A 72,089-nucleotide genomic window follows, 5' to 3' on the forward strand; every position below is an offset into this window, starting at 1 on the left:
AAGCTTTATTTAAGATACATAGTACTAGAGATCACTGTTGCATTTAGATATATGATTTAAAAAAATTAAAAATAGTGCATCATATAATCAACCCGCTTGAATTGTGCTCGAATGGTTTGAGCCAATGTTCTTCAGGATCTCTCTGCAGAGCTACATTACTGTGTGGGGAAAATGCACAATTGAAAGAAAAATAAGAATAATTAGAATAAAATATCTTTTGCACTGTAAATGCAAATATTTGAGATCTATTCATACCTCTATTGGTCATTATTTTCAAATGAATACGGATTAACCTAAACAAAATCCAGAATTTTTATTTTCCAAACAAAATCTATATATCAGTTCTACTTAAACATAAAACATACCATAAAAAAAGAAATAAAAAATTATAATCCTATCCTGAATTGTAGTATGAACATTTCTTTATATAATATCCTTAGAAAGCAAGAAAACTAGCAGTTATGTGTAATTTAAGTTAGAATTTTTGCAATTTTTAAGCGGATTTACTTGATTTCACAAAATCTGAAAAGCAGGCTAAGGAATGACTTATACATGTCTCAGTTTCTTAGATATACCAATAAATAACAGGTTTAGCACAGCACAAAATTTTCAGATTGTCATTGCATTGGAGGATATAATTGAAATTTATTTTTAATACCCCACCATAGAAATCTTTTTCCATCACCTACTTAAACCTGGAAATGTCAAAAATTGTGCCGAGTTTCATATTCAGCTCTAAATGCCCATGTTTGTCTGAGCTCTCTAATGTGTCCTCACAGAAACACCAAAAACTAACGTTCTCCTGCTAAAAGCAGTCCAGTTTGGTGGGTATTCTGATAGTATATCTAAGAAGTTGAAGTCTTCAGAGAAGATGGGTAAATCTAGTTTCTTTTAACGCACATCAGTAGAAACACTTAGTACCCTCCCTCCTAAATACAATGTTAACAGAGCACTTGGGCTGGATATTGCAAGCCATGAGTAAATACATTGTGTTATTCTGATTTAATTTAAGGATTGACTCATTTTTCAGTTTATAAATTGAGGTAAAAAGAAGCTTTAATGGCTTACATTCTTAAATCTCGATCTGCTAATCTGCAGATGAGCTGTTGTAAACACCACTTGTAAATTTGCTTTCTTAGAAATACAGCTGCAAAGAGAGCTGGAAGACAACATCATTTCTTTCTTAAATTTGTTTTCCATTAAAAAAAATAATACAAAAATCACTTTATTTTTTTTTAACAAATTTTTAAAGTCCTCTGCTGTATTGTGTTGTTCAAGTTGTTCAGTTTCTTTAAATAGTTTGATTCTGTACCCCCAAGCAAATGGATCTGCCCTCCCTTATCTCCTCCCACTCAAATGTCAATCCTGTACTTCCTACACCCCCAGCCCTCAAAATCTGCTAAGTCATTCCCCTAACCCCATCCTGGGGCCTGCCTGTCACTCGACAGTCCTTCCCCTCCATTCAGAAAGTTCCACCGAAGGCATCGAGTGATAGGTTGGGCACTGGGGCCCCCTCCCCCCAACTCCTTCCACTGGTGCCTGTTCCTGCCCATTTTCCCTGTTGCCACTCCCATCTACCTCAACATTGGTCGGCAAGATGACCACTCCCCTGTTCCCTCCCCTGTTTAAATGTTACTGCACATGTCAGTTTGGGGCTCTTGCTGGTTGTTCTCCCCTGGGCTAAGGAGCTCGTCAGAGCTTTCCAATAAACCTGGACTTTGAACCCCAACGAGAGTCAACTCCTTCGTTCTGTCATTGTCACCAGAGTCTCTCCTGCAGTGTAGGGCCAAACCAAAAGCTGCCCTCCTAACCCTCCGGGGGACAGGAAGGTGGCCCGCGCTGTCTGCAGTGCAAGGCAAGCCGGGAAACCTCCAAACATTTGGCTGGAGTAGGCACGGCGACAATCCTCCACATCTAAAGATCACTTTAATCATCTTTAAGGGGGTTTCCTGTGGCATATTTGCAGCATTGATACTTTTCATTCTGGTTTTATGTTGATCATAGGCTGAAGTTATCTAAGACTTTCCTAAAAATAGAATTAAATTTCATTGCTAAATAATGAAAAAAATTACTGGCAGGTTATTAATAAAAACCCTGTAATGTCTACGGGCACTTAGAATATTGATAATTTTATATAGGAAGGTATCATGCATATTATATGAGAAGCAAGCAATCAAATATTTAAAATGAATTGAATGATTCAGCATATTAATAATGGATTACATCACAAGGCCTCTCATCACAAGAGTTATTTCTCTACAGGTCAATAGGAAACAGACATTGTTGCCATGTAAGAACTGCTGTGTTTTTTCCCGGTCTGGACTTTTGGAATTTAGTTGGAAAACTTCCACTGACATCAGAGTTTCAGGACAAGGGTTACATTTTAATTTTTACTAGGCTTTGAGGGCAGAAAATGGCTTCACAAAATGGAATATGTTTCAGGAGAGGTTGTAGTGGATCTCTTAAAGATGAAACTCTCACTCTTATCCAATGCCAAGATAACAAGAATCTCTCTGTGATACAGCTTTTATTTTATCTGATGATCAGATTTATTTTTCTAGACAACCTGCTGAGTGACACAGAAAGTTATGTGAATTGCTTCACATTCAGTTTTGGTTCAGAGAAAAGGAAATAATTTATCAACTAAAGCAATCTTTTAATTGAGACCTTTGAGAAACCATAATTTTATTATTATTTTTTTTTAATTTAAGTTTTAAATACCAGAGAATGCGCCAAGCACATTTCTTTCTCTCTCAGGATTTTTCATAGAGGTACACAGAGAAAAAGAAAGAGAAAACGATTTCTATTTCTGCTCCTTGTTTTTCTCATGTGGAATGTGCTTGGAGAATTGTTTACCTGGGGTGATTGCTTGATTGGATTCTGGTGAGAGTTGTTTGAGTCTGGTGGCCAATCGGATCCACCTGTGTCTGGACCCTGGAGAACAGGGTCATAAGTTGTTAGTAGTTAGATATGGCAATTAGAGAAAGTAGCATGTAGTTTTTAGTATCCTCCTTTGTATAGTATATTAACGTATTATAGCATAGTTATAATAAAGAAATCATTCAGCCTTCTGAAACTGAGTCAAACATCATCATTCTTCCCATTGGGTTTGCCTGCATTTTACAACAAGAGAACATCTGGGTGTTCTTCTCAATTAAAAAGCAGACCAAAAAAAAAAAAAGACCAAAAATATAATGCAGCTTCTCCACATTAGTTTATTTTCAAAAGCAGAAAATAATTGTTTTCTCCAATTTCAAGTCCCAGAAATGATTAAGTGTTTACTATAGTAAATTCAAATTTATCCCAAAATTATCCATACCAGAAATAAATTTCCACTCCCTTCTTTTCTCTTCTAATCCTTCCTTACACCAGCAAATTCCTTGTACACAAGACACAGTATTATCTGGAGATTATTAGGGCAGAAAAGTGAGGAAATGCTAGTGACAACAGAAAATTTAGTAGTACTTATTAGGGAATGTTCAAGTTCTCAGAACCTTTCCAGAGTTACAGACAATATTTTCAGACTGATAGCTTAAATGTAGAAGAAACTCCCCTCCATTATATCAACAGCTTTCATTTGAAATATTCTTCAGTTACTCACATACACAGCAGGAAATAAAGAAGGGAAAACAGGCTTTCAAAACCAAGTATTAAAACTAAATGTCTGTAGACTTACAGCAGATAACAAACAAACAAAAATATTAATGACCTTTGCTATAATTTGCTAAACTACAACACAGCTGGAAACACTGAAGGAGGAACCCATAAACAAACCTTTCAGTAAATACAAAGTCTGCTTAGCAGGGAAAGAAAAAGGAATTCTCTGAAAACACATTAAAACTCACAGTATGAAGTGGTATAAAGAATTAAAAGGGACAACATAATACAGTTGTCTAAAATCAGCATGTTATATGGGAAATTAATAGAGATTACTTAATCTGAATTTCTTTTATAATGGGAAATTATGTTCCAAAAGTACTATCCCCCAAAAATTATTATACGTAAATATTTTCATCTTAAGGTAAAAATCTCACCAAAATTCAGGTTTAGTTGGGGGATTTTTTGAGCTCTCATCTAAATTTCACAGAATTGAATCAAATATATGACTGAATTGGACAAGTTATTGGATGATATATTCAAATTATGGCAGTGCCTTAAGAAAATTGCAGTTTATTCTGGAAAATATTTGCAGGAAAGGACAAGAAGGTAGGGAATTTAATCCAAAATTGGTGTTGAAATAAGGAAGCTTTTTTTTAATGATTTATATTTTATTTTGGACTTAAGTTTTTAAATATTTCCTATCTAATTCTAAATTTTTCAGTGTGTGTCCTCATATATGTCTAGACAGAACTTAAGTATAAAAGAATAAAAGTAATCTGTTTCTGCATTTTCCACCTCTCAAGGGATTAATAATGTAACAAAAGTCTTCAAACTTAAATTGTGTTTCTGCAGCTCACCATATGCAGAATACATCTGTCCCACCACAGAGACTAGCATAGAGCTAGTCAAGTAATTTTAAATATCAGAAACATTGTTAATTCTGGGATTCATCTTCTGCCTTTATTTACGAAGCAAGTTAACTCTGCAGTGCTATCCATCGTGTCCTAGAGCCTTTGGTTATCACTTTCAGGGTCCATTACTTAGGCCAGACCTGGGCTTCGGCCTAGAGAAGGAACAAAATGCAGCCTCAAAAATACATTCCAAAATTTGAAATTAAGGTGGTTCTTCCAAATTTATTCCCAAGACTTCTTGGGCAAAGCTGTACTTCCACGCAACATGAGCATAGCAAATTCAGTTCCAGGACACACCAGACTAGCTGCTCAGCATACCTTGTTGTCAGTATGTACATTCACAATAGCTATTATTCCAGCATACTTGGACATTCAGAAGATTGCTGTTACTAACCTGAAAATATATCCAGATATCCTGCAGACATGCCTAAAAGTACTGTTTATCTCTTGAGTATTAGACAGCACATTCACTTACCCACTGAGCTGATAATAAATAATACTTTAAATATGAAATGCTGAAAATATAAGATTAAAATAACGAAAGATGAAAAAGAATTGCTATATAATAGCCAGGGGTTTTTCTTGGGTTTGCCACCAATTTTATATTGAGATAAAAATAAGAGTTTTCCTAAAATTCTCCCTAAAGCAAGAAATGGTAGATGGATGGATAAATGAAATAAAATTTTCCTTTCGGTACCCAGCAACCCTGTTGAGCTGTGCCATTAAAAAATGATTGCTTGCAAAAGAAAGCCTCCTCACAAGCATGAGTTTCTCTTGCCAAATGGGAGAATAATTCAAAGGCACATCTGAAAGAGACAGAGGAGGAATATAAATGCTAGATTAAGTAAGGTGTTTAGACACCGAAAGATAACACAGTGCAATGTCTGACTTTTAGTCACTGTCATAGGAGAACATGAGTTAAAAGCTTCCTACTTAGGATCTAATAAAAGTCACAATGCCAGACCTTCAAAAACAAGCCTAAATATACTTGTTCTGGTTGGTCATAGGTTTCTGTCAGGACATAAATACCAACCCACTGCTATTTACTTCAGACTGCTGACTACTTGTGAGTGACCTTCTTCCACATAGTAGTTATAATTTTTTATAAATATTGTGATTAGAATTCATCCTCCAAAACAGCACAGCAGGACAATGAATGTTTAAAATGACTAATAAATGCAATCTTGGATCCAGGTTGAAAGTCATAGCACACACTTATGTATATGGAAAATGCATTCTGAAATAGAAAACTAAAATGCTTTTAGGGAAAGTTGATTTTTTTTATAGATAACTTCATATAAAACTTCAAATAAAACTTCAAAATAAAAACCCCTCTCAAGTTAGACACAGCAGAGGAACAGAAGACTTAATCATATCCATGTGGATATTTAAGGGAGGAATTATGAATCAAACACTTTCCCTTCCAGGGAAACACAGAAAGCAGAACCTGCTGGGTTCTGGGTGATACAGTAGTTATGAAATAGTCCCACCATCTCTCTTACTTCAGTAATACAATAAGATCAAAACAAGCAACAAGCTCATTTCAGTTCTTGCCCTCCAAAGAAAATTCCAGGTACCGGTTCATGGCCAGATATACTCATCTGCAAGCCTGGACTTCAGAAAAAATTCTGACATCAGTAGAGTTAAACAAACTTCACCCTTCTTCTGAAATGCCCAAGAGCACTTGTCCTATGTTTTGTCATTTGGTCCCTTTTGCTAGTGGAAGGATTCAATTTAGCACACTGGTGTACTTTACATTTCTGATCAGATAGTCCATGATATATACAGTTTCTATGTTCTTCACACTGCCCTTCTGAGCCACCACAAAGCAAAGTTTTGTGATGCTGTGAGTTCAGAATGAGTGCGGTACCACCACCATACAGCATTCCTGAAGTTTATGCATAATCTGGACAGACCATTAGCATAAATGGGCAGAGCAGAGGCAAAATCAAAAGCAGTAATTGCCTCATGGCAGCTGAAGAGCTGGCCTTACACGCAGATTTTGAAGAATTCATATTAATCCTCTTGGTAAAAGACAGAATTGACCACTGAAGAAATTTTTAGGCTTACTTGGTAGGAATAACAAATATGAAAGCACATTTGCTCACCACACTGCTTGTGCCAGTACAATAGTTGAGACCCCAGACATGGCTGGGTTGTAAGACTCCAGATGAGCCTTGATCTCCCCCTTTAAGTGGGTCTCAGTGGAACCAGTCTGTCACTCACTGGAACCGTACTGGAATAAGACAGCACAAATCTTAGGAATACAGCACCCAAGGCTTTCTCTCAAACTTCTGTTTTGCAATGTATTCTGCTCCTGTTTACCATCGTTCAATCAATTTCTGTTCCAAGCAAGTTTGAATTATTGCTGGCTGAATTGTGAATGATAAATTAAGAATATTTGATTCAAATCAGTGAATCATTCTACATGGACAAGTTGTTTCCATATTCTGTGAACAGTGTGGATAGAATAAAATTAATTTAATTCCTTTGAGAGACATCAGGATTGAGAAACAATTTAGTGAAAATTCAGGCAAAATACATTTTGTAAATATGCTGTTATAAAATGTGTTTAACTCTGTCACAGAATCCATATAGATCTCATTCTGTGAGGCTCATCTGCTTCTTCTCCTCTCAATATGTCAAACTATTTCCATTAGTTTTGCAGAAGACTTCCTTGCTTATTTCATATCAATTTATTATTTGTCCATCATGATTGATTCTTCCTCTTAATTTTAATTCCATTATTTTATAATAGTAAATACCTTCCTCCTTCCTTTCCTCTGATGTTGCACAAAATTAAAAGAGAAATTTACTCTTTAGAGTATGGTGTTACATTCCTGGTATTTATTTAACTTCATTTTTCTTCCCCCAGTGAAGAAATTTTACCTTGAAAGGTTATGCCCCTGTTAAACCAAAAAACTAAAACCAAGAAAACCAACAAAAAGACAAAGAAAAATCCTGGAAAATCCCATACTCAATTTTTTCCCCATGTTGCTTTAACTCATTACATTTTAATTCCACTGAAATTGTTATCCTGAAGTGGTCTTTGTACATCAATTCTTGCAAACAACCTTTCCTATGCTGTCTTTCAATAGCTACAGGTCACTTACCTACCATCTATTAAGTACCACTAAGTCTACTCAGTTCTTTTGCACTTAGATAAGTCAGAGTGTGCAGATATATGCTTATGTGTCTGACTTAAAAAAAAAAATCTTAATCCTGAGAGAAACATAATTTTCATTATGTCTATTTAAAAAAAATAGAATGTAGTGAAAAAAAATATTTAGATTGATTAAGGCTGCTACATGTATCTAACCCCATCCACAGAATTAGCACTATAATACATCGAATTTTTATTATTATTATCTACTGGTATAAATAGTTCTGATGGCTTTTCCTCTTTTCTATCCCCCACCACCCCAAGACTTTTAAAACCTGCTTCAATTAGTCATCTTAGTTTGTCATGTTATCAGGTTTTTTTTAAAAATTTCCTGTTGCAATAACTCCCTACTGTAATAATAAAGGAAATAAAAATTTAAAAGAAATATTTTTCTCTTGAAAGTCATGTAAGATAGTACAGAGAGTTCTTGTAACTTGTTTAGTTTTAGTGTTAAGAAAGGTAAGGGAACAATTTGCTTTAAATTTCTTTGTTACTTAATAATAAAATCAAGAGGGAAAATTGCTCAAGCCAAATAAGAAATTAAATTATGTAAAAAAAAATAAAGGTGGTTTCCTAGGAAAATTCTAAAATTGTATCTTGCTTATAAGTCCTCCTCATGAAAATAAATTGAAAGAGATGATGCTTATAGAGAAGCAATAACACAAATAACACCCCCAGCCCCCAATATCCAAAACAGCCTATTAAATAATTGTTGACCCAAAGCACAGCTCATGCAGGTGGCAAAGGAGATGAAACAATACTTGGCTATATATCCAAATGTTATTTCCTCAAAAATATATTTCTGAGGAAGATTAGTTTTATTTTTTGGTGGGTTTTGTGAGGACCCTGGGAGTCATTCCCTGGGTTGGGGAGACACAGGAGACTTCCCTCAGGGCCTGTTTGGACCCCCATTGGCTCCTTCCCTTGTTCCTATGTCCCTCAGCCACTCCCTCCCTATTCCCCCATTGGCCCTTGTCTTTGTACTGCCCCGATGCCATTGTCCAGCCCCTACCTCTGGGCACAGAGAAACCTGGACCCCTCGATGAGTGTGCCCTTGGATCCTGAACATCTCACCACGCGGCTGAATTAAACATCTTTGGATACCATGCAAAGGCCCTTTTTGCTTCCTTACCCTGGACTTTACTAGCAACAATTCCAGCTGCGACAGGGTTTTTCTAAGTTTTTGTGCTTGCACATCTCACATAGTATTATTTTCTAGAAGTGTATCTAAGCTAAACTCATTCCTTGGTCAAATGAGGGGAAAGCCTGAATATTACTTGCTGTATGTTGTGATATCCCAATTTAATGCAGTACTTGAGAAGAGTTACAGAGTCTGAGTCAAAGGCTTTGCAAGCTAATAAGAATTCATGAAAGAGGAAAGATTAGAAAGGGAACTCATGAAGCACCTTGACTCAAGTAGTATGTATTTTTCCTCTGTGGCTAACAAAGGAAAAAAAAGTAATTTTAGCAATATTCCTGTTGTTAATGGTAATGCATACACCTCTGTGGGATTCAACAGAACTGCATCAGCTGATCAGAACCTAATTTCTTCCATTGCCACAAGCTTTGTACTTTAGAGTAGATCTGTTTGATTTGTGAGTTTCTTGTTCTAAAGCATAAGTATTTAGCGTCAAAAGTGAATTTGTAGAGGGACTGGGGGCATTACTTGTTCCTTTCAGCCCCTCTATTTGCTATCATGTGGATAAATATTCTTGACCTAGAAAGAAATGGATGGTCAGCAAAGGTTATCAAAGACACAATGAAGAGGTTAAGAGGCTGCCTTTTTTTTTTTTTTTTTTTTTTTTGAGGAGGGATTTTTTGGGGGGTAGATGTTCTTATTTATTCATCTATTTATTTAATTTTAACATATAGATTATTGTTTCCAATCCATCCAATCCTGAGATAAAACAATCTGACTTCAATGTAATTTATATACACTGCTGTATATGTCAGTATATATCTTTATAATACCCTCTTTTACAGGGTATAATTTTGAGTGCATACATAATGTTTTATTTTACAGATGCTTTTCAGTGTGTACCTTTGACTCTCTGTTGTCCAATGTGGTGCTTGCTTTGGGCTGGGGTAAAGCTAATTTTCTTCACAGTGGCTGGTGTGAAGCTGTGTTTTGGTTTTGTGCTAAATACAGGGTTGATAATAAGGAGATTATTTTGTTATTACTGGGCAGGGTTTAAACAGAGACAAGGCTTTTTCTGCTTTTCCTCTCGCTGTGCTGGAGAAGAAGTTGGGAGTGCAGGGGAGGTTGAGAGGAGACACAGCCAGGACAGGTGACCCCAGCTGACCAAAGGGATATTCCAGACCATGTGGCATCGTGCTCAGTTGATAAAGTGGGGGGAAGAAGGAGGAAGAGGGGTTGTGTTTGGAGTGATGGTGTTTGTCTTCACAAGTCACCATTACATGTGATGTGGCCCATCTCTGCTGGAGATGGCTGAACTTCTGCCTGCCCAAGGGAAACAGACAATTAATTTCTTGTTTTGTTTTGCTTGCATGTGCAGTTTTTGCTTTCCCCATTAAACTGTCTTTGTCTCATCCCAGGGGTTTTCCATCTTTTACTCTTCTGATTGTCTCCCTGATCCTGCTGGTGGGAGGGCAAGCAGCTTTGTGGGGCTTGGTTGCTGGCTGGGGCTAAACAACAACTTAAGCCTTCTAAGAAAAAAAGAGCTGTAGAGGCTAAACCAAATGAACTGACTGATTTAATGTACCTGTCTACAGGTACATGGAGCAGATAAGTAATGATATGGGCACAGAATATCCATTACAGAGAAATGAAGGTTTGTTAAGTAGAGCCATTAAAGGGAGATGAAAAGGGCATTAAAAATTAGATTTTGCCTAGGAATGTGGCTTTGAAATGCAGAACACCCACATTTAATTTCTTTGTCCCTGGTGATAACCTGCTCCAGATGCCATGCAGCAAGTATCTGGAAGTGGCTGTCATTCACAGGAATTGCTGCAGTTATTTGCTTCATCTCAGGAGATTAACATCTTCCTCTACTACAAACCTCTTTTGGAAGCCTCTTAATGGACATAAGGGTGGCAAAGGCTAATCCTAAAACTAGGTTTAAGCTCAGCTCACTTTACCTGTTTATGGTATATCTCCATCTCTTCCATATGGAGGATATTCTGGTTATCTGAACCTGTATCCATGAAAAGAGAGAAAGGTATGATTAAAATTGTCTTCTGGAAATCCCTTTGAGCTCCTGGACTAAATTATGCTGAAATGTAAGAATGAAGAATACCTGAACCAGTAGAAAAAGCAAAAGTTGATTAAAAACAACAAAAAAAGAGGTTAAAAATATTAACTATGCCAGACTTTCAGTGGGATCTGTCAGGAATCAGAAAGTATTTGCACAAGTGCAAACACTTACAAGTCTGTTGGACAATATGGGGATAAGAAACACTCAGTGACAGAGGTCACTGAACAGTCATCATCTTTATTAAACAGGGCAACTCAAGCTGGAGATTTTCAGCCAGAGTTCTTTGTATGATCTTTTGAGCATGAACTCTCCTGTGGAGGTAAGAGTGATGTTTTCCAGCAAGTACTCACTTAAGAGCTTTTCTCATTTGTGTGAAGAATTGAGAAATTTTGAGTGTTTTTATGCCTGAGCCTGCTCCTGTGCCTTTCTCCTTAGAACACTTCTGTTCACACTGATATTTCACCATGCTTTAGAGGACTAATAAAGGAAATGTGCTGGCAGGTTTGCTTGGAAAGGTCTGGCACAACATAAGTAGAGATTTAATTTTTTTTTAAAAATTCTTATTAAGGACGAAGAAAAAATGACTCAGTGCAAATTGTTGCTTTAACTATCATTGTCTACTTTCTTCTTATAGGTATGCTCTCCTTCTGAAATTTTGAATGACCAAAAAATTGTTACATTTAAGATTTAATAAGATTTGTTCTAAAATTTAGAAAATAAGATTAGGAGAAATCATCTAGTCAAAGTCTTCAACTACCTAATTAGTGGTCATTGAAGAGTCAAGGCCAGACTCCTCTAAGTGCACACTGGAAGGAGGAAAGACACAGGACACAAGCTACAGCAAAGGAATTTCCTTTTAGATGTGTGGAAAAAACTCTACAGTGACTCTGGTCAAGCAATGGAAGAAGCTGACTACAGCTTGATGAGAAAGGCTGTCTCTTTAAGGAAATTTAATATTTTCCCAGACAAGACCCTGAGTAACATCACTAAACTCTAAAATATGCCTACCTTTCAGCCAGCACTGCACCAGTGATATCCAGAGGGCCCTAGCAACCCAGATTATTCTCTAATTCTGAAACTAACAAATTGCATCTATTGAAGAGAACTGTTGAACTTTTCAATATGAATAACTGATGCACAAACATTATTCAATATTTCCTATTATAAAATAGGAAATTAAAAAGAAGATGAAAAGGACATTCTGAGAATGAGAATGTGAAAAACCTAAGACAAGGTCTGTTATACTGGAAATAAAAACAAACTACACTGTTTAAAGTTTAATTTCATCATTTATTTTCTTTTTACTCTCTATCTCCTTGGATAATAGTATTCTGGAATTATCTTCATCAGTTTATCTGTCCCAGTTGTTTAGTTTGTGTTAGAATGCACTTGTAAACCTTCATAAAAAATTTGCCCCTAAAAAATCTTCCTTGGGAGATGGATTATTGCAGTAGGCTGTATGCATAACCTGCCTGCCTTATTGACTGAACTTCCTTTCTCCTTATATATTTTCCAAAACCAACACTGTGTTTAAGACTTAATTTTTTTTGCCTCACTGCTCAGAAGGGTGTTGGTCTAGCAAATAGCCATTACAGTGTAGTAGTATCAGATGTTTTCTGCAGACTGCTGCCTCCATCAGACATGTGTTTTAAATAAAAGTTGCCATAGGTCCCACACCATACCTATTTTCTTTTACTTAATTCTGTTGTAATAGTTATTCTATCCAAATTTTATCTCCCAGCAATAAATGTAAAACTTAATTTAAGCTGTACCAATTAGATCTGGGTTTGTGATTTTATCTCCTAGTTATACATTTAATAGTTGATTTAAGCTTCACAAATTACTTTAGATCCTGGGGAAGGAGGGAGTGTGATCCTGATAAATCATACCGAGTTTCAGATGAAGCGCAAATGTGCTTGGTTCAGAGTTGCTGTTACTCAGGCTCCCTATGGTTTTCTTTACACTAGTAATTGAGCAAATTATGGGTCCAGTCCCATAAACCCTCAGCAGATGGAACTTCTGTTTCCAATAGAAGCTCCAGTTGCAAGGGGCTTACTCCTAATCCTGGGGCCAGTGAAAACTGAGGGGTTGGAAGAGGGGAGGAGAGGCAGCACACAGCAGCTCTGTCCCAGGAGCAGACCAAAGAGGATGACCAATCTTTCACAGCTTTCCTTTTTTTGCCCCTTTTCTCCTTGCCCTGGAAAAGGAGCCAAAGAATGTGGATAATTTTACTTCTCCTTACTCTCTTCATTCTGCCATTTGTTTTGCTCCCCCACCTAACATGTGAATGACCTAGACTTGATCTTACCTCTGCTGGCTCCTCTGTCAGGGGATTAGTAGCATTCCCACTTCTGACTGAAATCACAACAGGGAAATTTAAGGGGTTTGAAGGAAAGCACCTCTTAACAGAGCTGAGTGCCATACTGAAACATCTCTGAAGAAATCCATTTTGGAAATGAATGTCTAGTAGGCAGGACAAGCAGGACGGTACCTCAGATTGTCTGTGTAATTTGCTCTGTTCATGCTACCTTATCGTCTGCTGAAAAACCTATTCCTTACACCAAGGAGTCAATTCAGTTCAAGTACATGAGATATCTTTCTAGACTAGATGATAGTTATCCCTTCTTTCATGTACATTTTGATAGTAACATATAATTCCACAAAGGAATAAACTTGAACACACATAGTGCAGAGGATTCCAGCCATTGTCAGCTATACCAGTTTGGGATTGTTATTATGCAGAGGAGTCCTAATAATGCAATTTTAACAGGGATTTTGAAAGTGTATGCAAAAAGGAACTTGTAATCCAGCTACCAAAATGGGATTAAACAGTTTTAAGATATTGGTCATATTATGTTGTCATCTCAGATAATTTCATAGTGCAGAGTGAGAGGAAGAGCTTGTGTTCTGAGAATGCAGCAGCTCACAGGTACCAGTCATTAACTAGGAGGGCATGTGTAGGGAAAAGAAAGAGTTTTTTTCAGGAAGGCTTCTAAAATGGAAGTCAACAAACCTCACCTCAAGGAAAATTCTGCTGAGAAAGCTTTCCCAGAAGTGGTTCTGTAACGTCTAAGGAGTTCTTTATGGATATAATAGGGAAAGACCCTGGAGAGCTAGCTGACAAACACAAGTCTCTATTTAAAAAGAAATGGTGTTTGGAAAGAAAGTCTCATTTAAAAAAAAAAAAACAAAACAAAAAAAAAACAAAAAAAACCAAAAAAAAACAAAACAAAAAAAAACAAAACAAAAAAAAAAAACAAAACAAAAAAAAAAACAACAACAAAACAAAACAAAAAAAAAAAACAACACCACAAAAAAACCCAACAAGATATAGATACTGAGCCAATTCAGAAAAAAACCCGATTTATAAGAGTATAAAAATTACCAGATATTCTCTCTGCTCAGTTTTTATCTGAAACTGAAAATCAAACAACTTAATATCCACCCCTCCCCCCCAATAAAACTGAAAAAGAAGGTTCTACAGACAAATGCAATCAAGAAAACTGCAAGCTCTGTTCTTACTCACAAACTTCAACTTGCATGCTCATTTTTGGATACATATGGCATGTCCCTATTTTTGTATTTCTCCCTTGTATTTCTCCAAATTAAGATGGCCTCAATTTATGTAAAGTAACACATAGGGTATAGTCCTTCTATAGCACACACCGATCTTCAAGTTTAATGATACTGTGCAGGGTAGAGATGGCTGTTCTCATATACTGCAGATGTCTACAAATGTTGGCAACCACTATTTCATAGATAACTGATAGTTAATTGCCTCCTTGTGAAACTTGCAGATGTCAATGAATTTTCTTCAGTGAAATTTATATTTAATAGGGTAGTTACACAGAATGGCATGCCAACCAATATCTTTAAAGTAATACAGGGTTTTAACAACCTGTTAATAATATATTTCAAGAAATAGTACAGTTGGTTATAAACCTTTTCAGCACATACTCTCATCTGCTTTCCCCTTCTTCCTGCACTGAATCCAAGATACTTAGGAGCACTGCATATATTATCATCTTTGTCACTCCTTATAGAGTTACTATTCCTCTGGACTTCTTTTTTTCCTCTGAGGCAGTATGACATTGCAAAAATGACCCACTCTGCTGTTACTGAGAAACTTCTTGCAAGTTCTAGTGCCAAATATGTGAATAAAAATGACAGTGTGAGCAGAGATCTGCAGAGCATGGTATACATTCAGCTCATGCAGTTAATTCTGGATCTATTTATCCTTTCTCTCTATAGTTTACATATGACTGCAAATAAATAGACCAGAATTTGCAAGAGTGGTTATGCTAATGTATTTATTTTGCTTTGAAAATATTTCCCCTGAACTTTTCTGGTAAAATGTAAAAGATCGTGGGAGAAGAATCAGTTTTATCTATTTTGAGATGTGAAGTTTTGTCTCATGTCACAAATAAATGTTAAAACAGATGGCTAATTTGTCACAAGGGTGTACATATTTTTGTATAGACACACACACCCCTTAAGCACACAAGATTACTAACAAAGTATTTATAATTTTAAATATTAAACCTGTGAATTCCAAGAAAGCTTAGACTTCTTGCAGTAACCAAACCCCCTCAGCTCCCTTTAATTTTGGAAAAGCATGGGATGAAAACACAGGACAGAGATATGTTGGACAAAAATGTACCGGGGCACATCAGCAGTGACTAGTTACATCTTACAGTTGCTTTTGTGAAGAGTGTATCCAATAGTTTTTTTTAAATACAGAATGTTTTCTTGTTTAATTTAATTATACAAAAGGTCTGTTCTTGAATCCCTAAGAACAATAGAATTTTCCCATCACTATTACAAAAAATCCATATCAAACCAAAGGGAATATGTATCTGGATATTTACTGATCTGAGCCCAGTAGAAACTTATAATGTGCAAAATACCACATTATCCTATTTCTGGAAGTGTGCTTACATACAGTAATAGCCTCCCTGAAATAGGTGCAAACTGGGCAGAAAAAAATTACTTCAGAAAGTTAATTTCCTATATTTTTCCTGGAATATTGAAGGCTTAAGATTCCAGTACTAAGCAGATTCTTATTTTGGCTGCTATTCTATAAATAGAAACAGAAAATGAAAATTCAATTCACTGGTTTTCTTGGTTATTTATTTCTGTGTGATGCTGAACAGCCTGAAGTATGGACAGGCCATGGAGGAGATTAGGTACATGACCTACAGATTTTGTAGAAACAGTCAAGGGAACTAAGCAAATGAGGCAGAGATGAGAAAGGCCAAGGAAGCTAAAAGATTATGTTGGGATATTAGAGTGACTTAATGAGAGAATCTTTAATAAAAGCAAAATAACTTAAAATAACAAAATGTGAAAATAACAGAATGTGAAAATATTCCTATGTAGCTATTTGGTAAAAAAAAGCATGAACATTGTGGAATACATTTAATTATTTCCCTTAAGAAACTATTTAAGAAATTCAATTGTTTTGCTTAATAAAATTGTCCACAACAACCTAAACCAAAGCAGGAAATGCAGCGTCACTGATGTTTGAATTGCTGAAAAAGCTTACTTGTGGCACTTATGGTCTATGACAACTCATGATTTATGAGGTAACTTAGAAAATCCCATATTTCAGTATGAGACAGTATCCTTTACTAGATGATAATGAACTAAATAAGGAAGTAAATTCTGTCATATTTGGTTGAGCTTCCTCTCAAAACTTCTTCTAAAGAAGCAAGGGCCTGATATCATAACAATAATGTATATCCTTGCAAGGAAGTGGAGATAAGAACAAATATCTTGGTTTGGCTCTAAGAAAAGTACAGTAATTTTAGATAAATACAGAGGATCCTGACTTAATACCTATTTTTATCCCAAGATTTATTTTCTTCCCATTAATTAATTTTCATTTACAGACTCAAGGAATTTTTTGAAGTGCCTTTGTACAACAGCCTATTTCAGAAAATTGGCACCCCATCAAAACTACCAGAAGCCATTGCTTTTATAAATATTTGCATGAACAATTAGAATAAAATGATTACTTACCAAGCTGTCCATTTTATTAATATATTCAGCTGATAAGTCAGTTTTGGGGCCCTTATTATTTTTTAAATATTCTGAAATTCCAGAAGAAAACAAATTTAAAAGGTATCTTGATGAATTCTTGAGCATAGTTTTTTGTCATTATGGTCCTTTTAGGGACATAAGTTTTTAAAGACAGAACATTTATGTACCTGTATACTGGCATGGAATACAGATTATCAAAGAGACTCACATTTAGTGAGTTTTGTTGGTTTTTTTTTTTCCACTCAGCAAAACAGTCTTCAACAAAGACTCATCCTGAACTAACTTAATTCTCAGATTTCAACCTGCAGGACTATGGAGGGTTGAAGAGTCTAGATTTATATGTTTGACTTTTAGCAGAGGTGTACCCTAATTTTCTCTTTTTTGTTTTTCTTCTTTTTTTTTTTTTTTTTTTTTTTTTTTTTTTTTTTTTTTTTTTTTTTTGTTGTGGTCTTCTTCTAAATGCAGGTGTCTGAGCTATGTTTATATTTTTCTATTTATACATTCTAAGTAAAAGTTTTTATACAGTCAGTTTCAGAGCCTGGGAGATAGGCAGTGAATCGTGGAGAGCCCAGTAATCTGGTTTATTGTATATTCAGGGATGTGAAAGATGGAATTTATGACTAAAAATATTTTCATAAGGCAGCCATATTCAACCCTATCCCTATAACTATTTGTTCACAATGTAAAAAAAAAAAAAATCTATATTACTTATACTGTTTTATCAAACAAACCAAATCGAGATTGATCTCTGACCACTTTTATTGACAATGGCCATTTCTGAGTATCTTCAGAACTCAGAAGAATATGCATGTTTTTCAGCTGTGGGAGGTGAGTAGACAGAAAATATGAATGTATTCCAAAATCATAAATTCGTGCAAGGTTCATCTCCTCTTACCATTTTAAAGGCTTTAGTTTGTAAAGAAAGCATCTATAACACTCTTTAACACCTCTCATTTGGTGACCCATGATCAAAATTAGAAATAGATTAGCAAGGTACAAATCATTCCAGACAAACTTGAATACTTTGTTTTGATAAAGTGATGAAACCAGTTGATGAGGGGAATGAAGTAGATGTGCTATATCTAGCTTTTATTAAAGTATTTGATATAGTGTCAAACGAAATTCTGCTCACAAAATTAATTCAAATTGGCATGGATATGAACACTGTCACACAGAATGAAAACTTGCTGAAGGACTGCAAACAGTGCACTGATAAACAGCAATATATTCAGCTGAATTTACAGCATGTAAATGAAATTCAGAGATAATACTAAATTCATTTGGGAGGTGTTATGAAAACCTCCAAGGGAAGAGATTAGTAATATGCACATAAAATACCAAAATGTTTCACAGTTCCATAAATTTTAAGATCAGCAGGAACTATAATGATCATCTAGTCTGACCTCCTGCACAACACAGACTACAGAATTTTAACAAGTGATGTCTATATAACTTCACTATGAGTAAGGCTCTGTATTTGAGAAATGAATCTATTCTCAATTTTAAAACTTTACATTTTAGAGAATTCATCATGACCCTACATTGTTTCAATGGCTAATTATCTTTACCAGTGCTAAAAATAATTGCATCTTATGTGACGTTCAGAAGAGAGATGTTGCAATTGAATAAGGTTAAGAATATATAAACTACAGTGAGGATATCAAATAGAAAAAAGCCTTGCAAAACACAATATGAAAAAGCCTTTGGGATACTGAATTGTAACTTCAATTGGAATTTGGCCTTTCCACTGCCACAATGCATCATGACAAGAATTTTGAGCTGCAGAGATGAATCATCAACCAAACATATGATCTCATTTGTGATGTATAGTTTTGTGGCAGTCACTGAATGAAGATGTAGGTACTTTGGAACTAGCTGTGTCTACATGGCAGTTTTAGATTAGACAGGAGTATACTTTGGAAGTAATATTTGTCTGATCCCCACTCTCTGATTTGCATAGCAGAGCAATATCAGAACACAAAAAGTGGTTACTTTCACATAACTTTGGATGGGAAGTTAGATGCAGTCTCAAGAGATTTGAGTCTGCATAACAGTAATTCTGGAGTTGTACTTTAGAACAAATCCAGTGTAAGCATCAGGTCCTCAACATCAGTGTTTTTGCTATATGTGTTAATGCCTCTTGTTTTACTCCACCAGCTAATGCAGACATTCTTGTGGAAATATTGACTCTGGGCCACAGTTCCAAGAAAAATTTAGTAATGATTAATTCACTTGAGTATTATACACATAATTAGCTTTTCAGCTTGTAAAATAAGGGATATTGCCATGTGCAGCTATGTACACCAACAACAGAACAAGTATTATTTCAAATGATCAGTGATATAAGATCATAAGAATTAAAGATAAGAATTTGAGCATCCGTATAAACTTTCTGGCAATGAAGTGTGATTACTTTGTTAAAATGATGGCTAAGGAAAGTGTGGCAGCCAAATAATATAGGACACTTAAAGCTCATCTGAACAAGAGACATTTTAGGAAGTAATATTTCAATGTCACGGAAACAGAGTGAATTACTAGTTAGAAGAGTTCTTTCCCTATCTGTGATTTCCTTGAGTACATATGTTCATAATTAAATATTAATCTATTTCAGCAGTGGGTGACAGGAAACTGTAATGCAGCAACATAAGCCAGCAACCAAGCACCACACAGCCACTCACCCAGTCCCCCAGCAGCAGGATCAGGGAGAGAATTGGAAAGGTGAAAACAAGAAAACTTGTAGGTTGGGATAAAAGCAGTTTAACAGGGAAAGCAAAAGCTGCATATGCAAGCAAAGCAAAACAAGGAATTAAATCACTGCTTCCTATGGGCAGGCAGCTGTTGAGCCCTCTCCAGGAGAGCAGGACCCCATCACATGGAACAATTATTTTGGAAGACAAATGCCATCACTCCAATTGCGGCTTCCTTTCTCCTTCTTTCCCCCAGTTTATATGCTGAGCACAATGCCACATAGTCTGGAAAATCCCTTTGGTCAGCTGGGGTCACCTGTCCTGACTGTCTCCTCCATCCTCCCATGTCCCTTCAGCCTCCTTTTCAGGGTATCAGTACAATAAGCAAAAAGGCTCTGTGTAAGCCCTTCTCAGGAATAAAAAATCCCTCTATATTAGCAACACTATTTCCAGCAAAAATCCAAAAGACAGCCCTAATAGCAGGTACTTGGAAGGAAACTAACTCTATCTCAGCCAAAATCAATAACGTGGTTCCTTTTGTTTAGACAATATATGATAAAGTATTTCGGTGTTTAAACTTAGGAAAAAGTAAACATATTTAAATTAATTTTTTACTTCAGTCTTTCCGCTGCTGCTCAGCTATTACTTAAGCTCAGTAAATACCTGGATATGTATTATACCTCATATCTACTAAAATATTTTTGGTGAGATTGGACAGAAGTTTTCTATGACATGTCCATAATTATATATATTATAGGTTCCAATACAAGATAATAGAACATGGCAAATCAATGCAGGTATTTTGAGTCTTTGTCAGTATAAACCATTTTCTTCTAAATTCTCCCCCTTCTTCCCTGGGGCTGACTGGAAATCACCTATCAAATATTAGTAAAAAGAACAATAAAATCAAGTGAAATACTAAGGAGATGTGGGAATGGAGTCATACACAGTGCACTACTGAGAGCAGAAGCAAATAAGCCAGAAGTGAATTGACAGATAAAAATATACCATTCTTTCTAAAGAGAAAAAAAAAAAAAAAAAATCTGCTATTTTTCATGATCTGATAGATCAAATTCAAACAAAAGAAATCTGTGTCAGATTCATTTTATCTCATAAATATCTGGCCAACTTAGGCTTCTTTTTCAGACACCTGAAAGAAATACACATTTTCAAGGCACAGTTCACCTAACATTGAATCAGAAGTCCAAAATCTGAAATGAACTGCTATTTAAAAATGCCTATTTTATTTACAGACTGCAAAAAAAATTGGCTTCTCTAGAGAGATTTGCATTTTGCTGAATGAAGTTTCTTTTTTGTAGCAGCTAGATGAATGCAAGAAAAGCAACAAATAAGGAACTCCTTTTATTTTTGATGATGTTCAAGAAGTAAATAACTGAGATATTACAATTCAAAAATCTATGTTTTGCTATTGCTTCTTGGGTTCAAATTTTTGGACAGCTGTGGGAATTCCCACAGCTTTAAGGCAAGAAATTAAGATCAAAGAATGGGAACCCTGGTGACACTTTCTTTAGACAATACTACTTCTGTTTTCATTTGATCTAATTAGTATTTTTATTCTTGCTGAAGCAAGCGACTAGCCTTTAAAATGTTGAAAACGCATGTAAACAAACATGACCAATTAAGGAAAAATTACCAAAAATATATGCCATGACCTCTAATAGCTCTTTTCATTTTCTATCATAATCAGAAATACTGGTATTAATGTGAAAACTTTTACTATGTCTGTATTTTATTAATATTTGAAATACTAATGTATTTTCCTGCATTTTTGAAATATCAGTTGCTAGAGTCTGTTACATGATTGACTCGATCAAAAAGTTACTAAAGATAAATATCATCTAAGAACATCTGTAACTAAGATGTTTAATGAACATAAGTTCCTGCTTTTTACTGTGGAGTTTATTTTGTGAGCAAATATTTTATTTCAATGTGATATTTTATAGGTGATATTTTATACATGAGGCATCTTACAGACTCATTTCTGAAATTCACACTTAGAAGTTTTGTAAGCTTCAAGGATTCATCTTAGCTGACATTAATATGAACTGCTACCACTCTTGGTAGAGCATACTGAAGGTTGTATACTGCTTCTTAAAATAATAAAAAAACCTGTGGTGTGCCATCCATTCATTTTCTTTTAAGACAGTGTTGCAGTATATTTTTCTATCACATTCTTTAAAAAAATTAAGTATGCCTTAGTGATACTCTGTTAGCTTCTTCAACCCGTGTCTTACATACAAAGGGCTGTTAATAAGACGCTAGCTGCAGTACTGATATATCTACCGTTTGGATTTTTTTTCTTGTTTTATCCAAGAGAAGATATTTTTAGGATTTTAATCCATTTTTACCTTCATGGCTTTGAAACAATACATTTTAGAAAGGGGAATGGGAACAGATATAATTGAAAATAATTTGTTAAAATAACTCAAGATGTATACATTCATTGAGAAGTAAGCCATATATATCTTATTTTTACCATTCTAATTTGCATATACCTATAAACATACTTTTAAGAGTTTTGGTGAAGCTGTAGATTTCTTTGTACTGAACATTAAATTTGTGCCTTGCTAATAAACTATTTATTAACTTGTTCACAGTAAAGGTACTAAACCAGAAAGCTACAGTAAGAAAGGAATTTTGTAGTAGTGTCTTCTCTTTTTTCCTCAGCTTTGCTGTCTTTCATATTTGTATAATGATGTCAAATAATACCATTAAAGATTACTCATTTAAAATGCCAACCATTTAATACCGTTCATATTATAAAGACAGTAATCTTTGACAAGAAATTAAGTAGGAATTTTTTGGGAGAAATGTAGCCTATAGGTTTTTTTATACATTTTGCTTCTCATGGAATAAATAAGTTGCTTAGGAGTAATGGGTTTTTTCCTCTCAGTTGAGTCCCAGTATAAGCTAGTTTCTATTATGCCACATTTTCTTTTTCTGTGGTTCACATTTGTCGTGACTTCAAATCCAGAAGACCTTGCCTCAAAGGGATGGGTGTCCTAAGGGAAAAATTCAACTTACCATTAATTGACATGTCAAAAATTAAATGAAAGTGTATAAAAAACTTTCTGTACACTTCTTAGCTATAAGACAAACCAAAGCATGTCTTGGGCAAGTCCTGCTTTGTTCTCTCCCAGAATTCCTCTGTCATGTCTCTTGGAAAGTTATGCTTGAGTGTGATTCAAATTACAGCGACTGCTTCCTTTGAAACAATCAGGGACATAAAGTTGTTCAGTGGAGTAAAGAATGTTATCTAAAAAGTTATAAAAGTTCACATAATCCTACTTCTGCTGCTATGCTGCATGCTTTCACATTTGCCTATTCTTTCTTTTGTGCAGCCAAATTTATTAGCACAGTAAGGTGAGGTGGAAAGACTCACATAGGCTGCAGGAGTAGAATACAGACAGCAGTCATATTTAAACTCTGGTCTGTAGTTGGGTAATCATAAATGTGCAGCAATTGTGAAAGGATTCATCATGACCCAGACCACAGTGAAGGTGAATTAATCAAAATTAAAATACTGATGCAAGCACACAGGAGATCAGTGAAACTCAGATGATACGTAGTTGTTAAAATACAATAATGAGACCATGACTCTGGCCTTATGCTCCTGTTAGTAAAGTGCCATGACTCTCTTGACAATAAAAAAAATTATTAGTGTTGTAATTTTAACATTTTGAAAAAATCATAGAAGAAAAAGGAAGAAATGAAATCTTATTTTTGTGCATTCTGTTCTTGTGGATATTAGGTCTTTAAACTGAATTTCATGTTCAGATTCAAAATGAAGCTGTTTGTGTTTCCTCGGGGAAGACTGATACATATATAATGAAGTAAAAATAATAAGGGTGAGTTTTTCACCAATGCTCCAAAGACAATTTTTTTTAATGTAACACAAATTATGGGTACTTCGATATTTATAGTATGTACTCTTATTCTGTGCTGCAAACAGCTAGAGGAGGGGCAACCCAAAGGCTCCAAATTTTGACAACTTGACTAATTCACTTAAGACAAGGAAACAAAGGCATTTTTGTGCTTAACTGGGAATTCAAATTTCAGGTTCTGACACATGCAAATATTGGTCAGAAGATCAATAACTATGTGTGGGTGGGATACATTAACTTAGCAAAAGCACAAAATAAAATGGCATTTTTAAAATCCTGTTTCTTTTCCTGTGATTAACTGCAGATTGCAATTTTGTGTGAATTTGTAATTCTGTGAGACTACCTATCTAGCTAGTGTCACAGCTATAAACCAAGTCATTATTTTGGGTATAGATTTCAACTTATTAATTATTTTCAAAGCTAATGTTTCCAGCTATATCTAACAAAATACCACTTTGGGCTGAGTGGGATGAAACTGATGTCACATGGATATCAGAGGGGAATAAATTAGGCAAAGTTGCAATGACCTAGGAGAAGAACCAGCTCTACCAGTATAAAAAAAATAAGTGAGATTCATGGGCAAAAGACAGAGAGCAGTCAGGTGCCTGTTTCCACAAGTGAATTTCAAGTATTCCCAGTGTGAAACTATGATGGTGTAAAACACAGAGACTTTGTTATGAAGAAGAACTGGAAAATAGAGCTTCCATCATGATGATATGTAGTCAAGCTCCTTCATGCTCACTACTTTTTGTAACCCCCATGAATCCTGGTTTTCTTCTACTACAGTGTGACACATATCCCAAAGATGGGTTAACAGATGTCAAATGATGGGCGTGGTGGTGAATGATGATCTCCATTTTCCATGTCTGTTGATGTCAGTGGGAGGTGAGAAGGCTTTGGTACCCTAACATTTGAGGAACTAAATGGTTAAATTATTAAAAAAAAAAAAAAAAAAAAATCCCATCTGCTCTTTTGCAAAGACACTGTACTCTGAAATTCAGTCTAATATCTTGTATGTGCCCTGCCCTGGCTGTAATTACATTTTCCATCTCATGGATGTAAAACTAATTTTGAAAAATTGTTTGATTCACAGGTTCTGAATGGTAGGTCTTTACCAACAATAACAAATTTGAAGAATTATATGAGGGTGCTAAATTAAATCAGTTTTTTGCAGCTTTAATTGAATTAATTTTTATTTTCATTTTCTCTTTAAAATAATAGTATATTTAATATCATTGTAATGAAAAAAAAAAAAGAAAAATTCTCACTTATTTTTTTTCTGTGTTCTTTAGCTCACTTTAATACAGCAGCCCAAAGAGAATAATTCTAGTTACTTTAATGAAAATACTGAAAGGAAATGATTTATCTACATGAACCACACACATAGCTAAAACTCCTCCTGTGACAGACTTTGAACTTACATTGTCTTTGTTTTGTTCTTTAGGAACACAAGCACATACACACACACACACACACTCAAATATTTCACACAATAAAAGAAAAGTTGTAATGGAAACAAGGCAGCTCCTTGGAGAGTTGGTCATTGTGAGATCTAGTGGATTAAGAATATTCAATTCCCAGTTCTTTAGAGAACTATTTCTCAACCTAAGAATGCTGCCTCCTGGAGAGGAGTGCAAGTAAATCCCTTAAAAAATATTTTTTTTTATTCTTTCCTCTTTGTTTTCAGCTGAAACTCAGCAAAGGCTAAGTCATAAAGGCTCACCATGTGAAGAAAATGAGGAGGTAAGCAAGTTAAAGAGTAAACCAGGGCAATATGACAGACAGAGTTGTCTGTTTTGTGCCTTGCAATTTGTAACATCAAACACTGTTTTGATTTTTTTCCCTATTACCCTCTATTAAAACTCATGGATTGATTGCTGATTTGCTCTACTTAGAATAGAAGTTAACTAAACAAGTTTAATGGGTCCTACTGTAAAATCAAATAGATGTGCATCTTTATATTATTTGCTATATAAATATATACATAAAGGTGTATTCATTTTTCTCAAATAAATATAACATCAGACAAACAGAGAATTAAGCACTGCTATTTCAGCTGATCGCTTGTGTTCATATTAAAAATCCCATTTGAACAAATTCCTTCAATTTTCTACAGCCTATGAGTGAGTTCATGCCTAAAAGAGTAAATTTTAATGCAGCAAAAGATAGCACTATGGAGGTATTCATAAGTATAGCTTAATAGATTTCTGACTGATACACTGCAATATGGAATTTCGTTGTACACTGCTTTCCCTCATGGAATAACACGGTTTTCCACACAAACCACACATTGTTTGATCTTGTTCATGACAACATGCATGCTGGTAACCCAGAAAGATACATTAGAAGTAGAAAAATATAACCTGCAGTAACAAATGTTGAATAATTAAAAAATATAAAGATATCTTAGGAGTATTCTTTACCCTCAATAGTACCCCTGGTGTGAGGATGGCATGTGCTCAGACTGGTGAATTAATGGGTCAACAGTAACCCTAAAAAGACACATTTGGTGCCAGACATACAGATACTTAAAAAATAAAATAATAATTTATTACTCACAGAAACACCTGAAATTCCATTTATTTACTTAACATGTAGGTATTTAACTCCTCTCTGCTTTACACTGCAGTTTGGATTCCTGGCTGAAAATCATAAATTAAGGACCACATAATCAGTAAAGGTTCTTTTCATATTCTGTATTATCACAGCTATACTGTCTGTTGCAGGCTTCTAGTTTATCAGAGTAGCTTTGGAAGAACTTGATTTCAAAGACATTTTCAAAAAAATGCTTGAAATATTTTTTATGTAAATACTAATTATTTTCATTTCACGTCTTTATCACATAACCCCCATTAAAGGGGTTGATAACAGCTACAAATGCAACCCATCCACAGGCGCAAACCTGTGTTGTTGGAAATACATTTTAAATCTGAAGATTTCAGTCAAATAAAAGATGTGACTAGCCTTGATTACTGCTTGTGCTGAGCCACTTTGGTTTTTTTTTTTTTCCTGGATAGTCCTTGTATTTATAGTAACTTATTCATAGTTTGTCTAGTGAGAAAGCATCTAAAAATAACAAACGTCAGAAATTTTGATTATTTCCTTACAATTTTGTGCATTTATATTCATACACATGCTTATTCTGTATTCATGATCTTGGAAACAAAAGTTTCATGACCTAAGGGAGAGAAAAGTTTATTTGTGACACTTCCTCTGATTGTATTTCAATTGGTGTCAACACTACTCTAAGTTTTCATTTCACAAGCATTGTTGTAGCCACGTTTGTATCCAAACACTTACACCAGGATATGCTGAACCTTTGATTCCCCTCAGAATTAGTATCCTAAAGATAACAATGAAGGTTGTTTTTGGGTTTTTTTTGTTTGGTTTTTTTTTTTTTGTTTTGTTTTGTTTTGTTTTGTTTTTGTTTTTTTTAACTAACTGTAATAAGTTGTCCCTGTCTCCTCTTCCTTTTGAAAAAAGCTTTTCACAGGTGGGGGATATATAATCAGAAATAAAAAATTGTTTTTTTGATGACCTGCTGTAAGGAAGACATATTGTCTCACAAAAAAAATTGTACAATCTGAAAGATTAATACTCAAGTTTTCAGATGGGTAAGGGAGAGGCTAGTGAGTGAACCTAAGAGAAAGCTGTCTGCATACAAGGAGGGAGGGGACAAATAACATTTTTTCTAAATTTAGACTAGGAAACTTTTATATATAAAAATATCAGAAGAATATGCTAAAACTGGAAGAAATGCAAGAGAAATTAAATTACCATTAAAACCTGCAAGACTTTCCAGCCCTTCTCTGAACAGAAATCAGCTCCTCAAAGTTTATATACTGAGTGTGACATTCTGTATGGAATATGCCCTTGGCCTGTTCAGGTCATCTGTCTTGTATATGTTCCTTCCTGGCATTTTGTGCACCTGTTCACTGTCTGAGCATGGGAAACTGAACAGTCCTTGACCGAAGATAAGCACTACTGAGCAACATTCTTGTGTTTTCAACATTATTCTCAAGCTAAATCCAAAACACAACACTGTACCAGCTCCTAGGAAAAAAATTAACTCTATCTCAGCCAAAACCAGGACACATCCACTGGAACTTTCCTTGAAAAAAGTAATGCATTTACTGATATTATGCTATGATAGAATGTAGCTATAGAAAACAAAATTCATTCTGTTTTTTCATGTGTTTTTAATTCAAAAGGAAAATAAAGCTGCTGTTATTTATTAATAATGCCTTATGGGGAATAATATGCAAAGCTGATAATGCATATAAAGACAAGACTTACACCATCTTTTTACAGTAAGTTATGTTAGGAGCATGATCTGGAGAGCAACTATAATGAAAACTTGCCAAGAAATGTGCACTTTAGGCAGAACTGTATAATAAAAATAAATCTTTAGAAAATAATTTGTTGAACTCTTTGCTGGATCTTGGAGTATTAAGGAGTTTTTTTAACGGATTAAATTTTTGGATCAGTAATGCATGTCACAATAAAAAGCCTTGCATAGGTATAAATACATGTGTAATCAGCAAACAGAAGAAAACACAGCCTTTCATGAATAACACCATGTACCAGTTTGATGTGCGCTTCAAGAAGGATGAAAGAAAGGTACTGTTTAAGCTAAAAGCAAATTTGCCTTCAGATTGTAATAGCAAGTTGAGATTCAGCTGAACTATTATGACCATGGCATGAAGCTGAGTCGGGGAAGGTTTAGGTTGGAAATCCGGAAAAGGTTTTTTACTCAGATGGTGGTTGAGCTCCAAAACAGGCTCCCCAGGAAAGTGGTCACATCAACCAGCCTGGCAGAGTTCAGAAGTATTTAAACAATAACGTCAGGCACATGGTGGCACTCTTGGGAATGGTCCTATGCAGGACCAGGAGCTGGACTTGATGATCCTTGTGGGTCCCTTCCAACCCAGCATATCCTATGATTCTAAGACTTAAGTATCTCTATAAAATATGTTTTGGCAGACAAGCTTGATTTTTTCCCTATTATTTTGGATATTGTTTTAATAATTTCTCTTTGACTTCCACCCTTATTGACCTGTTCATATTTTTCTGTACTCTTCATACTTTTATGAATAGAATAAATATATCCTCTTTCTTTTTTTGTCACTGTATGTCACTTTCTAGTTGGACTTCTCTTTCAGGTCCTCTTTTTATTTTTTTTTCTGTATTTTTGCCTGTATTTTATCCACATTTTGTCTGTATTTCCTCACTCTGAAACTGTTTTACCTTCATTATAATTTTTTGCCAGGTTGATAGCTGGTTCAACTCCTATGATTGCCTTCCCTGTACTACAGATCACATAGAAAGTGAATTGTATTTCAGTTGCAAGAATACTTGCATTTTCCCATAGTTTCCACAGCAGGCAAATACCCAAATTTGTGCTTGCAGAGATGCATGCACTTAGAAATAAGCAAACAAATGTCTATGTGATATATGACAGCTCAATTAACAGACAATTATTCAGATCGTACCTTATTTTTGTTTTAAGAAGAATCAGTGTCACAATGAAATTATACATCACTCTTCAAGTAAACATAGAGTGTCTGCCAAATCTGCCTTGCATAAAGATAATGCCTAGAACTTCATCTATCATTTTTCAACTTCCAATGGTTTTAGAATTTACATTGATAATAGCAGCTGGTTTTTGTGAGAGATGTTTCAATTTTGCTTTTTTTCACTCTGTTCTTCAAACCCTTAAAATGCATTCAAGATTCTTTCTTGCAAAAATCAAGTGACTTTCTGTGACCAGAACAAGCTTCTGTCATAGGCAATATATGATTCCCAGTGGTTTTGATTTATTTTGCTGGATTTTTTCAGGGGTTTTTTGGTTGGTGTTGTTTTTGTTTTTTTTTTTTGTTTTTTTTTTTTTTTTTTTTTTTTTTTTTTTGTTTTGTTTTGTTTTGTTTTGTTTTTTTTTCTTTTTTTTTTTTTTTTGAGGGGAGTGTTGGTTTGGTTTGGTTTTTATTTACACAAAAAATAAAAATCCTCCTTGACTGGGTGAGTTCTCAAGTGTCGCAGCGCGCTGTCACGGGGCGTGCTGGGTGGCGAGTGCAGGGGCACAACTGTCCCCCTTTGAGTTCTGCAATCCCAGTTATCAGCAGGTTCGGCACAGGGACAGATAACAAAGACACGGGTCTTGGGGTAAACCAGAGTGTATTTATTGGATGGAGAAGATGGAGCCCCAAGACAAAACTCGGGGGGTGAACAGAAGTTTTATACAGTAACTCAGGAGGAGGGATGCAGGAAGCTTAACCAATGAGGGTAAAGCTGAGTGGTTTAAGGTGGGACTAAACTATTGTAAACCTATCAAGAGAAGTAGGGGGGTGGAATAACACAAAGTAACAAATGGGGTCCCAAGTATAACAAAATAGACAGGGAACACTCTGGAAGGAGGGGTAGGGATAGGGAGGATTGACAAGGAACATTCTGGAGAAAGGGGTGGGGAAAGGGAGGACTGACAACTTGGAATGGAGGGGGTTAGGGAGGACCCTGGGAAGATTGGCAGCTCGGGAGAGGAGGGGATTAAGGAGGAGAACGGGGGCAGACATGAATTTTAAACAAAACACACTACAACATCTCCCCCTTTTCTTTTATAAAAAGGGAAGAGAGCTCTAGGGTTCAAATAAATCAATAAAGGGTATATATAGTACAGAATTCATATATCAGTGACAACAAAATGTGTCATGTAACTAATACAAGATTCATACAAATTATTATAATGACAGAAGTAACTCAAAGACTATTGAACAAAGTTAAACTAATTACTGATATGATATATAAGTAAAATTAGAGAGGAACATGGATATCATATATATCAAACTACTAAAACAAGAGTGAAAAATTAAAAAATTATCATAAAAAGATAAATTAATCATAATTATAACACATTGGGTAAGAATCTTCCTCACGTAAAAAACTTAGTATAAAATGTACAAAATTATCATATACATAGGAAGGATCAGTAGTAAGAATTGCAGCGGAACTTGGGACACATCATTTTGAGCTGGAGCTGGTCTTGAAGCTTGAATCATCAGGAAATCTGCAGAATCTAACTTTCTGGGGTTTGATAGCTGTCCGAATAAGACTAACTTTAAATTTTGAGAGATGAAGAGTGACTCCGGAGGTCGTTCATCTTGTAGGGTGTGTTCCGCAAATGGGGATTTGGTCTTGCCAACTTTATTTTCTATTTGACAGGTAGACATGACAGCTGGGCATGGAACGGTGGGTATTAACTAAAGAGAGTGACTCTTCTTTCTATGATATATAACTCAATAAACAAATTATTCCAAAATTATCTACAAAGTTCAACAAATCTTATTATAAGCAGTCTATGTTGACTGTTCTTATGGTGGAAAGATCTTGGAGTTTCTGTGTTGTTCAGGCTGTATTGGTATGTACAATACTTTGAGTGGTTTTTCTCTTCCCTTTATTGCCTTTCTCTCTGCAACACAGAACTCACACTACAAATTAGACTGCATAATTACCATAGGATATTTTATGAAATCAGGTATGCCCAAAAGATTAAACTTGACGTTTATGAAGAAACTGAGGCAAAGACAAAGGAATACAATTTGATCTACTGATTCCTTCCATAAATGAAAACCATACTTTAAATTATTAAATGCCAATTAAAATACCTTAAAAGTCAAGTATATAAAAACCAACACCCCTCACTGTAAACACTGTGAATATTGTCCCTTTGCAGGGCCCTTCGCAAAAAGGGGCAATATTCAGAGCATGAGGGAGTGTATGAAATCAACTTAACTGATGAAGATTAGGACTACTATCGCGGAACTATAAAAACCACAAAATTCATTAATAATTTGGAAATCAAAAGGAACATCGAGTAACATTAGGCTAGTGAAATGGATAGGGAACTTGGGCAGTCACCTTTGCATAATTTACTTCTTATTTCCATTTGGTTGTTTATCAATTCACAAGAAAAATTATGATCATATTGAGGACTGCACCAAGTATTAACGGGTAGCGATAAAGGGATGGACCTGGGCGCCGCCATCTTAGGGGGAAACAAAATAGCGGGTTCCCAGTCTGGGTTTCTGGCTCCCCCTTCCTCCGAAGGAGGTCCCTCCAGAAGGGGAGTGGTAACCTAAGAAGGGAGGTCCTCTGATGGGAGGTCCCATAGGTGATCCTTCCCCCAGAGGAGGAGCTGGAAGAAGGATTGGGGGATGGTCCAACCCCACCTCCAAACAGAGGGGACTGACCTACTACACGAAATGCATGTAGTGGCCTCTGCGGAAGGGGTGGGGCTGGCGGGAAACTTGGGGCCGGAAAAGAAGGGTTAAGGCGGGAAAGTGGATTCCAAGTGGCATGGCCATCGCCATCTTGGAAAGGGATGCCAGGCACACTGCAGTTCCCTTGAGAGATCTGAACAGTGTCCGGCGGGGCACTTGGGGTGGTGTGGCCAACACCATTCCCAAGGGAGGATAGGGTAGGGTTTTTGGGGAGTCCGAGGGACAACGGGCATAGGGAGCTTCACAGAAGCTACAGGGGAATCTACAGGAGAGGGGCCCAACGCAGCTGGAGTTCGACATAGTGAATGGGGGTTGGGGGCCTCTCTTACAGTATCAGAATTTCTCCCATAGTTACCAACGTGCCTCCGTTTGCTGGTGAATTTCTGTCCCGTTTTTGTTTTTTCTTTCCCCTCCAACTTCATGGGATGCCCCAACTTCTTGGGGGAGAGCCCAGAATTAGGTAGAGAGGGCAGAAAAAACACTCTTCTAACAAGAAAAATGAATCCTCCAAGGATGTCCCAATCCCTTTTATCTCCCAACTTTGTGGGGAAAAACTCAGGAGGGTACCCTGTGGTTTCCGCAAGCTTGGCCACAGCTTTTGGAAACCAAAACCACCCGCCCGTCAGGGATACATCCTGTTTTGGCTCACTTACCCTCTGAGCCCAGGTGATTGAGGATCTGAAGAATTTTATTAAGGTGTGCCGAACTGGTGGAAAGCCGATAAACTGGGGACCTTTTCCTTCCCGGCTTCACCTCCAGGGACCTGGGTGTTCCTGCTGCTTCAAGGCCCATCCCTGGAGCCTTGGGCACAGCCACTATCAGTCCCTGGTGCGCTCGTCCCAGTGCAAGTGCCTTGCCCTGCAGAGATCTTGATGTTATCCGGCCTTCTGCTCAGGGCCTCGGCTCAGCCCAATGCGAGCCGTCCACCAAGCCGTCTCTCTTCACCCTTGGGGGAAGTCCACCTGGAGGGTAGAAAGCGCGCTGGCAAGGACAATGGAGAGTCCTGGAGCCTCAAACTTTTCCACTCGGCTCCTCTTAGAGTCCCAGGCAGAACTCACCAGTGTTCCCGGTCGCAGATGTCCTTGTTCCCCTCTTCCTCCTCAGGAAACAAAACATGAACGTTCACCTCCTGCCACACAAAGGTCCCATAAGTGAACAAAAATGGGAAAATAGTATTTAGGGGCTGTTTATAAATGGTAGTGCAAATGGAAGAGGGATTTTGTGCAAACAATGAAGCAAACAGATTCTGTATCTGAAACTCTATGATCTCTGCCTTTTGCCTGTTTGGAAATGTCCTCTGTAAGCCCTATGAGGAGCAGCTGAGGGAGTTGGGGTTGATTGGCCTGGAGAAAAGGAAGCTCAGGAGTGACCTTATTGCTCTCTACAACCACCTGAAAGGTGGCTTTAGCCAGGTGAGGGTTGGCCTCTTCTCCCAGGCAGCCAGCGACAGGAGAAGAGGAAATGGCCATAAGCTGAGATTTGGGATGGACATCAGGAAAACTTTTTTATGGGAAGGCTGGTTGGGCATTGGAACATGCTGCTCTAGGAGGTAGTGAAATTATCATCCCTGGAATTACTGAAGAACTGATTGAACGTGGTGATCAGTCAGAGGCTGGACTCAATGATCTTGGAGGTGTTTTCCAACCCTAATGATTCCATTATTCTGTATCATGTTTTCTGGCACAAATGGACTCTATTGTATTTCAATGTGGTCTTGAAATATGTTTGATGGAAATATAATCTTTAGAGAAATTTTGCTCATAAATGCAAGCACTGATTTCTTTCTGACCTGCAGTAACAGAACAAGGCATTTATTCAACTACATGCCTTCCTACTTCTAGTATTGTGATAGATTTTTTAACTTCCCAAGACGAAATACGTGCTGAAGTCCACAAATGAATGCATCCTGTCTTGTTTACAGCCCTTAAATGACTAGGAAAATGGTTTATAACACTAAGACTATAATTTTTCTGTTTTATTAGTGGGCATTGTAAGATTTTTGTGACTCTCACCTTAGCTGACAGATTGCAGGCAGTCTCTCAGAATTTTAATGCCTACTTATTTATTTAATTTATTTATATTGCTACTAAAAATAGTTATTCTAAAGACTTATTTATTTGTTTATCTTGCACTTTTCAGGCTATTCACTGGAATATGTGTCTCTGTGTATATTTAAAACTGAAGATGTGGATAATTTTAAGTGCATAGACAAAATTAATAGTCATAGCTTTCCTGTGTCTTAAGAGACAAAGTTTTTTTTTTTAATGCTATCAGCATTTTTGGGTGCAAACATGAAAGAATCATAAAACACTTGATTCTTAGAAACTGGACATTGAGAATGCTCGAGGGGAGACCCTGTACAGTGTTAGGGTTAGAGTTATCTCTTCTTTAAATATTATTCTGCAGTGTTGAAAAAAAAAATTATTTATTACATTATTCAGCTGAAGAGGTGTAAGAACATTTCAAATAAAGCTTGGCAGATTGTGAGGAAATAATCTTCTGAGAAGTTACTAACTTATCAAAAGTTCATAAAGATGAATTGTTTTTAACCCCCCACTAACACCACCAAAAGTGGTGAAGCAGCCTCTGGCTGGCAATGAAAATTCTTAACTACCTCAGTGTCTGTGAGCTGCTTTGAGGAAGAACACAGCTTGTTCTAACACACTGTTTTACTTTCCAGTATCCAGCCTAATTCTGTATTATGTGAGTTTATTGAGCAATAGCTCAATAAACCTGATATAAAATATAATGTCCACAACTATATGATGGTTAAGCTCAGAAATCTTCCTATGTGCATTTAAAAATGAAAAGAAATATAATAATAGAAACTTTTGAAAGGTTCATATAAAAGACAGATTAGTAGGACTTTCACACAGTGTTTTGTTATTGGAAGATAAGCTGTGGTGGAGGTTAATTTTGCTGTCCATAAAGGTGTAAGCTGAATGTAAATATCTCACAGGAGGATCTACATTTTGCATAGAATTTCAATATATTTTGCTCTTGCAGTGCCATAACCATCAGTCTGCTGCCAGTATGTTTCAAATTATAGGGCATTTCAGCTAGATGTTCATAAATTTATAGATCTAAGTGCTCTTTTAGGTAGTTTCCAGGGAGGTTATAGCCTCCAAGGTCTTAAGAAAATTTGCAGCTTGAGAGACAACAAAGATAGAAATAAAAGAAATGAAAAGTTGCATGTAAGTGTGAGGCAACCATGGGAATAGAAAAAAAAAAAAAGCAAAATAAGAAAAAACTTACGGAAAGGAGAAAAGAAGAACCATGTAGACATGCACAAAAAGCAAGACTGCTTAGATTAGACAGGAACAGAAAAACATACAATAAGCTGATATTCGAATGAAGTGAGAACAAAAGCAACACAGAAAACAACCTAAAAGGGAGGAGTGTGACAGAAAAATGGCATGAGACTAAGTGGTAAGCAACAGGAGAGAAACAGGTTAAAGGTAAAAAGTTGGAATGCCAGAAGAGGACACAGACTAAAAACAATTTTAGAAGTCTTCTGGTAAGCAATCCAAATTTCCAGAGAGGTTTTTAATAATTTCCCCTCACATCTGCTTAAACATTTTCAAAAATCACCTTTGTGTTATTTCATTCATGTTTTTTGACTAAAACTTTCTCATATTTAATTGGCAAATAGTTTCTAATGCTAACTATGGCATTTTAATTTCCACTCAAATAGATCATATTTTGTTAGCCCTCCAGCAGGTTATGTTTACCACATCGACACTGTAGAAGAAAAGCAAAGCTGTTAAATGTAGAGTTATTCCAATAACTTTCTACTATTCCTTGAATCCTGATATTTGAATAATAATTAGAGGGCAGGGTGGGTGCAGGAGGCAAGGAATATAAGCAAAAGTGTAGTTCATCACAAAGCAAGTCTCTTTGCAAGAAATAGAGTGGAGCAGGAGCACTTTAAACAGTGAGGACAAACAAAAAAATGGTTGCGTGAGTCTATCACTAAATATACTGTTATTTAATTGACACAGTCTGTGAAAGCCTTGCCTGCGGATTTTTTGGAAGTGAGTTCTGTTTAATTTATGGTTTTGAAAAAAGAAGATGAAGACTGCTGTTTTGACAGGGCTTTGTGACCCCTTTACAACAGCTGTCCATATAATGCTCAGACACCGCTGAGTTGCTAACTCAAAAATAATGTCCTGAGACCACTTTGTGAGGGCTGAGCTCATTAGCTTGCCACAAAAGGAATCAGTATCGAATGTCTGAAAGCATTTTGCCTTAATCCATTTGCAACTGAGGGCAGAATCTCCTTACCGTTGGTTGGAAACTGTAGAGATAAGTATTATTTGCTAAACCTCAGTCCAGTGCATGATAAATCCCCTTGACATCAGTGGGATTCAATTAAATTCATGAAAGTGCCAAGACTCTTTTCTTTACTTGTTTAAGTAACTGACACATCAGTAAGAGAATGATAACTTTAAATCCATTGCAATCAGATATTATTTTTCTTCATACAAAGCAGATGGTCAGAGAGAACACAACAAAAAATCCTGAACTTGTTACTTTTTGGCACCAAGCACTTAGATAGATGGTGGTAAGCTGCCTCAGTCTTTCACTGTATAATGTAAATGCACATGTCTTCTAATTATTCTCCAGCCTAGTGATTAAGGAATTACCTTAAGCTCCTGCAGATGTGAGTTTGAATCTCCTCAGGCTCAAGAGAACACTGAACACTGGGCTCCCACTTTTTTGGTAAGCACACTTTTCACACCATTTACATCCCTCCCTACATACTCTCTTTCATCGCTTCCCCAGTCTACTTTGTTTCTTATAAATGTCTAGCTTTACAGGAAATTTCCATCTCAAAACTGAAATGGCATCTAAACAAATCCTCAGATATTTGGAAAAATGATGATTTAGAATACACTTTTACTTCTATTTTCTAGTCAGCCCTCCTTCCTTGAATCCTCATTTGCCAGCACCTCCTTCTCTAAGTACACCATAATTCTGATTGGAATTAATCTAAGTAGCTCTGCATTCCACTTTTAAAGACATTCATGCTTTTGCCTGAGATGAGTAGCCAATCCTCTGCATACAGTCTTTTTGCCACTCAGTTTCCCTTTTTAGTAGCTGTTCTGATTCCGGAGTCAGAAGCCTGATTCTTGCCCTTTCCAATGAATCAGAAACTGTCTCAGCAAGGTAAACTTCACTGCCAGAGACTGACCCCTAACAATTAGGTGGTACAGCTGCACTTGAGAGGGTAAAATTCCTTTTGCAAAGCTGTGATTTATGGCTGAAAAGATTCAGGATTGGAAATGATACTTCCTTCAAACATACAAACATTTCCCACAATAAATGTAATTGCATTCAACTACCATACTTGCAGCTTTATGAAATTGGCCAAAATCCAGGTTTCTTTTGAGGTCATAATTGTGCTCTATGTATTGGTTTCACTAGGTTCTAAATGTTTTTTAGTTAAACTCTGCCTCTTTTACTCTCCAGCACTTAAAATATTATCTTTCTCCATTGCCTCTTCAGTCCTGTCCATCTTCAGTATCTCTTACTCTGTGTCTTTATCCTTAGGCTCTTTTCCCTTTTCCCATTCTGTTTTGGTATTGACACTTCAGTCCCCTTACAGGAATTTATAGCCTTTGGCTACTTTTCTAAGTCTTTGCTCATCTCCCCATGGAGAAAAGGAGTAGGATGGGGCTTAAACTTAATAGCTGGCAGGAAAAGGAGTATAGATATTGCATATCTTTTAGCTGATGACTCGGGAGAAAAAGTCAGAGATATCTGCTGAGAGGTGTATAGGCAAAAAGAATATCTGCTGAAAAGCTTGACACTAAGCTTCTGAATATATTTTCTTTGCAGACTTCCTAGGGTGTGCAAGGAAACAAGGGAATCAGTTAAGAGGCAAACTTCTGTCTCTCTCACATCATATGGATGGGCACAGGAAATCTACTGCCAGTTATTAGCGCTTTCTCAGCAGTTCTAGAAAGTGTTAAGAAAGATGATGGCTGATGGGATTAGGCTTCGACTTTGCTTCTTGGAAAACATTTAAATCAGAAAACTCTAAGTAAAAGCAATTAGTCTAAGTCTTTCTAAAAAAATATTTAACAGGGTACACACACCATGTTCATTGAACCTATATCACTATGTCCTACACTTCTGCATCACAACACAAAGGCTTGAGCAAAGCTACATCTCCAGTTTTTGTCTGAGAAATGAAGTACCTTTTTTTTTCAGCACTGTATATATTCAAACTGACTCAAAGGCATTACAGTCACAGTTCCTACTTGGGACAATTTTAGTGTTTTCTGGTCAGTATGTCAACTATTTTTCACTGAAGTTTTTTGTAAGGTATTCTACAACTATTGACTCAATTTTTTTTTTTTTTTGCCACTGTACTTAGCTGAAAATCAGTATTGCCCAGTTGTAGGAAATCAGAAATAATTTTCTAAAACAGAAAAAAAATCTTTCCTTTTAGTAGTTTTTTAACAGCTGAATTTTTTTGTTTGTTTTCATCTTTTCCTCCATCTCTTTCTCCTTCACTTAAAATATAAATGTCTAGATTTTTGAACCTCATTGCTTTCTTTTTTTAAATAAGTTTTTCACTTAAATTTATACCCTTTTTCTGTCACTTATTTTTTTATACCATCATTTAAATGATCAATATAATACATAGTATGCATATATATAACAATGTATTGGGTTTGCATGGCATCCACCTGCAGCCCGTGGAGGCACATGGTGGAGCAGGGATCCACATGCAGCCCATGGAGGACCCCATGCTGGAGGCCAAAAGAGGCTGTGAGCCATGGGAAACCCACACTGGTGCAGGCTCCTGGCAGGACCGATGGACTATGGAGAAAGAAGCCCACGTTAGAGCAGGTTTGCTGGCAGGACTTGTGACCCTCCAGGAGACCCACATAAGGAGCAGTCCTTCCTAAAGGATTGCACCCTGTGGAAAGGATCCATACTGGCGTAGTTTGAGAAGTGCATCCCATGAGAATGATGTTGGAGAAGTTTACAGAGGACTGTGATTACACATAACTGACATCCAGTAGGAGAAACATTTCTCAGCTCCCCTGGCCACAAGCTCATTGGGATCATATGATGGAAACACTATCCATTTGCTCAGCCCACAGCATTCCAGGATTAGACAAGAGGAACTCCAAATGCAAACAGGGAAAAAAAAAATCCATTTAACTAGCTCAGAGGGAAATGTGATGGATGAAAGGTAACTATCTATACTGCACAAAGGGACCATGCTTGACAATGAAGTTGGGTTATTCTGAGATTTTAGGCAAGATAAGCAGTTGAGGGAATTGTATTCGTAGATATTGTGGTATCAAGTATGCTGGTGGATGCAGGTATTTCAGTGAGAAGACACAACATTGTGAAAAACAGTAAGGTGATAGTGGAAGAGAATTTTGTGCATTAAAACTTCATCAACCTGCTTTGTAATAAAAATTTGTCTCATATGGACTTCAAAGGGTTTGAAGAAGTCTGATACATTGTTATCAAAACTAAAGCAGAAAAAACCTATAACAAATGAAAATAAGGAAACTAAAAAATCGCAAATCTGATTAAATTTTTTGTCTTGATTTAGAAAGATGCTTAGCTTGAAGAGATAGAGAAAAACATATTAAAAAGGATTTACAAGTAATTAAAAACAGTAATTGTAAGAGCAGTAGGCTATAAATATTAAGAGACTATTAAAATCAGAAATATATTTCTAGTCCTGGCTGTGTCTCACATGGTGCCTCACATGGTGATTTCTGCTAGGATTACGGGAGTGCAAAGGGCACAGTTTTGTTCCACTGTTTGCAGAACTCTGACATCAACCTAGACTCAGACACATCAACCTAGAAACCTGAGTGACGTGATTAGATGATGCCAGTGTAGCATCCAGTGACGGTGCCAGTTCATTGTATACACCTTCAGGCTTTTTTGGAGTGCCCTCAATACAGCTCCAAGAAGTGATGAAAACTATAGTTATCCAGAGTGGCATAAAGTTATCAGTCCAGTGATATGTCTCCTTTCACAACTCCAGTTATTTAACACATATCATGTCTGTTTAGGTCTTCAAAGAGTGAGAAGCACTTGACATTATTTTCTGACAATTTGCTCATAATATCAACATATTACAGAGAAGATGGAACAATATATCCTGTTTTCCTGTCTGTCAACACTGTGGAAATTTAATGAGAAGTTAATGAAGACCTGTGAATGTAAAAGGATAGTAACTCACTGTATCAATAGAACATCTTGTCACATCAGGGCCTTAAAGTCAAGTAGCTTAGTAGACTCAAATACAACTGAATTTTTGTAAGAAGAGTAAGAGTATAAGTTTTATACTGCTAAAAGTTTCCAAAAGGGAAGCCTGACATCACATTTCATGGACACTTGTCATTTTAATTAGTAAAAACTTTATTTGGACCTGTGAAGAGGAGAAGGATATTAGGATGTGTGATCTATTATGGAATTTTTGCATTTTCTCCTGTGTTAGTACTGAAGTTGAAGTATGCAATAAAATGGACTGTGCATTGGAATCAAATATGGAGATTTATTCCCTCAGTGGGAATATACATAGCAGCAATATTCTTACTGTAGGGAAGGAAGTAGGAAAAAATTGCATTAGGCTTTGCCACAGCAATATTTATTATTTTTAAGAACAAGAATTGTGAGCATTGAAATTTTTACTACCCAAGTTATATTTAGGATATTTCTATATTTTAATTGTAAGCTGTTATAACTGTGCTATCTCTAAAATGCTTTGGCATTTTGTTCAATTTACAGTGCTGAGCTGTCTTTAATCTTCTTTTTACTGTGCAAGACTATTTTCTTTGGCAGCTTCTGGCAATAAAGACAACAAGAACCCACTCAACCCAGTAACAAACATAGAGTAATTAAAAGTTTTTTTAGGGATCCATGCAATTAATTTTCTTCAAAGACTTGCTCAAACTAGCTTTACAGATCATGAAAAGAAGAATGACCAAGTAGAAAATGATTCTAGGCCCAGCAGGAATAAAACATGTCCTAGAATCTGATAGTATACACTAAGCTGAAAAATCCCTAGCTCTGAAACCCAGGACAATTGTTAGCAGTGATAACAGTTGTCAGTATTTTTAAACACGCGGAAACAGTTATTTGCTAGGCACATTTAAAAAGCGGTGAATAAATGGAAAACTTTTGGGAAAGGAAGAGTAAATTCCCTCCATCTAAAGCTATGGTAAGTTGCCATTAGTTTTGCTTTTCCCTTAGGCACTGAAAATTAAATAGAAAAAGAAGTCTGTGGAATTTCTGTTTGTGCTAAACAGATAGGTTAAATGTGATTTTGAATACAATGATTCTAGTGTGCAGTCATAAGCAATATCTGCACATCAATTTATCCTATTGATTACATTAGAATCATAAATTGTCTCACATTTTAGATGGCCTGGGGCATCTGTAATACTGATTAAAATTAAGTTCTAGTTCATTAATGATCTCTAAAATGAAACAAAGTGACATGACAGGCATAGGTGTCTGAGATTAATCAGAAAGTATTCTTCAAACTATGAACTACTTTTCATCAATAGTTCTGTGGGAACATGTATTTATCCCAATTTACTAAAACATTTTGTTATGTTCAGTTGACCAACCTAAATTTTTTACATCTTCCTTTACATATTTTGGAGCCATTCCTTACATGAAATTCCAAAATGAAAGCCATTAAGGACACCAAACAACAGAATGTGTGCCTGTGTGCTAGCAATAATGACCAAACATTAGCCCCTTTTCCATGTGTATTACTAAAGGGACAACAATATGAAAAGGAAAGATATATTCAGTGCTGGTCTATTTTCTCAGTCTTTTAGCAAAGAGAGGTACAACTATTGGCAGATTCTGTAGCAGAACTGCAGCTGGGCACTACTAACAGAATGGGAAATTTTGTTTACTAGTCAAAATCTTTGCTGTAAGTATTCTGATGAACACCTGCAGTAACACACTTTTGGCAAGGGGAAAAAAAATAAAGTAAAAGGAAATCAGAATGTTTAAAAAACCAGAAGGCCTATGCTTTTGTTAAAGAAAGGACTCTCCACATCATCATTGTTTCATGGTCCTAGTCTAACCCATTGCACTAAATGAACATGACAGATGAAAGAATATCTTTGTACCTTTTCAATTATTCCATAAGAACCTATAGTCTGAGGGCGGGGTATGTTATCTTTCAACACCTCATATGAAGATCATATTTATAAAATTATAACATTTCCATTCTCCTAAGAATGCAATAAGCAATGAGATTTTTCCAGTGATGTGTGTCTTTGAGAAATATCATCATCACTACCTATTTCTCAGGAATTTTCTTTTTAAAATATGGAAACACTAGGAGCTTTACTTTTTTAATTCCTTCCTGTAGTCCCTGAAACAATCCACTCAGGTCAAACCTATTCTCTAATCACAAAACAAATGTCAATAGTTAAAAATAATCCTTCAGGTTATAACTGTGAGCTAGTTGTGTTTTATTATGTTATTCCAACCTTAAATTGCTTAATGCACAAAAGATTTATATATTTTCAAACAAACTTCTGTGTACATCAAAATCAAAAGTGGATACTGTTGTTTAATATTCAGAAGCTTATCCCTTCAATATCATTGATAAACTCTTCTGGTAAAACAACCAACAAAAAAATAGGTTTCTCCTCCATCTTTCCATCTGTGTCTGTGGTTAACAGAGATACACCAATGATAGACAATGAAAATTTCATTATATACTGCTTCAGGTATGATTAACATTTTCCAATGTGAAATTCATAATATATGTGCATAGGTTTCAAGGGAGAGTAAAGAAACTCTAAAATTTAATACTGAGTTTCAAGGCATAGACAAAGTTAGGAACTCACTGCATAAAATTCAGACACATAGAAACTTTGCTATCATATAGTTTTCAGAAACTAATGTATGGGAACACTTTCTGGGAAGTGCCTTTCCTAAGAATAAAGGAAGCATGGTTAAACTCAGTGTTTATAGTGACATTTGCAAGAAAGAATGGAGGTGAATAATTACATGACACACATGGTGTGTCCATAAGTTATGGATAGTTTTTAAAATTGGAAATTAATGTACTTTATTATCTGTAGATAAAAATTTACAAAAAACTTTAGAAAAACCCAACAAACATAAATGTAAAATACCACTTCATGAGCTTTTATTGGTATTTTCCACTTTCTATGTAAGTCTTCAGTTTCTTTTTCTTACAAGCATGATGAACATTGTAATGTATTACTTCAAAAAAATAAGAATACCTTCAGTATCTGGATTTCTTGAAATACAGAATTATTTTCTAAAGCTTTTCTGTTATGAATTATGTTAACACAGTGAAGGAGTCTGAGTACTACTGCAATAAATAAAAGAGCCAGAGAATAACCACAAGCCTGAAATCTTTTCCTCACATCGGTTAGCTGTTCCTTTGCTCCATGACTGATTTGGATTGCTAACAGCATGCTCTCCAAGAAAATATCTGAGCATTGATTGGTTCACTTCAGATCTGCTCACAATAGGATAAAAGCAAGTGGTTTTTTTCCCCTTTTCCAAGTCCACCAACACTTATCCCAGCATTCTCTGCATCTCCAGAATCCTCCTTATATCCTGATGCCAGACACTTGTTTCATCCATTATAAAACAATGATATGTAATACAACCTCCACATTATGTTGCATTCCTTGAACTGAAAAAAAACCTGCACCAAATAACAGTGATGATTCAAGAATACTATATAAGAGTCAGAGCAGCTGCAGTCCAAATGATTTATAGCATGGATGTAAAAAGTCTGATCCAAGAGAGCTTACTCCTCAGCAGTGTGAACGAACCTTTCCATGCTGTGTGGCCCAAAGGATGTGATTATCTAAAAATCCACAAATCCAGATAACTCAGTCATGCATAATGAATATTATTCTTAAAATGTTTTCCAGTAAGAAACAAATAAATGATAGGTTTTTAAAAACACACTGGTAATGGCTGAAGTAAAACATGAAAAACTAGTGACTCAGTATGGTAGGATAGCATAAAGCTTCATTGCTGGCTTCAGTTTCTTTTGGACCCCTTTCTGTGCAGCAAAGCCAGAAAGGCTGTTATAATCTACTCACTGTTACCAAAATTACCAGTCTTTTCTAAAGTAACAATAGCAACACAATAATAACTCTTATTGTAGATACCAGAAAGAATGAATAGATTCATTTTCAGCATCTGCCACTTGTAATTTATCACACATTTATAAGAGAAGATTCTTGAACTTCAATTAAAAGAATAATGTTAAGCAAATCATATAGCATAATGTGTTCTTTTGAGCTTTGTTTTTATTATTTATTTTAAACTTGTCTACATGTATTACAGCACCATATTTGAAGTGGACTCCTGGACAGTAATCCTGTCATCCTTGCTTTGAATATATTATAGGCTCTTTTCCCTTTAAGCTAGAGTTTGATATTTAAGAGCTACACCTAGTATGTTTACACAGCACTTAGCAGAAGTACAACAATATGTATTATTTTTTCTAATATTGTTTGTTTAGGAAGCAGTCCACAAGAAGATATGATATTATAACTTTTATCCTATGCCATGAAATCCTCCACAAAACCCTGGATTCTGTGATTTCACCAATCATTCTATGTCAAAATACTATTATTTATTTATAATGATAATTCCAAGTCAGGGTTCAGAGAGGTCATTCACCCATTTGTCTGCCCAAGACCATGGTTTCAGTGACCATGTCTGTTGGATTATCTTTGAATGCAGACAATAGAACTTCAGTGGTGCATTATTTGTTCCAACGCACAGACTAGTTGGAAAATATGGAACATCCTACTGTTGACAATGGGATCCATCACCTACAGAAAGTTCTGACATTTGATAAAGACTTCATGTTCTATAGAAAAGGTCCCCATGTTAGAGTGAAACAATTTTCTTTTGTCAGTCTTTAAAAGCCACTTTCTACTTACTGTAGAATTAATTTATTTAGGGGGACCAGTGCTTTAGGCACATGAAATCAGGAAAATGTTAGATACCTAGATGAAGTAGACTAGGCCCTAACTCTTTCTTAAGAAAGCAGTTTTGGAAAATAATTGATCCAAATAATGGAATAATAACTACATATATTTATTAATCCACCGAGGGAGTTTTGTTTTTCTATTTAAGTTGCTTTTTGGAAGACAACAGTTCTATATTGCATATATACATGTAGAATTCCCACATCACTGTCATTTTAAACAGTAAACTAACAATGCAAATTAAATCTTGGTAGTGAGAAGAACATCACAATAAAAAAAAAATTAAAATAAAGAAAATGCTTTTAAATTTATGCTTTGAAAAATGGCAAAAGTAAGTTTCATTGCATTTACTGTCTATTGGGAGATCTGAATATAATTTTTCCAAAAATGTCAGTTATTAGATTTTATTATTAAGACTACGATTTATTCTTTATTTGTCCTAAAGGGGCATATTCACATAGTTTGCACGAATGAATCTAATATACATATATAAAAGGAAATAAACAATGACTTATTCTAAGGTTGTGACTGTCACTGTTTGCTGCTCTTCCAAAATAGTTGACAATACATGCTACTTGTGCTTTTTGTTATGTTAATAGCTAATAGTTTGTGAGATTTACAGCACACTTCCCAATTCCACATATCATCTCTACAGTCTGATGCTTGCAAGGTGCACTTCATGGTTATGGCTGCTAAAGAAGTAATGGGCTAAATATTTCTCTGCAAAGCCCTCAGATGTGTTTTCATCAAGGTGTTGAGGTGTAGTGATCTCCAAGGAGTACTCTGACCAATAGAAAGATTAAGGGTCAGAATAGGACAAGTATGGTCTACAAAATAAAATGGCAATTCCTCAACATCAGGTAACTTATCAACTGCTTTGATGTCTATTGTGTTTATTTACTACTTAAAACATATTACCAGATGTTATGCTTTTCTAGGCAGAATGGCTTAAAAAGTGAGAGGAAACTTGAATATTTGTATTTTCCTGGCTGTTACGAACACATTTGCTGTAACTTTCTGAATGGAGGGATGAATGGCATATTCTCTATCACAGCACATGTGTATGATTCTTCGGTGAAAACGTCAAGGCATCGGATGGGGCAGAAGCCTTAGCACACACAGTGAAAGACTGCAGCTAAACTAGACAACTGATTCTTGAAAACAGCAAGTAGCATGCAGACAACAAGTCATCTTAAGTGAGAGAAATAAAGAAGCTTTCCTACAGACGGAGACAGAATTAGGCAGAGCTTGTTACAATTCTGGAAGCCATAAGAAATTCCAAGAGTAGTACATTTTCAGATCTTAGTTTCAATCTTTCTCATATAGCTTATTTTGAACAGTTTTCTACTTTTGTTCTAATAAAGTATGAAAGGTGGGTTTCTTGTTCCTATTTCTTTTGCTTGTTTGTTTTGTTTTTCTTTGTGTTATTTTTCTTTGCAGTAGTAGCTGGTTGGGAATTTTTTCTTTTGTTTTTGTATATGGAAAATTAAAACTAATTTGAGTTTTAGCAAAATGGGATAACAGAAAAATGACAAAACAAAGCATATTCTCAAGACAATGCTTCCTTATCAAGGCATTAATTGTTGCTCATAGAAATTTTTTCTGTGTTGTAGTTATTGTTTTTTATATTGCGAAATGTCTCCAGTTCATCCTGTGCCATCCTGAGTGCTCTTCACAACTGACTTCCTTAGTCAATGACTTCTACTTTTACATTGAGATCATTAAACATCTCCAGCATGCAAATTAAACCTTCAAATGGCTTCTTCTAAGTAAGTGTATTTTCCCTTTAGCTTTAAGTGGAAGATACTGTTGTGCCTTAATTCAGACAAAACTAACATGATACATGGAGGATTCTTTGTATTATATGTTCCTTATTATAGCTTTAGAGTACTTCTGATATCTTGACCAAGTTGTATAGTACAAATGCTGCAAGATGGGTTTCTTTTCCAACAATTTTCATAAAATTTTGGCCTGAAATTCATACTTGTGTTCTGATTTTTGGTTAGTCTTTCTTACCAATACATTGTCTTTATAGTTTATACAATTGTTTAGCAATCCTATATCAAAGGAAGCATTAACTACAGAAACATCTCAAGATCTCCATAACTGACATCTTATCACAACTTATCACTGAGTCAAATACGGTACATCAGTAGATAAAATGCAGTAGGTAATGAAGTGATTGGAATAACCACATACTATGTGCTATTAGGTCTAGGAGATCAACCACACTCATTAAGTCTTCTAAAGAACACAGAAAAAAAATCGTAATGCAAACTGACTCTGCTTTAAGAAGAAAACTTAGATATTTTGAGCATTCCAGGTGTTGAAGAAAGACATCATGGATATGAGGAGACAAGAGCTGTTAACAGCAGGAATTTGGACTCAAATTAAGCTATCATTGAGGTCATGGAGTGGGGTGAAAGAAGGGGAGACATTGAGAGGGGAAGATGGGTTAAGAATTTGAGCCTTTCCCAATGTGTTAAATGTCTACCTTTAGAGGCTTCTCCTTTTGCCCTCATTGACTGGAGAGAGAGCCCAGGCATCTTGCTTGAACTCAAAGCCTAAAGTTTAAACAGTTGGTTTTAGGTGAGCTACTAAAGAAATGCAGCTATTTCCACCACAGTGGAATGGCTGATACATAAACAGCTCCACTTTACAGAGAGTAAACAAATATTTGTAAATGTTGACAAACGTGATGCCAACAGTGAAACTATTCAAGACCACAGGAATGTTGAAGGCATCTTTATCCTCTCTCTTCCTGAAACACTGAGAAACCTCATTACAGGTTACGTGATCTCTTCTTCAAAGATTTGGGCCTTACCCCTTTTCTTCAAAATGGAAACAAAACACTTATTAAATATTTAAGACAGCTGCAAATTCTGAGTCTGTAAGTTCTACAACATTTTTTTAACTATGCTAACAAATGGATAGTGTTGTTATGTGATGGAGGGAAAACACTTGAAAAATGAATTTAAAAAAAGAAAAATGGGAGCTTAAATAGAAGACATTTTAGTCTTGTTTAGTTATGCAGTTATTTCAGTTATATCAAAGAGAAAAAAAGTGGAAGTTGAAAGGGACTAATTGCAAAATATGCAATGCATTTATGTCATGCCATTTACATAGATGTAGATCATTAATATTTCTCTCCTTTGTTCTGCCTACATTCAAAGTATTTTCTATTCTAACTACTCAGGTAGCTAAGGGCCATAATTGTAATGTGTCTATTTTTGGCTTTTAATGAACCTTTTTATTATAAAAATGGCTACTAGGATATTTACTTCCTGCAAGTTATACATTTTGAGACTATCTGTTTGAAAACATTTCACACAGGAAGAATTTATCAATGTCTGATCTCAGCTCCATCAATCCTCTGTTATTTAGTAAAAAGAGGTAATACAGAATTTTAACTTCAGCATCTTATATCAATCAAATTATATGTTCTGATAAAGAACTCTCTTAACAAAGACTTCAAGATTGCTGCATAGAGTGGTGATTTCTGTCCCTCACAGAGTAAGATAAATTTGACCATGAGCAAAACTTAAGGTGTTCTACTATTTTTTACTGAAGTATATTCCCCAATATAATTAAAAACAAAAACCAAACCAACAACCAAAAGAAACCAAATAAAAAATACCCAAAACAAAAAAAAAAAAAAACAAAACAACAACAACAAAAAAACAAAAACAAAAACAAAAAAAAACAAAACAAAAACAAAAAACAAAACAAAACAAAACAAAACAAACAAACAAACAAAAAAAACCAAAACAAGCCAAAACAAAACCTCAGACCCAATCCTAAATATATTTGGACCGTGTATTTCCAAAGTAGCATAGTCTTGGTTCAATTAAATCATTTCCAACATTTCAGACACAGAAATAGACATGAGACACTGATATTGATTACATTGTAAACCTCACCTGGATCCCCTTGCATTTTCAAATCCAGTAACATTGGAAAAATTCCTGCTGTGTAATCATTACAATTGAGTGTTATATTCATAATGCGGGAATGTAATCTAATGTGATTTTTCCTTTATTAATTATTAGAGAAGAAAATTTTGACCTTCTATAACAATCAGATTTTTTTCTATGATTTTTTTTAAGAAATAACAACAATAATAAAAACATAGATAGAGAAAGGTACAAAATAATGTTGTAAAGAAAGAATTGTTTTAAAAACAAGTGGTAATTTATTTTCTATACATTTATGCCCTGTTCACTCGAATAATACCTTTTTCATGTACTGTTTGGATATTCATTGAACTTTGCATCATATAAGTGAGCCTCTCTCGTCAACAGAGAAAAGCAGATAATGTTGCAGGCCTCCAGAGGAATATGCTATCTAGCAGAATTTAGATCTCTAGTGCTGAATGGAATTCCTAATTGACCTGTCTCTGACTGACTGACTTGGCATTTATATTATGAGAGCAGTTTCACCAAATAATGAAAAACTAGGTTCATTTAAATAATTTCACTTGACAATAATTTTCTCTAAATTAAAAGGAAAACAGGAGATGAGATAAAAGGAAAACAAAAGATGAAATAAAAGAAAACAAAAGATGAGATAGCCTCACATTAGAAATGCACCTCACAATTTTTATTTTTTAGATGAAAAAAATGTTATTAATTTTATTTTTAAATTAAGAACAGAGAAATTAATTGATATACACATAGTGCCACAAGAAATCACACACTCTTGAGGTGTTTTCAGGGCTGTAGCCCACGTGACATTTTCTATTACTTATAGGTAGTCCTTCTTGTCTTACTGCTGTCTGAAATCTATTTGGATCTTCTGCCTGTTTGTTTATTTTAGAACTAACTAGGAATTTTCTTCTTCCAACATGTTTATTTCAGTAGCAATCGATTTTAATGTTGATGCAAAAACATATTTTAGGATAGGCCAATGTAAGAAATATATGAGGAAAAAGTGAGAATGAAAAGATCTCAAATCAAGAGAAAAGAAAAAAAATCATCATAGAACCTCAACGCAAAACATATATATAGGGTGTCACAGAATAAAATGCATACCTCACTGCTTTGCAGTACCAATTTCTAATAAAATGCTTTTAATCCTACTCCTACTCCATATGTGGGTTTTGTTTTGTTTTTCACTGTAACTACTTTTTTTTTTCTTTCTTTTTATTGAAGTTTTTGGTCTTTTTATTCTTGAAACTAAAGGGGGAAACAAGAACATATAATTGCTTTTAAACTGTTTGTTATTTTACACTACTCAGTCAGTCATCTGGTATTCATCTCCTCTTTAAACTTAGTAGCCAAATTTTCAGCTGCTGTAATCTGCACAGTACTAAGAAAATCAAAGGCACTACACTGATTTTAATCAGCTGTTCATCTGGTTTCAGAGTTGTATTTAATATTACCTTACAGTAATATACTAAAATAACTCTGAAGTTTTTTTCTTCTTTCCCTGAATTTTATACTTGTTTTTCTTATATCAAAGAGAAGCTCCTCAGACACAATATTTTCAGTATTTTAATTTATTAATTTTGCTTTAGCATTTGTTTTCTTTTACTGAGAGCCAGTGGGTATTCAACAGATGTTTTCCCTGAGGTTTTAAAAATTATCCTTATTTGTTACTTTACTTTTTCTAGGATGGCTATGGTTAATTTAGAATCCACCAGTTTGTGCAAGTTAAAATTTTTCCTTCAACTGTACATTAGCTTGCATTTCTCTACAGCGATTTGAACTTGTTTTCATTACTAGCTACCAGGCATTAACTCAACTTCTGAAGCTCCTCATAACTTTCTCAAAACTGAAAAAAGTGTTGTCATCTGAATATTGACATGACCTTATGATCTGGATTTCTGCTTAAAAAGCATATATTAAGTTAATATCAACCTTTGTTCAAAAAATGACTTCAAACTTTTGTAGGTCTACTTCTAATTTAAATTTATGCTTCTTTTTTTTTTTTTTTTTTTTTTTTTTTTTTTTTTTTTTTTTTTTCTTGCAGTACTTTTTATTTAATTTGAACAGTTTCAATTAAGTGCCAGGACTCATCATTCACCAATTCTGCTTTTTTTCTTATCAACTATAGATCAGTAACTTAAAGGCTTTTATTGCAAGTATGCATCAGACATCTTGCAATTATTTTGTTGATCACTTTTGCTTCTAGCACTTTAAAGTGTAGTATATTATATGCCTTACATACTTTATTTTGGAAGTAATGGGTTGTGAATCAGACTCATTTATTTGCGTAAATTAGATTCTTGATTGGATAATGACTCTTGTGAAAGTCTCACATAAGTAGGCAAATATAAAAGTTAAAAGTAAAAAGTTAGTGCTTAACATAGATCTAGATCCATCTCACAGTAGGCATTTAAGCGGCTGTGAATTCCATTTTTAAAAAACGATGACTAAAGCAGAGGACAAGAAACACACAGTGATTCTGAATCATGTCACAACTTTGAGTGTTGTAAATTTGAACGCTGAATTTTCTGTCTGTACATTCCTCATCTGGAAAATGGAAAGATATAAATACATGCAGATTATAGCCCATGAAAGTCCCAGGTCCATGGTAACCTTGTCCTGTAGAAGCAGACCAGAGGAGAGAAACTAGGATATAAGAATTGTAGAAAGAACAGAAAATGAAGAAAGAATGTGGAAAGTTTGTATAGCCTAAGGGGATAAAACTCAAGTCCATCACAGCATCACAGAATATTCTGAGCTGGAAGGGACCCACAAAGATCATAGAACTCTGACTCCTGGCCCTGCCCAGGACAGCCCCAGTTGTCACACCATGTGCCTGACAGCATTGTCCAAACACTTGAGCTCTATCAGGCTGGTGCTGTGACCACTTCCCTGGGGAGCCTGTTCCAGTGCCCAACCACACTCTGGGTGAAAAACCTTTTCTGGTTTTCCAATCTAAAGCTCCCCTGACATGACTTCAGGCCATTCCCTCAGGTCCAGTCACTGGTTAATACAGAGATCAGTGTCTGCCCCTCCTCTTCCCCACACAAGGAAGTAACATTTCTTTGCACTGAAATGGTGGTTAAACACTAGAATAGCTTCCTAGAGAGGTGGTCAATGCCATAAGGCCTTCTGTCTTTAAGAGGTATTTGGAAAATGACCTTAATAACATGCTTTAATTTTTGAGCAGCTCTGAATTAATGGGGCAGTTGGACTAGATTATCATTTTAGGTTCCTTTCAACTGAAATAATCTATTCTTTCTAGTCTATTCTATTTGATTTCTATTTTATTCAAATCTTTCTCCAAATATTTTGATAACTTTAAGAAACCCTAAATCAATTCTGCTAAAATCCTGTAAGATTATTTATAAAATACTATAAGATCAGCAAATCACATACTTTGGAAAATCACTGTCTACTTGGAAAACCTCAGTAATTTGGGGTTTAATTTATTTTGATGCAATATTAGACATAGAATCTGGTTAATTGTCTGTATCCAGAGTTCTTGTTAATATTGATTTTTAATACTGTAGAACACACAAAGCAAAAATGAAACAAACTGGCTGTCCTTTCTGTATCTGTTGTAAGAATAATCCAGCCACAAGGTAAGATTGGTTTTTTTTGTTTTCTTATCAAGAGGGAGGCTGCAGCCAGGAAAGATTGTGGCAAATAGAGCTACTTTTGCCCTTTCCAACTTGAATGTGTTACCTCCAAGGGAAAAAAAAAAAAAAAAAAAAAGAAAATGAAGAGAGGCAACAATCAAAAAAATTGCCTCGTACAGGGAGAAGGTATTGTGTTCAGCCTGACCTTGGCCTGCAACTCTTGACATCAGCTCTGGAAAATGTGTCAGTTTTCTTGCCTGGTTTGTTCAAGTGGTGAAGCCTTACTGCTACTGTAAGGCATACTTTACATACACACACAAACACAAGTACGCTTATTTCTATGAAGTCAGAGGCAACAAAGCTGCCTTTGTATCTAGCAAATATAATTCTTTCCTCCTTGCATAATTGCTTAGATGTTTTTGTCTGAAATTCTATTCACATTGACACTTCATGTATGTGTGAAACTGGTTTGAATGATGTCTACACTCATTAGTTTTTCCACAGTAACTATTTCCCTTACAAGGTACATGATCCCAGAGCAAAGAAAAGTTAACAATTTAAAACTCTGAGGGTGTCTTTGTTGGGAACAGTATAATTTTTTAATTCACATTCCTTTCACTTAGTTTCTGTAATCCCTGAAGAGAACAGAGTCAAACTTTGTGTTTTAATTAGGATTTTCAGTATTTATGGCCTGCAGCAATGAAAGGAAAAAAAAAAAAATAATTCTAGGGTTGTTGTGGGAAAAAAAAGATTGGGCCAAGTTTGCATTTTTGTAACTGTCACTTACTTTTTCTAAGAACAGTTGTAAAAACTGAAAATGGTTTTATGATTCACAGCTTGTATAACTAAAAGCAATGAACTGAATTTTTCATGAAATACTGGTATGAAATATCTATCAAAGAGAGTGAATTCAGACAAGATACTCTGCAAGGAAGAGACTGGAATTATAGAAATTATGGTAATTAAGATAAAATTAAACTTCAGGTATGCAAACTCTCCAAAATTCTGCTGATTTTGTAAACACAAAAGTTATAGACATATAGCATTGGTACCAAGGGCTGCAGAATTTAGCTAATTTAGCAGAATTCAGCTAATTTAGCAGAATTTAGCAGAATTCAGCTAAGAAGATATTGTGTCAGGCAACAGAAGCTTGCAAGAATTTAAAATCTGGTAACGCTACAAATGTGTCCAAAGTCACTACAGGACTTAAATATTGAAAAAGTACATTTTTGCTCTCTTTTGCTTTACATTAGAAGTTTATTAATGTGTCAGCCGTAGAGCATTCAGAAATGCCAGATGAATGAAACATAATTTTTCTGGTTTTGCTTAGTTATACAACTTCCTGCTCCGTACTTGTGGGCACCTGATTTGTTTGACTGTTTATTGACAATGTCTTGACAGCTACTGTAGGCCAAACTGTGTGAGGGGATCAAGATAATCACTCAGCGAACATCATGCAAAACTGGTAAAGCTCTGTGGTGGTTTAATGGAACTAGACCATTTCCAGCAAAAATACCATTACAACTTTCTTTTTAAGTCAAGCTTTCTGCACTAAATATGTTCACAAAGAAAAGATAAACCCCTCAAATTTAATAAAAGTGAAGTAGCAAAGAGTAAGTATTTAGAGGAATAAAAAATGTTTATCATGAATGCTTCCAGAATAAAGGTTTGTTTTTTGTTTTTTTTTTTTTTTTGCCAATGGGAATGAGAGAAAAGGAACAGGAATGATTTTGTGGAGGAGTTATGACAAGCCTTTTTGGTGCCATTTTTAATAAGTAAATAGACCAAAGTATCTGAAATGATCCAGTAAAAATAAAAACAAAAAGGAGGGTAAACATTCTGTGTCTGTTGGAGACTATTTGCTAGGTCCTCTGAAAGCTATGTAAGAATGTGGGAAGATGAATGTGAAAAACACATTTGAGAAAAGAATTAAAACTTAGAGGTAACAATGAAAGGTAGCAACGAAGCACATACCCACCTTTGTTTTTTGATGGTAATTAGGTGCTTAATTGCTAACCATGTATTTGAAATCTCACACTACACTTTGATAAAAGAGACTAAATAAATACAATCAACCAAGCAAGTATAATTAACACTTGAAAAGGAAAAAAAAGATTAGCTGTATGCATAGATTAACAGTTCAATATTATATGAAGAGTGTTTTCTTCCTTAAAAGAAAAGCTAGTGTCTCACTCAAGATAGTCAATTGTCTTTTGAAGCTACTTTTTAATGTTGTAATGGTTTAAAACTAATAAACAATTTAAGCTGAGAAAAGTACAATCATGCCTGATGCATTCTAACCCCTCTTCATGTCTTGAAGTAAACACAGAATTTTACATTTTCCACGATCCATTCAGAAAAATGTCAATTTAGCAAAACTGAACTCGCAAAAAAGTACCTATACAGATACTAACAGATCCTATACTCACAAATTCAAAACTGAAATAGAAAATTTCCCTGCCTCAGTTTTCATACAGTTGTCTTAGTATTTGTAGGCTTCTAAGTACCCTTGAGTTCTCATAAATATTTGAAAACACTCAATATTTGCACATATTTAGGAAAACAAACAAACAAACAAAAAAAAACCCCAAAGCCAAAACCAACAATAACAGCCAGCCAAACAAATAAAAAAGACCCTACCTTCCACTGATAGGTCTAACATTGAATACTATTTAGTTCAGAATGACAGTTTCTGAATGTTTAATTAGACTTATTTATGACTTTTGACTCCCTCTTGTACATGAAAATGTCCAGTAAACCATGAAAGTCTAAAGTTAGTGTTCTCTTCCCATTGTTCACCATTAATTAAATCCAAGTGAGACTTAGCAACTTTTTTCAGCTCTTTCTTAAAATTTCTGGAAGAAATTTTGAGAAGACATCTGGTGAACCAGGAGTTGAATTCGTATAATAGGGAAAAAAAATTGTGTTCTAATTAAGTTTTGCACCTGGGATGAGTCAAGCACAAGACAAGGGAAGGCAATATTTTCTCTCAGTATCTAACAGATAAATGAGAGATAATTGCTGACTCCCACTGAGAACAAGATTCCCACAAAATTGTTGGAGTACAATAGGACAAGGCTTAAATCCTTCTAAAAATTTACACTGCTTTCATACATTCCCTTTTTTCCATACAGATGTCTGTGTGCAACCATGAGCATGCACATGGATGCACATACACTGATATGTTTCTCATTTACAAAACAAAATAACAGTCTTAAAATAGCATGTCTATTTTAATCATTCACTTATGTGGACACATTTTTCAAAATAAAAAGGCAAAATACATCTTCTCTCTAATCATACTTATAAAAATTGAAATAAAAAGGAATATATTAAAAAAATTCATGTCAAAAAGTCATGAAATGGATTAGTCAACTTTCCTGCTCTTAGATTGCTTCATCTTCTCTCAAATTTTGATCAGATGACATATATTTAATAGAAGCGTATTTGTCTTCCTGTGGAAATCAACATCCACTGTCTTCTCACTGACTGCTGGAAAAATAGTAACAAAAGTTCTTACTGTTTACATTCTTACTGTTCTTACTGTTACATGTCAGTATGTCAGTATAAAATAATGCAAATTATTTCTGTATATCAAATTATAATAAATGTCATAAACATACTGGATTTTCACTGGGACAAGGACATTTGAAATGTGTAACTAAAGGACTTGATCTAGCTTCTATGATGATGAAAAGATACAAATAGGCAGCTGATCTATCAGAAAAATGTTAAGTTAGTTATGCTCTTTATTTTATGAAGTTTTTTTTCTGTGTGCATATAAGTGTAAATCTGAATTTAAATGAACAATGTGCCCAAAATTGATAAGACATCTCACATTAGACATCAGAACATTTCAGAGTATCTATTTTGAATCATTTACACATAGACTTAAGCCATGGAGTTAAAATTGAAGCTAGATTGGTATTATAGATACATTATGGCAGTTTCACCAACTATAAAGAAGAAAATGTGCTGATTTACACTTAACTTTAGATATTTGTCTAAGAGGAGTGGAATGTAAAAAGTTCTTTTAGTAATATCTATATTAGAATCACAGAATCACAAACTGGTTTGGGTTGAAAGGGACCTTTAAATATCATTTACTTTCAGCTTCTCTGCCATGAGCAGGGACTCCTCCCACTAGACCAAAGCCCCATTCAAACTGGTCTTGAACTTTTCTGATTATGAAGCACTAACAAATTATTTTGGAAAACCTCTTCCAGTGTATCACCACCTTCATGGTAAGAAAAAAAAATTCCTTATATTCTAAAAAAAACTACTTTCAGTTTAAAACTCTTGACCTTTGTCCTGTTACTACAAGCCTTCATGAAAAATGTCTCTCTTTATCTGTCTTATAAGCTTCCTTTAAATGCAAAAAAAGCCTCAATAGCGTTTCCCCAGATCCGTCTCTTCTCCAGGATGAACAGCCCCAGCCCTCTCATCCTGTCTTCATAGGAGAGTTGTTCTAGACCTCTGATTATTTTCATTGTCCTCCTCTGGACATGCTCCAACTAGTCCATGTCTTTTCTGCCCTGGGGACAGGAGTTCACATGAGGTCTCATGAGAACAGGGTAAGGAAACCAATACATGGTAGAAAATTCAGGCTCATACACAGAATACAATTCAGGACCTATCATGCATGTCCATATCTTACACATGGTGATAACCTGCTAATAGTCATGCTGCTTTTGTTGTCTGCCTGTTCCCTGGGAAAATTTTTGCTTATCTCTGACACCTTGATTAGAAGGCAATTGTAAAATACCTGTTAAACTACCTTGCTGAACAAAGTTAGAGGGATTACATACTGAGTACTTCCTAGATCAGATTTTCTACTTTCTAGATCAGATTTTCATTTCTGTCTTGACTTTTGATATTTAAACCTATTATAACTTCTATATGAAATTTACTTTATTTTATAAATGGAGTAAAGGTAGTTACTTAATTTATCAGAGAATGATGAAAGAAAATGCAAATTTACTCCTTTTATGAGTGATGTACATAATATTTTTCTGTTTTATTAGGTAAAGCCCACATTTATATTGAATACTGCAGGATGAAAATTGCCAGTCTTTAAGAACACCAGTTGCATGATAACTAGCTGGCCTGTATTACCTTTGTAGTAAATAATATGAAAATAACATGCAAATGGATTTTGTTGCTGTTGCTCATTCAGGTTACCTACAAAGCCAAATAAGAAAAATAGGTGATCTGTCTTCTTTTGACTGACTAACTGTGATAAAAGTTCATCTTGTGTTTTCATGTTGTGCCATTTTACAGTTGTTTCTTTGGTAACCTCACTAATATTTAGCTATTTTTCATGTGCATACCTCACAAAGAAAAGATTCTTGGCACTTTTAGGGAACAGTCCATATGCAGTTTCTGAGGCTGCTTTTAATAGCTAAAACATTCCAATAGATTGATTACATGTTTACTTTTCAATGCTGTTAATTCAATTAATTTCTCTCAACTTAGATATTAAATATCATACTTTTCAAAATTGGATTAGATGTCTTCAGTGTAGTGTTCAATACAGAAATCTAGTCTTAACTATATGAAGTTAAAAAAAAAAAAAGTATGCACCAGCTGTGTTTCTTGAATATGAAAGTGAATACATGCTTTTTAAAGTTCTCCTACATTATGCTGATAGAAATTTCCATTTAAACACATTGTAGTAATGCCTTTTCTTATATGCTTGCACGCAAGTATTTAGAAGCTGCAATAATGAATATGAAGAATTTCATACCTCAGGCCAATACAAGTATCAAGATACTTGTAAAAAAAATAATAGCATTGTTAATAGTTACATCATTAATGATTTTGCTTGTGCTGTTGAATTTTGCTTTAGATATTATATAAAAATAAATAGAAAACCCCCCATGTTTAAGAAACATAATACATCACAGTCTGAAAAATAAAGTAAATGATACAAAATTCTATTGTCAGAGGCTTGGGTTTATTTAACCATGAGAAATAATTGCTAGGTGAAATATAGTGCTTTCAGACAACTGAATGAAGAAAGATTTCTTATTATATTGGTTGATGATTGCATCACAAAGATCAGGACATAAATGGGTTCATCAACAAATCTCAGAATCACAGCCGTCCCATTCCTAGGCTTAGAAGGAAATGTAGCCAAGCTGTGAAAGCAATAACAGAAATAAGTAATGAATAAATAACAAGAGATTAAGATGAAGACAAAATATTCAGTGTGCATTTGACACTGTCCTTTACAACGTCCTAGTCTCTAAACTGGAAGAACAGAGATTTGATGGATAGATAGACCTCTTGGTGAACAAAAATTTCTTTGGACAATCACACTCAAAGAGTTGTAGTTAAGAGCTCAATGTCCAAATGGAAAATGGTGATGAGTGGTGCTCCTCAGGGGTTGCTACTGGGTCCAGCGCTCTTTGACATTTTTGTTGGTGACATGGACAGTGGAACAGCAAATTTGCTGATGACACCAAGCTGGTGGTGTGGTTGACATGCTGGAGGGAAGGGGTGTCATCCAGAGGAACTTTAACAGCCTTGAGAGGTATCTGTGCAAACATCATGAAGTTCAACAAGGCCAAGTGCAAGTTCCAGCACCTGGGTCAGGGCAATCCCAAGCACCAGTACAGGCTGGGAGCAGAATGGATTGAGATGAGCTCTTGGGAGAAAGCCTTGTTGTTTATGGATTGAAAGCTCAATATGACTCAGAAATGTGCACTTGCAGCCCAGAAAGCAAATGACATCCTGGGCTGCATCCAGAGAGCTGTGACCAGCTGCTCAAGGGAGGTGATTCTGCCCCTCTTTTCGGTTCTTGTGAGACTATACCTGGTATACTGTGTCCAAGTCTGGGACCCTCAACAAAAGAAAGTCATTGATCTATTGGAATGAATCCAGAGGGCAGCCACTGATGTGATCACAGGGCTGGAACACCTCTGCTATGAAGACAGGCTGAGAGAGTTGCGGCTGTTAAGCCTGGAGATGAGACAGGTCTGTGGAAATCTTACAGCAGCCCTCCAGTACCTAAAGAGAGCTGGAGAGAGCTTTTCACAAAGGCACATAGTGATAGGACTAGGAAAAATGGTCTTAAACTGAAGGAGGGTGGTTTTAAACTAGATATTAGGGAGAAAATTACTGTGAGGGTGGCGAGACACTTAAACAGGTTGCTCAAAGAGGTGTTCAAGACCAGCCTGGATGGGGCTCTGAGTAACAGGTCCCGTGGATGATTCCTTACCCATGGCAGGGGTGTTGGAACTAGAAAAGCTTTAGAGTCCCTTTCAACCCTAATCATTCTATGATTCTCAGAGTAGTTCTCAGTACACAAAGTTTAAAGGGGATTACAAATTTCTGCAGGAGGTATAAGGTACAGATAAACAAAGTTTTCAGGAACTAACTATGGGTTACTAGTTTTCTTTAGTGAGACCTGGAAGTATTCCATTTATTAAGGGGGACATTAACAATACATATATCTTTCCTTTCATGTGAAGAGCTATTGGGAAGCTCTGGTAATGAAAATGCTTTTGTTTACCGCTACCACTATATTGCTTTTTATTTTTCTGTAGACAGTTAGCTCAAACTATCGGAAAGTCAGTATGTTCTTGAATATTTCCTTTCTGTTTGTTTAAGCTATTACACTTATGAGACTCTTAGGAGTGAGGGAGAGAGGAACTGTTTTTTGTCTGGAAAAAGAAAGCCTACATATGTTTAGATAGTAACCGCAAAACTACAAGAAAAGGAAATATGAATTAAGATCGCATATTAAGATATATCTTGGCATCATATATATTCTTCAATTTTTTAAGGTTTTGGCTGGAGTTTGATGAATTTAACTATGTATTTCTGGTGCAGCATAAACTTGAGTTACCTCTATATTTAGCTATACTGCACTTGATGGAAATTTTCTCTCCAGTTTATGGAACATTTCACAATAATTTCATGCTCTGGGGAGAAGGGAAGGAAAGAGGAGAAAAGCACCCTTCTCCTATTTTTGCATGGCTTTAAAACCAGGATGTAGATTAATGCCCTTGACTTCAGTTTGAAATAAAATCAGCCTACAGAGATTTTACAAGTGTTGTGTTTGCCAATTCTTGTATTTTGAAGTATTACGTATCTTGGTGATTCCGTAAGATGAGAAAAAGGAATTACTAAGCTCCATCATGTGAAAAGAAGTGAGGAAGGCAAAAACACAGAGGGAAAGAAAGAAAGGGAGGAAGAGGGAATGAGGTAAGGGAGGATGGAAGGGAGAAATGAAATTGGCTAGTTGTTGCATATACTGAAGTACATAATATTTAGATTTTAAAAACATGAAGAATTTCCAGCAAAATCTCTTCCTCTAAGCAATCTGGCCTTCTTGGCTAAAAATAAAGTTCCTGCTGCCATAATAACATATTACTCTTGATTTAAAATGCTCATTAAATGGAATTGAAATTCTTACTAATGAAATTCTTACTAATCATTCTCTAAAAAATAAAATATGGGCTTGGACTAATGGAGCTATACAATCTAATAATAGTTTATCCAGACAAACTATTTAATTATTTTGGTGTGTAAACACTTCTAATATGGTAAAACTGGTAATGTGAATTCAGACATGAAAAGACATTTTCTAACCTGTCTGTTTAAGAACTCTGTCATAGATGAACATTTTGAATTGCCTTATTCCAATCTTTCTCCTTTCCGTCCATTGTATTTATTCATTATTTCATTATTCATCATTTCAGAAGTTAGGTTTGATGAGTGGAGGGAAATAGCAGAACAGAAAAAATGCAACTATGCCCTTTTTGGAACAATTGAACCCTTCTAACAGAGAATTCACTTATTACACAGTTACCACTACTTTACACAGACTCATCTCTTTAGAAAAAAAATCCAAGAGAAGGTCAGACCCATTCAGATTGACTTCAGTTTGAAATAAAGTCCAAATGACCACCTGAGGCTGTGCAGAGGTACTTTATCTTCCTACTCTTCTGGAAATCTACAAGATGTAAGATTAAATCCCTTCTCTCTTCCATACACTGAGACAAGCTCTTTAAGCTTGTTTTCTGTGAGTAATCAGGAGGACCTTGGTTAAAATCACTCATATCTTTTCCCATTCCTTCAATATTCACTGAAACAATGGCTTTCCTCCAGTGACCAGTAAAAATTTTATCTCTCTGATATACTGTTTCTGCACAATCACATGCCATCACTTGTCTTTGTCCCAGGCAGGATTAACAGAAAACTAATTATCTAGAAACTTGTTATAAATGTGCATTGTAAAGAGCATATGCAGGCAAACAGTTACTTAACTTAGTCACCTATTGATTCTAAACATCACAAATGGATTTATATCTTCTGGACAAGTCTAGCTCTGGGGCTGGTGTTAATATAGTTGATGTAGAATGAATTGAATAAAATCTATGATTAACAGTATGAATATCTATGAAACTAGACAGAAATGTAATCTCTCTCTTACAGTATACCAGTCTATATTTTACTAGAAAATGTAACACTTTAACATTCATAATTTGAGACTGTATAGATTAATAAAGCCATGATATGATCTAGCTAATCTTCTAACATTTATAATAAGTTCATAATTTAGGATTTTCCAGGCAGCTGACTAAAGCATTATTAATAAAAATGTTAAAGTTTATTAGCATAACCTCTTTATTAATATAAAGTTCCCAGACTGAAGATGTATAAAAAATCAATATACTTAAACTTTAATAAGTGCTAAGTGTCATTGATGTAAAATGTGGTTGGTCCTTTTTCTAATATGGCAAACAGAATAAAGTAATTAAAACTAAAAAGAAAAGAGTGTGTGCCAGAGTAGAATAATATCAAAATATGCCTCTGCTGAGGAGGATGGGAGAAAATATAACACAGATGGCACTGATTTAACAAATACAGGACCTCATTCAATGATGTTCAGTTTGCAGAAAAATAAAGAAGTTACCTACACAAGCTCTAAACTGCTTTTGCAGACAGGTATAAATGCATCTAAGTTCCTCTCATACAGCAATGAGATTTCTGACTTGGTGTGGGCTTGTTCTCTTAGTGTAAGACTGTCATGCCTGGCTGGGAGGCCCAGCACTCTTCCATGGCAGTGTTACAGACCTTCAGAAAAGAGATCAGAGAGACTCTTTCTCATTATCTTCAGTCTTCTGTTAATAACAATGCTGCAGGTACCTTCAGAAATGCTTCCTTAATTAATGCAATTTAAAATATTGAAATGGTGATGTAAAGTGCTGGAGGGGTAAAGGTACAATACAGAAGACTAGTACATTTCACAGAGTACATATAAAGTGCTTTTAACATCATTGTTGCCACTGTTACAACATATATAACTGCAAAACATGATTAAAAGTGCTACTTGTTAGAAAAGAGCCTGCTATTTTTGGAAGCCTATTAAGTAGCAATATAACATGTAAAATATATATTTGTTACTCAAACAAAATGTCTGCAATGGAAAACACTACCGCAGCATACTGATCCCCAGCTGTTATATAAAAGACTGGGATAGATCCAACAGAAACCAGAAATTGAATCAAATATTATTTGTTTTGCTAGAGTAGCTACTTGCTAAAGCTATTATTTTTGTTGTCCTCTTCCCAATGGTCCATTTTTGAGCTTCAGTCCTTGTGTATATAAATTTGTGAAGAATGTAGAGTGATATCAGTTTGACTAATACTAACCAGAGAAAATAAAATGTATCTCCTGAGTAGTACATGCTCAGGAAGTCCACAGGATCTTGATTCTGGGGAGAAATAACCCTATGAGCCAATACAGGCTGAGGGCTGACCTGCTTGAAAGCAGCTTTGAGGAGAAGGACCTGGGGATTCTGGTGCACAACAACCTGTCCAGGAGCCAGCAGTGCCCTTGGGGCCAAGAAGGCCAACAGTATCCTGGGGTGCATCAGGAAGAGCATTGAAAACAGGCTGAGGGAGGTTATCCTGCTCCTCTGCTCAGCCCTGGTGAGGCTACATTTGGAGTTTCCAGTTCTGGGCTCCTCAGCACAGGACAGACTTGGTGCTCCTGGACCTGGAGACAAAGATGATTAAGGGACTAGAGCATCTCTCTTACAAGGAAAGGCTGAAGGAGCCTGTTCAGGGGGCCTGTTCAGCCTGTAGCAGAGACAGCTGGGAGGGGACCCTATCAATGTCCATCAGTACCTGAAGGGACAGTGCCAAGATGGTGGAGCCAAAACTCTTCTCAGTGGTGCTGAGCAATAGGACATGAGGCAACAGGCAGAAACTGATGACCAGAAATTTCCAACTGAATATGAGGAAGAAATATTTTATTTTGTAGGTGACTGAGCAATGGAACAGACTGCCCAGAGAGGGTGTTGAGTTTCACTCACTGGAGAGGTTCAAGAACCATCTGAGCACAATCCTGTGCCATTTGCTCAGGGATGACCTTGCCTGAGCAGGGAGGCTGGATCAGATGACCCACTGTGGTCCCTTCCAACCTGACCTGTTCTGTGATTCTGTGAGGCAGATTCACTGTTTGTACCCATGGATTGGCACATGCCTTTTTTTGTCTGAAAACATCAACTTGATTTTGCATGGAAATTGACCTTCATTTGGACTAGCCTGTGATGCCTAAGAACTGTGTCTGTAAATCTAAATTATTCACTCTAGGCTTTCTTTAGGACACGAAGAGTACAAGAACCTAGAAAGGGGATTCATCAAACATCTGGAAACATCCACTTTGGGTTGAGTTGCTTTTTACAATTATTTAATATAACAGATACTCTAAATTTTAAGATGCAGCAAATAAATTTTAAGTAGATTAATTGTTGATAACAGAATCATAGAATAATTTAAACTGGAAAAGGCATCTAAGATATCAAGTCCAAACACTTGTAAAACTAACACTACCAAGTCCATCATTAAACCATGAGAGTCCCCCTTACATGTATTTTAAATATCTCGAGGGATGAGGACTCCTCCACTTCTATTGATAGCCTGTTTCACTATTTGACAAAACTTTAAGGGAAGTGTTGCATCCCGGAGTTTGGGTTTAGATTAGGGTTTTTAATTTATGTTAAAATAAGTTCTGTAATCCCGCGTTTTCCCCCGTGTTGTTCCCCCCCCCCGCGGTTTCTGCCCCCATGTTGCCTGCTGCCGGCTCTTACCCCTGTGCCGCTCCTGTAAGCACCCTGCCGTCCGGCCCCGGGAAACCCCGTGCTGGCCACACGATCCCGCTCAGCTCGCGGCTGGGTGCCCGCCCCTGCGGGGTTCTCTGGTTGATCGCTGTTGCTGGCGTCACCGCCATGGCAGCCGCCCCTATTGGCCGGCAGGCCGTGGATCCTCTCGCCCCGCCCCTCCATAAAGCCCTATCCCGCCGGCACCCAGGCGCCATTTTCTCCCATGTGAGTGCCGGGAGCGGTCGCGTCTTTCCATTGAACCGCGCCGCGTGACCAATAAACCGTTCCTGCCAAGCACAGAGTAAATGGACAAATTCCTTACCTCTTTACCGGACCCCTAGCGCACGGTAACAGAGGCTGGCCAGCCCACGCACCCGAGACACGGAGCCGTGTCTGGGAACCCGCGGCAGCAAACCCCGGCAGCACGTGGAAGCTACACCACAGCCAGGCTCCCAAGAGCCGCGTGCAGCCAGGGAGAGCAAAAACCCACGCCGCAGGGAAGAAATTTTTCCTAATTTCCAATAATAAAAGTCATTTTGTCTTATCCTATCTCTTGTTACTTGGGAGAAGAGACTGATCATCACTACTTTTGTTAGCTTAGTTTCTACCGTTTTGTGACTTCTTGGTCTTCATGTATGCAAAGAGCAACATCTTTTCATGTTACTGAAAATGCAATAATTAAATTATGTGATATATATATATATAATCTTTTACAGTAGTAGACCTCCAAAAGCAGTATAGACTCTAAATTAAAATGAGAAACAATCAAAGTTTTCCTCCCTCCGCTCACACACATAAATAACATGAATAAGGAATTCATACATTAAAATCTTAAATTATTTATACAAAACCATATATTGACCTAATAATAATTTAAGTACATGGCTCTTATCATGCACAGAAAAAAATAATCAGGAGAAATGCTCATTTTATTTTAAATAATGCCCATAAGTCTCAAAATGTAATGCAATGCATGAATATCAGCCTGCTATAAAACCTAGGAGAAGCTGTTGAGCAGAAATTAGCCCTTAAATAAAATTTAAAGGTCTATGGAGAACACTCATCATGAACAGAAAATGTAGTTTTTGTTCTGTAATTGGGACTCATAATGTTTTCCCTGTTAGATCTTATTAACCTATATATGCAGTACACAACAATGCACAGTAAGTTTTAACCACTTTAGTCTTTGCAAAATCTCACAATTACAATCTCCAAAACATGGGCAGCTATTTTATAATGTTAATTAAGGATCATGGAGTATTGTTTCCTACATGGTGTTACTAAGCTGGTGAGCTGTAACAGTTTGCTGGAGTTTTAGTTAGCACTCTATTAACTATACCTAAGTGGCTTGCTTATCTTCTTTGTTTAGCAGGTCATTTGACACCCAATAATTTCATGTTATTGAAGAAAATGCATAAACTATGTCAGCTTAGAATATAGCAGGGTTTTTTCTTCTCAGACTCTCTCTCTTTCCTTCCCTATCTGTTCATGAAGAAGGAGAAATAGAGTGTATTCATGTTGACAGGAAGGTACTGGTAATAATGGACATTGCTCAAATAGCTGGGATGGTTTCTGCTATTATTATTTTTAAAATTTACAGAAGTACCTCTACAGGGTTGTGTAGAGCTCTAGAATATAACATGCTTTAAACATTTAATAGAGAAGTTGTATATTCTTATATTTACTTTTTTTCCCCTTTTTGGGATTTTTTTGTTTTACAAAATCTTGCAATAAAACAACTAGATAAACTAGGCAGGATTGAGGTCAGATGTATCATAGTTTTTCATTCTGTGGCATCATTTTCAAAAAAGTAAAATAGTTATGAAATGATAGCACATCAGAGTGGTATTTGATTAGGACAACAGCTAACACAGTCCTGGATTTCCAGTTTCCTACTTTTCCCTGTGAAGTTCACCAAATTAATTTGAGTATCAGATGAAGAGACACTATTTAGCTGAAGCAATGGGTTGTAATGTTCCCATCAATAAGAAGTGCCAGACCTTTTCAAAAGTGTCCAATAAAAGTTCAAATGGCAATAAGACAAGTTTTAGATCAGTCCCTGCTTATTTCTAAGATATTCATTAAGCAAGTAAGCATCAGATGCAAACTCATGATGGCCTTCTACAGGACTTCCTCACACAACCTCAAAGCACCTTTTGTACACTTTTTGTATACAAAAACTTGAAACTGATATTCTTTACAGAGTCAGTCAATATTCTTATCTTGCAAAGGCCAATAGAACATGCACAAATGACCCTTCATCAAAGTTGACACACGTTTGTCTTTAGGTGGCTAATGTTTGATTTTTCTGCTAATATAGGTATTGGTCTAGCAAATGTACAGGAAAATAATTTCTCTATCCTTTCCCAAACAAAACAGAAACTGAACTGCTATTTCATTGTGTTGAAAATGCCTGTTTCCTCTCTCTCCCCTTGTTCTCTGTTTTCATTCTCAAATATCCATATGAAGAAAAAGAAAAATGTACAGATAATCTCCTCCCCCCTCCCAATTCTTTAATGTAAATTTTCAAATCATCATTTTGTGGTTACATATCAGTTGTATACTTTATATAAGCTATAAATACAAGTTTTTACATAATGATGACATTAAAATAAGACTGATAGAACCATAAATATTTGGACATCAACACCAAAACCACAAAATTAGAATGTTGCTAAAAGTTATTTCCCTTCTTGAAACAATTAACAAGGGTGGATCATACTTAAATAATACCTACAATAAATATCTGCAGACACCTCATTATAATTTGAAGAAGGAGATGACCTCCAAAATGAAAGGAGACAAAAAGCAGGTATACTGGTATCTAGCTAGATCAAAGCTCCAGCTATTTTTAGGCCCCTAACATATAAATCATCTAAAGTAAGAGTTTAAGCTTCCCCTTTTAATATTTTTGAAAAAGGGAAGAGTCTATACTTTGTCAAAAAAATGGTTGAAAATAAAATAATTAGATAGATTAATTAAAAATATGATTGAAAATCAAAATGGTCCCTAGTGCAGATCACTTGATGACTGAAATTTACATCTCCTGTTGCAAATCAAATGCTCCACAGGTAAACACCTTTCTGAAGAGCTAATTGAAACACAGGTGGTCTAAAATATTACTACAATTAGAGAAAACAAATCAAGATGCACATTTTGTAACTTTACTTTTCTCTCTTTACTAATATTCAATAACTTTGATTAATATCACAGCATTTTTTAAACATTTGAAAGGTAAGGTACTTTCTCTAGAGCTGGATATTAAAAGAATATTGCAGTAGTTGCCATCTTGGATATGACCAGTGTATTTTAAAAGCTGTTACATTTGTGTGTGGTCAAGAGAAAGTACATTGCAAAAACTTTGACCAAAGTTATGATCTGTTACCTTTAGCATAAATCACATTCCTTAGATCTAATTTTAGGTGTTTATCTGCTTTTTTAAATCAGATGTTTCTCTGACATAGAATACTTCTGTTTACAAGTCACGTATCACTTTGTGTGTAGAGGAAATCTAAGTAGACTGAGCTCCTAGTTTGAAGAACTTTGTTTCCCTATGACAACTCAGAATCTCTAATGCAAATGTTTCCTGGTCAACATTTATACAGGCAGAATACTGGGAGGTCTTGTAGTCCTCTTTACCTCTTTTTTGAAGTTGTGTATTTAAATTGCACTTTTGTTTCAGTGTTGTTACTAGATATAAGGAAATACTTTTTTTTCCTGTTGGACATTTACTGACTGCAATTTATTCCTTTATCTGATCATATGTAATGGTACCACAATCTGCTGAAACACATAGATGCATTTTTCTTTGTAGAGTTTAGGTTTGAAGCATGGAAGCTGGCATAAATTTGTGTTTCAGAGCACATGGAATGTCAGAAGCATAGACTGGAGATGTATGTAGTAGAATGTTCCCACTACCCACCAGTTAGATTTAAAAAAAAAAGTGATAATATGGCCTGTTACATTAAAATTTGATCTATTGCAGTTCTAAAAAAAATAAAATAAAATACATTAGTAAATTCAATACTAAATTAAAAAAAAAAAAACAAACTGCCAAAAACTGTAACCAATGTACCCTGTGTGTTAGTAAGAGCTATTTTACATGCCTGATTTTAGTAAAGAATGTGACTCCTGAGACAATTTTCTTTCATATCATTGTGTCACTTGTAACCACCCTTCAAATGTTTTCAGGATTTCTTGTTTTTATGGAATGAAGAAGTGAAATTTAGCAATTCTTCTCTCTACAAACTTCAGAATGATCTTATTGTTTTCAATTCTAAACTTGAGAACCTGACTTATGGCCTAGTTTCATTCTAGTTTATGGCCAGCTTTAAGCATTTAGCTGAAGCTACCAAGTGATCACCTAGCTCCTAAAAACACTTTGAAGATGATCAAGTTGCTAAAACATCCTATGAGGATACTCAAAACCTCTCACAAGAGTGACTTAGATCCTTACTGCTCTCAATTGCTTTTAGAGAATTTTCTAGGATTATAAGGCTTCCTAACTCTGTGTCAGTTTAGAACCACAAGCGAGATAGCGAGAGCCTAAGCCATTGCTCTTCCTGTACTTATGTGTTGTCACTACAAATAAAGATAAAATATGACAAATTTGGGAGAGGAAAAGAGGAGGGAGGAGGGAAGAAAAGGTTTATCATTGCTTGTTCTAAATTTGAACACAAAAACCCAACTGAGAAAAAAGAATGCCAGTAGATAATGGTTTGAGAACAGAATATTGTCAGCATCATATGCTTTTACACTGTAATCAAAAACATACAGTGTTTGGAACAATATAGAAAAGATAAAACCTTATCCTGTATATCCAAAATAAATAGCCATCAGTATTTGTCTTCACAATGTAGTAATTTATTCTCGAAGTACCAAGAGCCTTGAGACGAGACTAGGTTGTTATTTTGTTCATAGAACTGAGCACTGGCCCAGTCCTGAGCCATTGCTAGTAATTTCTGAATACCTTTATGTTTTAATAACATGGGAAAGATGGCAAAATATGAATTGTGTTTAGATGTCTTGTCATTCCTTTATTTTTTTTTTTTTTTTAATCTTGACATGTATACGATGCTTTCCATGTTCATTGTTATATTCCTCATTTGTTTGGAATATCTAGGCATCTTTATGCTTGTAGTTTCAAAGTAGTTCTTATTTGTCACACACACCTCTGTAGTGCTGCTTCACAACTGCACAAAGAAATAAATCACAAAGGTCAAAATCTCTTTTAGAAAAAGTCATCAGATAAGATAAACTGATTTACTTGCAGAAAAATTCATTATTAAGAGCAATACACCTAAATAATTTTCGCATATCTGAGACAATTATCTGTCCATACATGGTATCATTGCTTGTTCTCTAAGTAATTATCCTCTGAGGCTTTTCTATAAGCAAAGACATATTAAAAGGTGTTCAGATCTCTGAAGTAGTTTTAAGTACATTTGGACCTTTGTAAATCAAACGGATAAAATCAAAACAATAAAGCAGAAAATGAATAAAAATGTTTTAATGTTTGGCTTAAAGCCAAACTTACCATTAAAGTTGTAAATATCACCACCAAATAGATAACAATATAAAAATATAGATGTAAATCAATAGAAATGTCTATATAAGCCTATTTATGAAAATCTATTTTCAGCAACTTGCAACACTATGAACTCAGTTGTACTGTGCTTTCCTTTTTGAAAAATGTTGGCACAAGAGACTTGAGGTTTTAAAGAAACAGGCATACCTAAATGCTTTCAGATACTGTTACTACTATTTTTGTTCAGTGGACTTTATACACATTAAAAATGGCTTATATCTATTATATCTGTTACTCAGGGGAAATTATCCATCAATCATTGAATAAAAGCTTCTCCTTCTAATGACATAATTTTAATGATACTAGTGTATTTTTTCAGAAATAAAATACATGGCATGTAATCAGACTTCATTTTCTTCACTTGAATAACGCTTGTGTTGCCAAGGAAATATTATAGGACCACACTGCCATTCCCAGTATGTGATAATTTGAGCCCACGTGACAAGTATTTTTCAAATATATATTAATTTAACTGAATATTGATGAGTCATATCAAACATGTGTACCACATAGATGAAACTTCAATTATAGCAACTTAATCAACTAAGCAAAATTTTTATGAAAGGCAATTTTGTAGGAGTTCTTACATGTTTCATATATTAATTTTATTGAGATTTCAAATTAAATATAGTTTAAATAGTAAATCTGTGAATATTTTTTAAATTATTTGTTTTATTTTCAAACCCATGGGTGTTTTTGTCTTTTTTTTTTTTTTAAACATGTGAGGGAGTGGTGAAAGGGGGAATGGACATGATGTGGCTAATATCCCTAATTACTGCCTGCTACAATTACTAAGACACACCAATTAAAATTCCCAACCTGCAAATCTAGAACAGATGTATTATTGAGGATGGAGTTCTTAATAATCTCATACAATATTTTATTCTATTATAAAGTAATTTGTTTAATTTTTTCATATTTTATTGGTTTTGTTCCTCAAAAGGATGAAGGAGGTTGAGGTTTACTTAATAATACTCGTGGATTTTGTTTTTTCTTGTGATATTTTTACCTCCTTTTTCTTCTGAAATAGAAGCATATTGAAAATACTTAGTACATGGCAACCAACTATAAATAAATATTATTTTTTAAACAGAAGGCCAAAAGGATATATGTATTGCAGAGGAAGAGTAGACATAGTTCCATAAAAGAGACTTTGGTCAGATAGAATTTGTGCTGTGACTGAGGTGTAGAATCTTGGATTAATTTTGACTTTTGTTCCTCTCCTGTGTTTGGTAGTGTTCATTTTTATGCTTCTAATTGAACATAAGCAAATTAGCCAACCACCCAGTGAGGAAGAAATAGGTGGTCCTGAACATGTTTTCTTTCCATGTCTTATGTACAGCAAAGAGAAACATCATCAGTTTCTCTGATGTGTTACAGCCACTGTTGAGAAATTGCATAGAACTATTTTTCTTTTCATAATTTGATTAGGAAAATGGAAAGAGTGAAAATGGTGGATAGGAGAGGAGATGACAGTTCAGCATTATTCACAAGAGAAGAATGTAGAGAGAAACTACACATCCCACACAAAGCAGGATTCACCTCTCACTGAGTTCTGGTTTCTTTTAAGAGAGAAAAAGATATGGTGATTCTTTAACACAAGTTATTGTAGGACATACAAAACATGACCCAAGGAAGAAAGAAAAAAATGAAATTTATTAGAATAATAAATTATATTTATATAGAGTTATTTTTTAAAAAATGCTTGAAAACATAGTAACATTCCACTTGATGAGATGAGCTTTTTAACAGATAGAAAATGAAAGTTCCTAGAGTTGCATTTAGCCATGAGAAGCCATATTATTAATTAAATATGTTTTGAAGCAGGAAAAAGATGAAAAACAATATTGAAGCTTAAAAGGATACAGCATACATTTGGTACTAGCTAAAATTTAAATCTAACTATATAATGCAAAATACCAATTTAAATAAAGACTGAAACATATTTTTAAGATTTTATTTTATCTATGATAATGGCCAAATTTCAAAATGTCACATCAATTATAGAATGCAAAACATGCTGAAATAAAATACTTCAATGTTTTAAATTTTCAAC

The sequence above is a fragment of the Vidua macroura genome, chromosome 2 (genome assembly GCF_024509145.1).
Source record: "Vidua macroura isolate BioBank_ID:100142 chromosome 2, ASM2450914v1, whole genome shotgun sequence".
Classification (NCBI taxonomy): domain Eukaryota; kingdom Metazoa; phylum Chordata; class Aves; order Passeriformes; family Viduidae; genus Vidua; species Vidua macroura.